Source organism: Erythrolamprus reginae, chromosome 1 (genome assembly GCF_031021105.1).
Source record: "Erythrolamprus reginae isolate rEryReg1 chromosome 1, rEryReg1.hap1, whole genome shotgun sequence".
Classification (NCBI taxonomy): Eukaryota; Metazoa; Chordata; class Lepidosauria; order Squamata; family Dipsadidae; genus Erythrolamprus; species Erythrolamprus reginae.
The window spans coordinates 243,622,920-243,692,481 of record NC_091950.1 but is presented as its reverse complement, the minus strand read 5'-3'; the positions used below and the strand labels follow the sequence as shown (position 1 = coordinate 243,692,481).

The following is a 69,562-nucleotide window of genomic DNA, read 5'->3' as shown; positions in this document are numbered from 1 at the left end:
TACTTTATTTTTGGCAGTTGTGTTTATGGATGGCTGCCTTGTGGACAGTGACAGGTTGTTCCACAAGGTTGTTCCCTGATAATTTACAAACATTAAAAAGTTATTTTAATGTAAGATGTGGACTTCTTTGGTGATGTTTTTATTATCCCCAAGAATTTCAATTTTAATAATATTGATTGTTTCTTCATTGCTTATTTGACCCCTATGATAATCATTAAGTGTTCTACGTCATGATTCTTGACAAATGTATCTTTTTCTTTTCTGTACGTTGAGAGCATGTGCACCAAGACAAATTCCTTGTGTGTCCAATCACACTTGGCCAATAAAATTCTATTCTATTCTATTCTATTCTGTTCTATTCTATTCTATTCTATTTCAATTTATTTCGTGGTAGATCAATATAGGCAAAATGCTCTGTGAATATAACAATTTATTTATTCATTGATTGATTGATTGATTGATTGATTCATTCATTCATTCATTCAATTTTATGCCGCCCTTCTCCTTAGACTCAGGGTGGCTTACAACATGTTAGCAATAGCACTTTTTAACAGAGCCAGCATATTGCCCCCACAATCCGGGTCCTCATTTTACCGACCTCCGAAGGATGGAAGGCTGAGTCAACCTTGAGCCGGTGATGAGATTTTAACTGCTGACCTACAGATCCACAGTCAGCTTCAGTGGCCTGCAGTACAGCACTCCACCTGCTGCACCACCCCGGCTCTATTATCCACATTAACTACATTTATATTCATATTTTAATAGATAATGAACAAAATGAAGTTTAAGACAAAGTTGAAATACATTTTTAAAACAATCTAACATTTATGAGTCAGGCCCAGGATGCAGTCTATATTAAATTATAATGTAGGCATTAAAGTTATATTAAGTGTAATAACTTTTAAAGTTACAAAAAAGTGATAATATCTAGATTGTAAATGAATTATAGGTACCTAGAATGTATTTGGCTAGAGGAAAATTGGCCCATATTACACTGGCACTTATAATTTGCATTATAGCATATTTCAATACCATAAAATTGTATTGTGGAAGAGATAAGAAAACGGCACAGCATTTGCTCTGAATCTAGGAAGGACTTATCTGGAAATCATGAGGAACAGAAATTACTTTTTAAATTCAAAAGCTGTAATCTTGGCGTACACATTAAAGAGGTGTTTGCCAAGATTACAGCTTATTAAAGCTCCTTTAATTATCCTTGTACTTACCGCTGATATACACTTGCCAATGACAGATATGGGTCAGCAAAGCAAAAGAATGGACAACATTCTTGTAGAATACTGATTGGCAGTTTCCAGAGCCAAACCTAGGCACAACTGTAGGCTAGGTAAGGAATTATTCTGGGCCAGTTTGTTCTTAAACAAATAGTGGGAAAATGTACAGAGAAGAAAAAAGATGAATTGGCTCAATGGAATACTCTTACAAGGCCTCCTTATTTGATACACACGTGTCACCTTCATGTGCTTAGCAAACACTACTTTTATTCAGGTTGTTGATGCTATCAGATTTCAAAATCATGAACTGATTTCCAAGCCTTGTGGATATAATGAGCTTTAATTGGTCTGGTTTCCATTTAACGGAATAACAGAGTCAGAAGGGGCCTTTGAGATAATCTAGTCCAACCCCTTGCCCCCAACCCTAACCCCCTATACAATTTCAGACAAATAGCCAACCAGTATGTTCTTAAAACCTCCAGTGATGAATCACCCACAATCTCTGGGGAAAAGCTGTTCAATGAAGGTTTTTGAAGGCATTCTGCTGCTTTGTTACTTTTCTTTTCAACACAGTTTTTCGAAAGATGAAAGAGATGGCTGGAAAACATTGGGCTCCAATGGAATTAAGGCATTCCAAAAGTCTTCTGAAAGTCTGTGACATTTTGCTTGGAAACTTTGTTCATGATTTTCAATGACAGTATTTCTTTTGACAAGATTTATTTGTAGATATATAAATAGATTTGATTGCATTTCTTTATATATTTAATCAAGTGCAATTTTCTATGAATTGGGCAGAATGGTTAGATAAATGTAAGGATAGATTGCAAGTTTCTAAGAACATTGTTTATTTATTTTTTAAAAAAAACCATTTTTATTAAATTGCATAGACAGACATGACATACATAACATGCAACACTTAGTGGAGCTACAGTCGCTCCACTCAGAGTAGAAGTCATCTTTATATTTAAAAGAAAAAAAAGTGAAAAGAAAAGATCTTATCGTTGTTTAACACCATCTATAAAATACTTAAAAATATCAATTATAAGGTAATAGATAGAAACACATCTAAAGTATTTAAGAACATATATAATTTTTTAAAAAAATTATAGCTTAAATTGAACTAAAATTTAAAAAAAAGAAAGAAAAAAAAGTAGAAGAAGAAAAAAGGAGTTTACATTTATATTGTGAATAATCATCATCTAATACAGTGATTTTCAACCTTTTTTGAGCCGCGGCACATTTTTTACATTTACAAAATTCTGGGGCACACCACCAACCAAAATGACACAAATTAAATAAATAAATAAATAAATACATACATACATACATACATACATACATAACCCCCTCGTATATACAATCCCATGTAACATCCCCTTATAAATACAGTCAATCATCAATCATCCCTACTCAAATTTATATCTCATTTCTGGGTACTTCTCCTGTCTTTCCCCCTTTTCTCTCTCATGTTTGTCATTTCTCTCTCTTCCTCCCTTTTTCCCTCATTCCTTTTCCCTCTCACTTCTCCTCTTTTTCCATCCCTGTCTCTCTCCCCCCCTTATGTGTGTGTGTGTATACACACTGGAACTATTTCCAAAACCAGTTGAGGGCTGGGGTTTTTTCTCTTTTATTCTTTTCAAAAAGAGGTGTGGGCTGGGGGGCATTTCTTATTATTTGGGTGCTTTTTACCATATGCTTCAAGAATCACCCCTCTCTCTCTCTCTTTTGTTTCTCTCTCCTCTCATTCTCTGCCTCAATCATTTCTCCTTTTTTCTCCCCTTTTTGTTCTCATTTCTCTCTCCTTTCCTCTCCCTATCTGTCTCTCTTGCTTTCTCTCTCTCTTGCTATCTCTTTCTCTTATTTTCTCTCTCTCTCTCTCTTGTTCTCTCTTATTTTCTTTCTCTCTCTCTTGTTCTTTCTCTCTCTCTCTTTCTCTCTCCCTTCCTCTTTCTCTCTTTTTCTCACTTTCTCTCTTGTTTTCTCTCTCTTGCTTTCTCTCTCTCTCTTGTTTTCTTTCTCACACTCTTTCTCTCTCTTGTTCTCTCTCTTGCTATCTCTTTCTCTCCCCCCTTTCTCTCTCTCTCTTTCTCACTTTCTCTCTATCTTGCTGTCTGTTGCTGTCACTCACTCTCGTTCTCTCTCCGTTCTTCTCAGCGGAGGCTGGCAAAGGTGATATTCAATGTCGGGAGCGCACGGGCGGTTGCGCGTGCTCCCTACCCCCCTGCTAGCCGCTCGGAATATTCAAAATAAGAAAAGCCTTCACCGGCGAAGGTTTTTCTTATTTTGAATATTCCGAGCGGCTAGCAGGGGGGTAGGGAGTGCGCGCAACCGCCCGTGCGCTCCCGACATTGAATATTACCTTCGCTGGCCTCCGCTGAGAACGGAGAGAGAACGAGAGTGAGTGACAGTGCCGAAAGGCCGAGGGGGCTGGAGGCACCGTGGGGAGGCAGGGGCGGCCGCGGCTCCCTTCCCTTCTGCTGCCGGCGCCTCCCCGCCCCCCCCCGTGGGCTGGCAGGGAGATGAGGAGCGCGCTTTCGGGGAAGCGACGGTGCTTTGGGGAAGCGACGAGAAGCCATGGGCGCGAGGGGGCCGACTTTCAAAGCAATCTTTGCCGGCCTCCCGTGGGAGGGTGCCAATAGCGGCGGCGGCGGCGGCGGCGGGGCAATAGCGGGGGGGGGGGCGAACCGCCTTGCGGCACATCTGACCATGTCTCGCGGCACACTAGTGTGCCGCGGCACACCGGTTGAAAATCACTGATCTAATACAATATAACTACTAGGTACAGTATATTTAAAATAGTACAGTACATAACAATAAAGTTATTTCTTTTTCTTTGTATCCCATCAGATATATACCTTTTGCCAAACATCATAAAATTCTGATTCTTCTTGGTTGTTTAACCTTGTCATCAAGCTCAGCACATTCTAAAACTTTCTTAAATATGTCTGTTTCTTTTGGGGTCTCAGTTTCTTCCCATTTCTGAGCAAAAGCTATCCTAGCTGCTACTAAAATATGGATTATTAAATAATATATATCTTTTTTATATTTCTTATTTGAAATACCTAATAAAAAGAATTCTGGTGTTTTCTTGATTTCTTGCTGTGTTATTTCTTTTAACCATTTTTCTATTAGGTTCCAATATACTTTTGCTTTTGGGCATGTCCACCAAGTATGATAATAAGTACCTATTTCTACTTTACATTTCCAACAGTTGGGTGACTTAGTTTGAAACATTTTTGAAATTCTATTTGGCTGCAGATGCCATCTATAAAACATTTTAATTTGATTTTCTTTAAAGGAAGTTGACTTTGTTATTTTCCAATTATATGTCCATACCTTTTCCCAAGTATTTAAGTCTATCTCTTTGTTTAGGCTAAGAACATTGTTTAATGGGATAAAAAGCCAGTACAGGTAGTTCTCGACTTACGATCACAATTGAGCCCAAAATTTCTGTGGTTAAGTGAGACATTTTTAAAGTGAATTTTGCCCCGTTTTATGAACTTTCTTGCCTCAGGTAAGTGAATCACTGTAGTCGATAAGTTAGCAATGTGGTTGTTAATGTGAATCTGGCTTTTTCCATCGTTCTTGTCAGAAGGTCACAAAAAGTGATCACATAACCTGAGACAGTGCAACCACATGAGTCTGTTGTCAATCATTTGAATTTTGATCACATGATCATGAGGGTGCCGCAAAGGTCATAAGGGAAAAAATGGTCACAAGCTGTTGTGACTTTGAATGGTCATTAAATGAAATGTTGTAAATGAGGACAACCCATAATAGAAAACCCAGCAGGAGCTGCTTCCCCAATAAAACTTTCAAGTGGGGAGAATGGTTTCCTCTTTCTGTATGGCTAGGACTAAATTATAAGTGTTTGAAACTTGGCTCAGCACTATGGACAAGAGCCTGCGAATATCTTCCCCAAACAACAAGTCTCAGCAAAGTAAATTTTCCCTTCCTGAATCAGGTTGATTGGGTCTAGGGGTCTGCAGGCAAGAAGGAGAGGAGATCAAAGCTAGTATTTAAAAAGCAGCTGTTTGGAAATCCCTGAACAGCAACAAAAATATGTACCAGTATATGGAAAGAGAAGAGTTGGCTATTTCTATATGCATGTGGCTGCATAGCTACCTCTTGTGTTCCAGGAACATAATTTCTCAGAGCAATCTCTCCATGTATCAGGTAGAATAGTTCTATAGCTACCCCTTGTGTTTCAGGATCATAACTGTTCTGTGTTAAGTTGTATGTTCCTTTTCTTAACTTTGCAGGAAGATTTCTAACACCTTCCTTTCTATTTTCCTAGAGCTGGGATGAAGGAAGAAATTGAGGGTGGAATTCCTCACTTAGGTGGACAATTTGGTTTCAAGCAGTGCAGCCTGACTGATGTCTGTGGAGATACTCAATCACTCCCAGGTCATGGTTGTCCCAAAGGTACTTTTCAAAAGGCAACTGGATCTCCTTCATTTTTTCCTTGAAGACATTTTGCTATTCATCCAAGAAGCTTCTTCATTTCTAATGTAGAGCTCAATTCAGCTAGAACTGAAGAAGCTTCTTGGATGAGAAGCAAAATGTCTTCAAGGAAAAAATAAGGGAAGTCTAGTAACTAGACGTGACTAACCAAGCTAGACTCTAGTTCAGGGAATCTGAAACTAGAACCTGCGGGACTCATCCGGCCGGCCCACACACTCTATCCAGCCCTCCCAGGGGTGGGATTAAGCTCTGCTCCTCACCCCCCAGCAGTGTTCCCTCTAATTTTTTGGGGGGTGGGTGGGCGGAAAAGTATAGTGTCTGAGCGGCAGTCCCTTTGGGACTGGGCGGCACAGAAATAATAAATAAATAAATGAATGAATGAATGAATGAATAAATAAACAAACAAACAAAAAACCCACCCTGTTTTGCCTCAGAATTTCAAAATAAAATACTGTACTGTGTGTCTATAACAGTGAGCTCATAATAGGGCAACTCTATCAATATCAAAATGCCACTTAAATAGTTGAGCTAGTTTCAAACTAGATTTTGATTTTCTTTCTCTCTTCCTTACTCCCATTCTTTTTCTTTCTCTTTTCCTTCCTCTCTTTTTTCTATCTGTTTCTCTCTCTTCCTCTGTCTCTCCTTCTCTCTCACTCTTTCCCTTTCGGCTTTTGGGCAGGTTTGGAAAACTCTGAGTTGATGATGATTTTTAAGTGAGCGATTGCTCACTGCTCAGCTTAGAGGGAACTATGCCCCCCAGCCACTCTGTGCAAGGTTGGTTTTTCCCACTGCCCTCATTGCCCCTCCTCTAGCTTATAAGACCTTGTAGATTGCAGCCGCACTTCTGTGAACTTCAGCTCCTTGCTGCCCACACATTTATGCTGACCAAATCTTGCAAAGGTAAAGCTAAAGGGCGTGAGCTGGGTGGGCGGGGATGAGTTGGTGGAACGGTCTCAAAATGGGTGAACAGTGCAGTCAGGCGGTAGGGAAAGCAAGTAGAATGCTTGGCTGCATAGCTAGAGGTATAACAAGCAGGAAGAGGGAGATTGTGATCCCGCTGTATAGAGCGTTGGTGAGACCACATTTGGAATACTGTGTTCAGTTCTGGAGACCTCACCTACAAAAAGATATTGACAAAATTGAATCGGTCCAAAGACGGGCTACAAGAATGGTGGAAGGTCTTAAGCATAAAACGTATCAGGAAAGACTTAATGAACTCAATCCGTATAGTCTGGAGGACAGAAAGGAAAGGGGGGACATGATCGAAACATTTAAATATGTTAAAGGGTTAAATAAGGTTCAGGAGGGAAGTGTTTTTAATAGGAAAGTGAACACAAGAACAAGGAGGCACAATCTGAGGTTAGTTGGGGGAAAGATCAGAAGCAAAATATTATTTTACTGAAAGAGTAGATGCTTGGAACAAACCTCCAGCAGACGTGGTTGGTAAATTCACAGTAACTGAATTTAAACATGCCTGGGATAAACATATATCCATTTTAACATATAATACAGTAAATAGTATAAGGGCAGACTAGATGGACCATGAGGTCTTCTTCTGCCGTCAATCTTCTATGTTTCTATGTTTTTAGGTTATACTGGCGGATGAAATGATGGTGGTCCAGAAGATGGTGGGAGGGAGGAAACTGTGTGAGAGCGCACTTTCTCCCTGGGCTTTGCAGTAGCTGCCTCAGTCCTAGGTGAGAGGGAGGAGACTCTGTGTGACCTGTTTTAAGGAGCCTGAAGCAGCTGCTGTAATGAAGTTAGGCAAGGGGCAAGGAAGTTTGCACTTTTTTCTCTTGGGGGGATGGTTCTTATTAAGTAAATAAATTCCTTGGGTTGAGCAAATATGAGGACCCAGATTGTGGGGGCAATATGCTGGCTCTGTTAAAAAGTGCGATTGCTAACATGTCGTAAGTCTCCCTGAGTCTAAGGAGAAGGGCGACAAAACCAACCAACCAACCAACCAACCAACCAACCAACCAACCAACCAACCAACCAACCAACCAACCAACCAACCAACAAACAAACAAACAAACAAACAAACACAAAGGCAAAATGTACTGCTAAATTGGCCACACCCGCCCAATCACATGAACACCTAACCACGCCCATCCAGCCACATGACCATCCAGCCACGCCTGCCCAAACGGTCCGGCTCCCCAACAATCTGAGGGACCGTGAATTGGCCCCTCTATTTAAAAGGTTTGAGGACCCCTGTAGTAGATGGATCTGATTGAGAAACAGAAGGGAAGGGACCTGCTTTCACCAGTGTGAAACGCCAAGCAGATATCTCTCTCATCACACCCTCTTGCTAGTTCACCTGTATAGCTAACAGATTTTACCCATCTTGAGGCTGTTTTTGGATAATATTATAGCAAGCAGGAAAAATAATATTTTATTTTATTATTATTACAGCTAATGATAACCTAGGGCAATATGAGTCATGTCCTGGGGACAGGATGAAGGCAGTGTTGTTGGGGAAAATCCGTGCTGCCTGCATATGATTATGCTAAAGCTAGGTACAAGTAGGGACAAGTCTTTGTCTACAAGCTATCTACCCTGTTGTATATGACTAATGAAGGCAACTGGAAAAAAGAATGGTTCTGCAAGAAAACTGGTCGTAATTTACTAGGATATGAATTTTCAGCTGTATACAGTTCTATCCGGATCATTAATACCTCTAACCCTGGTACCTTTTAAAATCAAACTACTCTCGTTAAAGCCAAATGATGGACTATGATAAAAACGTCTAGGCTTTTCTTACAGTATATTTTCCTAATCTGATGTCCTCCTGTTACCTTAATCTCCAGTCAGCCCAATTGGGGATTATGGGGATTGGTCTACCTGATCTGGGGGAATAGGAAAAAGCTACCTTGCAGGACCTTCCATAAAATTTCTAAAGGTTTCTGACCTCTTAGCAGCATTTATTTATTTGTTTATTTATTGGATTTGTATGCCGCCCCTCTCCGCAGACTCGGGGCGGCTAACAACAGTAACAAAACAGTATAATCCAATACTAAAAACAGTTAAAACCCATTATATAAAAGCCAATCATACATATAGACATATCATGTATAAAATTGTAAAGGCCTAGGGGGAAAGTGTATCTCAATTCTCCCATGCCTGGCGGCAGAGGTGGGTTTTAAGCAGCTTACGAAAGGCAAGGAAGGTGGGGGCAATTCTAATCTCTGGGGGGAGTTGGTTCCAGAGGGCCGGGGCCGCCACAGAGAAGGCTCTTCCCCTGGGTCCTGCATGCCTTCTCTCTTACATGTCTATGGAGATTCCTAGTCATCCAGGTCATGTTTGTCCGAAAGGTGGTTTTTTTCCCCCAGGAGACAACTGGACTTTCTGATTTTTAAGAGATTAACAGCATTGGAAGGGACCTTGTAGGTCCATCTAGTCCAACCCCACCCACCCCTGCTCAAGCAGAAGACCCTACACTATTTCTGACAAAGGACAGTTCAGTCTCTTTGTGAAAGCTTCCAGTGATGAAGCCCCCACAACTAATGAAGGCAACCTCTGTTCCATTGGTTGATTGTTCAGAGCTGAAGAAGCTTCTTGAATAAGAAGCAAAACATCTTCAAAAAAAGTTCCAGAAAGTCTCTTGGGGGAAAAAGAAGCACTTTTGGCATTCTTCTCTATCAGCTCTGCACAGAATTCATGCCTTGGATGATAAAAGTAAACTGTTGAGACAATAGTACAGTTAGTCCTCGGTTTACAGTAGTTCTTTTATTGATTGTTCCAAGTTACAACAACACTGAAAAAAGTGACTTACGATTGTTTTTCACATGACTGTTGCAACATCCCCATGGTCACCTGATCAAAATCTAGACGTTTGGCAAGTGGTTCATATTTATGACGGCTGGAGTATCCTGGAGGGGTCATGTGACCAGCTTTTGAGACCTTCTGACAAGCAAAGTTAGGATTCACTTAACTGTGGGACTAACTTAACCCAAATGCAATAATTCATTTAATGGTAGAGAGAAAAGTCATAAAATGAGGCAAACTCACTTAACAAATGTTTCACTTAGCAACATAAATTTTGGCTTTGATTGTGGTCGTGACCAGGCGGGGGGTTGCCGCTTCTGCCACTCCTGGTGCTCTGTGCACGCAGCTTTATGTCTCCGAAGTGTGTGTGCATCCAAGTGAGATTTTGTTTCTGCGCACACGCAGGAAGAAAAATCTTGTGAGGGGACGTACGTGTGAGAGATTATGGAGATTTATTTTGCTTCTGGGCATGCGCAGAAGCAAAATCTCACTCGGACACGTGAGTGTGCCCGTTGGAGACACGAACCTGTGTGTGCAGCTCAATTTTCGCTACCAGTGCGGCATCCTTATCCCAACCGGTAGCAACCCAATACTGGTCGTGACTCGAGGACTACCTGTATCTCTTTCTAAAAACTAACTGATTTCCACTGGAAGTAAAGATGAGGTAAAGATTTGGACACTATTCATTTCCAGCTACTAGCAGTCTGCTTTCCAAAAACGGAATCTCAAGAAGGCTTCTTGTTTTCTATTCCTCCCTATCACTAACTTTAAACTGAGTAAAGGACTTCCCTTTCTGTCCTTCCCTCCTCTGTCCTGCCTGGAAAAGAACCTGGGTGTTAAGTGTTGGGACTGTATTGTTGACTCCAAGGTCCGCTGTTCAAGCAGGAAAATAGAACTTGCTGATTGGTCGAGCCATCTGACAGCCCTCTATAAAAGGGAGAGCTGTCAGCCTGGCTCTTTGTTGGATCTTACTTGTTGCTAAAATACAGAGATTTATTTATTTATTTTATTTTATTTATTTATTTTGTCCAATACACAATGAGGGTTTTAGTGGGTATATATCTATATACACATAGTAAAATACATGATGAAGGTTATAGAGGAGATACTTATAGTAAAATATATCTAAGAAATAATAGAAAAGAAGATATAGTAATAGAACATATCAATGAAAGAATAGAAGTAGAGATATAGGAATAGAAGAAAGGTATAGGAGATATAGGAGAGCAATAGGACAGGGGACAGAAGGCACTCTAGTGCACTTGTACTCACCCCTTACTGACCTCTTAGGAATCTTAGATGTGTTACCCAAGCCTGTCTCAAGCCTATTCAGTCCCAGAACTCAACATTGGGCACTTCTACTTCCAACTGGCTTCCATTTCTGCCAATGCAATTGCTCAATAGAGAGAAATATATTCCAGTCCTGAGGCAATTGTTCGGTGATTTGTTTCTGAAAGTGTTCCCTGGCACCAGAACAGCAGCTGTATAATCATGCTCATGTTACACTGATCCAGAAGCATTTATTCAGACTTTTAAGGCTCCAAAACTTGCTAAAAAGTAAAGTCCACTGAACAATGTGGGACCAATGTCTCAGGGGGGTTAAGATTAAGCATCAGGCTGAAGCCATTTTATTTGGGATCTTTGGCCTGCTGTTCAACTATGCATTTTCTACTGTGGTAAAATGGAAGGGGGGTTGTATGAGGATGTTAGTGTGTAGCCATAACAAATTCTTTCTAGAAAGCCAAGGTTATTCTTTGTCTCTGCACCTCTGCACCTCTGCACCTGGACGGAAAGAGAAAGGTAGATTCTGCCAGCAAGGTAATTGGAGATTGGACAATGTGATGGATTTGTGGGTGTGGGTGAACTTGAACTTTCAACTGTGTGGTGAAACCAGGACTTCAGATTTGGGGTTCACCCAGATGTACCAACATGGCTCTAATAATAAATCAGGACTTTGACGAATATTTTGACTTGGACTCTGATTTGATTTTGGGTGCTATTTGGAACCTAAGACTATCCTCCGTACCGCCTGCTACCGCACGAATCCCAGCGACCGGTTAGGTCCCACAGAGTTGGCCTTCTCCAGGTCCCGTCAACTAAACAATGTCGTCTGGCGGGCCCCAGGGGAAGAGCCTTCTCTGTGGTGGCCCTGGCCCTCTGGAATCAACTCCCCCCGGAGGTTAGAACTGCTTCCACCCTCCTTGTCTTCTGTAAACTACTCAAGACCCACCTATACCGCCAGGCATGGGGGATTTGAGACGTCTTTCCCCCAGGCTCCTTATAATTTATGTTTGGTATGTATGTGTTGTCTGGTTTTAATATGATAGGGTTTTAATTATTTCTTTTAATATTAGATTTGTGCCACTATAATATTGTTTTTATTATTGTTGTGAGCCACCCCAAGTCTTCGGAGTAGGGCGGCATACAAATCTAATAAATTATATTATTATTATTATTATTATTATTATTATTATTATTATTATTATCCTGGAAAACTAGCAGAGCCGTCCCTGGCTTGGAATCTTCCAAATAGATCAACCAAACCCAAAATTGTCAGGAATGACTATTGTTGGCCAAGTAATTTGGGCAGTTGAATTCCACACATCTGGAGGATACCTAAATTGGGGAGAGCTGTCCCAAAAATTGTAATTTAAAGGCATTGTTCAGTTTGTCCATGGTGGGTCAGTAGAAGAGAAGGAGAGAGAGAAATCAGAGCAAATACAACTTTGGGATTTTGTAGTGGTCTCCCATCGCAACCCTCTTCAGTCCTGACTACTTAACTTTGAGCCCAGACAAGGTTGGCTTGGTGCTGCTACCTATAGAGAAATCATAATGAGCATTTGGAGAGGGGCGGCATACAAATCTAATTAAATAAAAATAATAAATAAATTATACTCTTCAGAGAAATCAGGATTGCACATTTCATCAAGATAAATACAGTACATTTTATTTATTATAGGATTTCTTCCCTACTTTTATGATTAGACTCAAATTAAATCAGGATGCAATTTATTAAAAATAGGAAGTTCCACAGGAATTACACAGTTTAAGGGTTTAGTAAAGTTCTAATTAAGCATGTTGAAAACTTTAACTAAACTTTCCAAAGGGAGTCAGTAGTGTCAGGCCAGGAAAATACAGCACAAATGACTGAAACCTGAGTGAACATAGATATAGTATATTTTCACACTGCTTCTGAACGTGTGCTCTCTCTCTCTCTCTCTCACACACACACACACACAAAACCTATTCATTCCCCTCTTGTTTATTTACACCCAGTTGGATGAGTCCCAGATTGTGCCTTGTTTCTTGGTGACAACTTCAGGGAGACGTGCCTGCTAGCAAGCAAGAGGCATGGTTCCAAAGTCTTCCCTGAGAAACTACAAGCAGCAGCTTGCCGAGCCTGAAGTTAGAAGGCTAGTCTGCAAAGGATCAAAACGAAGGAGCCACGGTGGCTAGGCTGTGCAAGAAAAAGGCAGACGAGAAGTGGTGAGAAGCAGTCAGAAGCTGCCACCGTGTTAATTTTCTGCCCAAGGTTTGCAGGGCTGCCAGACTCTCTGGCTGCTTGCTTTGCTCAAGCAAGGAACTTTGCTTTATCTGTCTAAAGGTCTTTTCTCATGATTTTGCTTCCCTGGGAGTGGCAGCGGGGCCCTGCCTTTTTACTGGCAGGCTTCTTTTCAGATCTCATAGCATAAAGCCGAGGAAACCAGGTGGACCTTTTTGTGTGGCTGAATTACAGTCTCAGCCACGGTATCCAGCCTGGACAGTGGTGAGGGATGCTGGGAGTTGTAGTTCAGTCACACAGTGTCTTTTGGCAGAGAGTGTAGAAGCAAGGAGTAACTGCCTAAATTTAGAGAACATGCTTAGATCAAAACAAAGTGATGCTTCCATGTACTTTTGAGAATTCAAAGGCTAATTGCTGGTTATTTTTTTCAGTGGGAAAAAAAAAGTGAAGGAAAAGTGAGTGAGGTGGAGCAGCTGTTGAAAGCCCAGGTAGGAGAACAGTTACATTATCCCAAACAGGTAAAACCGTTAATTTTTGTTCCTGCAGTGTCCTTGGTTTGCTTCTTCTCTGTAGAGAAAAGAATGAAAAAACAACAGAGGAACCACTTAAAAAAGCTAAATAGAATAATATTATTGGTTTTATACGGGCCAGCTAAAATTGAGGAAAAAGGTCTGGGAAAGGAAGAGTCAGATTGCTAGTTTAAGGGCCATACGCTAAATTTGCCTTTGGCAATGTTGTCTGAAACTATGGGGAGTTGAAGTTTGGGAAGGTTGACATAGAATATATGGAAACAACAACAACTACTGAGGTTTATTCCTGTGATTCATAGGCTTCTTTCCAGATAATCAGCCAATTCAGCATCAATAACCTTGAATAAAAAGTCAATTCTTTAGTCATCTTACCAAAGACTTGAGAATAATATTAATACTACTCATGAGGAAATTATTAATTACAGATGCAAATCCTTTGTGAAATTCCTTTGATGAATTTAGGAAAGTACCATCCATAACATTTATCCTCCATGGGAAGGATTTCAAACCCTGGAGGAGGTTGTAGGGAAATGGCACAGTGAAAAAAGAAACAATGAACCAAAGAGCCCTTCCCAGATAGACTACCTGAAAAATTTGGATTTCGATTTCCATAATCCCCAGTCTAGAGATTAGAGAAATTAGTCCAGTATTTCTACTGGATGCTAATGTTGGGACCAGCTGGAAAAAGAGAAGTGTATGGCTTATTATGATCAGTAGATGTCACTCTATCTACACCAACAGTCAAGATTGTCTGAGTGGCCAGTACCTTAAGGCAAATGGACAAGATTTGGGGGAAATGGAAGATTCACTCATGTACTTCCTACAAATTCATGACTCAGTGTTCACTCACAGCTGAACATACGCAAGCACTACCTGATTCTGTGGTTTCTACTCCTAACCCCCAAACCTTTAACCTTCAACTATCTACAATCAACCTCTCCCCCTTTCTAAGAGGTCTGTAAGGGGCGTGCATAAGCGCACCATTGTGCCTACCGTCCCTGTCCTATTGTCTTCTTTTGTTACTTTTTATCATTACTTATCTAATGTTTAATATGTACAAATTATCACCTTATAATTGTTTGACAAAAAAATAAATAAAAATAAAATAAAGATTCCACTTAATTTTGGGTAAATAAATTCATTCTAAAGGCACATTGCATATGCACTGTACCTTGCTGTTGAGTGGATAAGGGATGAATCAAATAAGAAAGCAGTAGTATTTCTAGCCTGCAGAGTCTAGTCTCACATCCTCACCACATCACTTCCTTAATTTAGCTTGTATAAATGAGATAAGATATGTAAACATTTACAGCATATTGATTCATTCAATTTACTCAGAACTGCAGATAGTTACAATATGGTTTATTGATCTCGTTCAAGAGCTGATGCCAAAGATTTACAATTCAGAGAACCACAAAATGTTTTCCACTTTATTCTTCAACCTGAAGAAAGTTTGCTACGGAAATGTTACACATGTTTATACAGTATAACATTTCCGTAGCAAACTTTCTTCAGAAGTACTTAGCAGCAGACATTCATTGGATCAAATTGGTTTGATATGGGCGACACATGGCTTTAGAATAAATTTTGCAGTAAATATGTTTTGTCATTCATTTATTTCTTATCAGTCCTTTTAATGTTAAGACACTTGCTGACTATTGCAAAATATGAAGTGATATATTGTTTAAAATGTGAATATTGATTACATGCCATTAGTCAGGGTTGGATCCCAGCGATGAGATAGATTTTCTCTATGGTGATTGTTGTTATGGGAAAAATAGAAGAACAGAGGAGTTTATTATACATGATGTATGTATGTATGTATGTATGTATGTATGCATGCATGCATGCATGCATACATACATACATACATACATACATACATATATATATATATATGTATATATTTGTTTTCGTAGATTTTCATGGGTATATGTATGTAGATTGTTCTGAGTTCGGGTTTTGCCCCGAGGAATCTATGAAATCCCTTGCAAAACATGTGCAGCCACATACATTGGACAAACCAATCAAAGAATGAGCGCACACATTGCAGAACATAAGAATGCAGTTAAAAAAGAAGAAAAGACTTCCTCCCTTGTCCAGCACATTAAAAAAACAGGGCACGAAATTGACTTTGAAAAAACTAAATTACTTTCCAAAACAGAAAATTTATATAGAAGAATTACTTTGGAAGCTATAGAGATTGAGAAACACCCCCTCTCCATGAACAAAAGGGATGATACGTCCCGCCTACCAGAGATTGGAAACCAGCCTTAAACAAAAAAACATTTCATAATAATCACCATGTCAATCCTTCAAGTAATTATGATTCCACCAACCAATCAAATCACTAAAACATAGTCACCCAATCTATTTGCTACATTCAAACCAAATCTCCACCCCTAACACTATATATAAGGAAGAAATGGCAGTTGCAAACATTCCATATTTACTACCCCCTGTCAAGGCGCTAAACAGCTTGCAGGTTGTTTTCATTGCTACTGTCTAAAGTGGGAAAATTTAAGACAGGTTATTTTGCCCTGAGGGAGAATTCTGGATTGATTGCTTTGATGATTCTTTTGATTTCTTGATTGTGCATGATAACTCAATATTTTTCCCCCACACCAAATTTCAAATAGATCAATATTCTTTTCATTTTACCCATGTCAGAAGGATGGAAGGCTGAGTCAACCATGACCTGGTCAAGATCAAACTTCTGGCGGTGAGCAGAGTTTGCCTGCAATACTGCATTCTAACTACTACACCACCACCGCTCCTGGTGGCTCAGGATATGGTGGGAAATATGTGCCAAACCATTACAGGGGAAGGGATCAGTACAGGAAATGGCATTAAATCTATGTAAAACTACCAGCAATGATTGAATGCTCCACTATTAAAATAGCAGCCCTCCTGCAAGAGGAGCTGTGTAAGAACATTAGTCAGGTGAACACAAATACAATGCAGTAACCCAAGACACCAAAAAAAAAGAAAAAAAAAAAGGACATAGACCACCTATTCCCCAGCATCTTCCAGTAAAATGGATACCCATGCAACTTTATTAAAAAAAACCCACTTAACCTTCTCTAGGCAGAAATGACTTTCATATATGCTTATCCTGAATGGGAATATGGGTTTCTACTCTGAATGAGCTAAGATTAATGGGGGTCTGTTGAAGGTGATGGCCACCATTCTATGGAATAGTGTGCTGGTCAAATCAGCAATCATTGTGGCTTTACTTTGGAAGGTGACCAAAATGGAGTTATTATTAAGAAGGACTTTGAAGCCCTTTGAGGTTGCTTGATTAAGTTAGTTGGCACTAATTGATATTAAAGAATGACCTAGTCTTATTTTTTTTACAGCACTTGTGATTTGTTTCATCTCATCCGTAGTGTACTTTGCTTTGACTTTTCTGAACAGTCAAGAGATCTTGAGATTGTGTTGGGCATAGAAACATGAAGAAATAAGCGTGTTCTTGGAAACCTGGAAAAGCAGCAGAGAGGAGAGTGTTGCCTGCCCACCAGCTTTTTGCTCATTGCTTTTGTCAGTTGTAGAAGAAAAGCAATTACTGAGACGTTCAATGCCATTTCTTTCCGATCGTTGCCAGTTATACAACAGGTGGTCTAAAGGGAAGAATAACCTCTCATTCGATGAAGCATTTGCGTTCTCTGGGAAAAGGAAAGTATTTGGCATGTCTTCTATTAGTCTGCTGAAGAGAAGGATAACTTTAATCCCTCCCAATATTTCTTATTGAATGAGGAAGAAGATAGGCAGTTGTGTCTTATTCCTAACTTGTCATCAGATAAAATGACTTCTCTGGCTAATCTTATTTTACAGAGGTTGAGATCAGCAGTGAAATCTACTTACCTTTCCTGCTGGTTCAGAAGCGCAAGCAAGCACCACTGTCACATGTGCTTTTTCACCTTCTGCGCATATGCAGAAGACTTTGGGCATACATGGAGCATTTACAAAAAGAAAATGGCGACATCTTGTTGAGTGGGCGGAGCCTCACACTGCCGCTGCTACTGGTTCTCCGAACCATTAGTGGCTGGTGCTACCAGTATGCCCAATCTAGGCCAAGCCAGTAGCATATCACCCCAGTTGAAATGGATCTTGAGAATCTTTAATTTTTGTAGATTGTCATTTTTGTTTGTAATAGTACATTATTTTATTACCTCTTTCTTTTATTACCTCTTGAGTGTTGTTTTCATTCATTGACCTTCTCAGAGGGTTTTTTTGAGTTACGCAGGTTATAAAATGATAAAATAACCAACGAATAAATAGATCACCGAAATAAACATAATAAGCCTGCATTTCCTTTACCATTTGTAAACGTAAGGTTTCTCTCCATTAGGCTTCAATTGGAAGCAATCAGCATAAAGTTAAATCTGGTTTAAAATTAGGCTCTCCGAAAAGCTGTGTGTGTTTCTAAAGTGAACTTTCAGTTTGCGAACTAGACTAGATATATTTAAAGTTCCAGCTGGTATATTTTAATCTGAGTATCTTTGTCTTTGACCACAATCATAGGCTGGAGGGGAAGAGGAGGCCAGGACCAACTGCACAGCTCTGCACATCTAGGCCCTCAGCAGTCGGGTTTCAGGCCCGGCTACAGCACGGAAATTGCTTTGGTTGCGTTGATGGATGATCTCTGGCGGGCCCGGGACAGGGGTTTATCCTCTGTCCTGGTGCTTCTTGACCTCTCAGCGGCTTTCGATACCATCAACCATGGTATCCTTCTGCACCGGCTGGAGGGGTTGGGGGTTGGAGGCACTGACTTGCAGTGGTTCTCCTCCTACCTCTCCGGTCGGTCGCAGTCGGTGTTAGTGGGGGATCAGAGGTCGACCTCTAGGTCTCTCCCTTGTGGGGTGCCTCAGGGGTCGGTCCTCTCCCCCCTACTATTTAATATCTACATGAAACCGCTGGGTGAGATCATCCAAAGGCATGGGGTGAGGTATCATCAGTACGCTGATGATACCCAGTTGTACATCTCCACCCCATGTCCAGTCAACAAAGCAGTGGAAGTGATGTGCCGGTGCCTGGAGGCTGTTAGGGTCTGGATGGGTGTCAACAGACTCAAACTCAACCCTGATAAGACGGAGTGGCTGTGGGTTTTGCCCCCCAAGGACAATCTCACCTGTCTGTCCATTACCCTGGGGGGGGGGGAATTACTGACCCCCTCAGAGAGGGTCCGCAACTTGGGCGTACTCCTCGATCCACAGCTTACACTAGAGAAACATCTTTCAGCTGTGGCGAGGGGGGTGTTTGCCCAGGTTCACCTGGTGCACCAGTTGCGGCCCTATCTGGACCAGGAGTCACTGCTCACAGTCACTCATGCCCTCATCACCTCGAGGTTTGACTACTGTAATGCACTCTACATGGGCTACCTTTGAAAAGTGTTCGGAAACTTCGGATTGTGCAGAATGCAGCTGCGAGAGCAATCATGGGCTTCCCTAGGTATGCCCATGTTACATCAACACTCCGCAGTCTGCATTGGTTGCCGATCAGTTTCCGGTCACAATTCAAAGTGTTGGTTATGACCTATAAAGCCCTTCATGGCATCGGACCAGAATATCTCTGGGACCGCCTTCTGCCGCACGAATCCCAGCGACCAGTTAGGTCCCACAGAGTTGGCCTTCTCCGGGTCCCATCAACTAAACAATGTCACTTGGCGGGACCCAGGGGAAGAGCCTTCTCTGTGGCGGCCCCGACCCGCTGGAACCAGCTCCCCCCCGAGATTAGGATTGCTCCCACCCTCCTTGCCTTTTGTAAACTTCTTAAAACCCACCTTTGCCATCAGGCATGGGGGAACTGAGACATCTCCCTCTGGCCTATATAATTTATGCATGGTATGTTTGTGTGTATGTTTTTAAATAAGGGGTTTTTAGAGACTTTTTAATATTAGATTTGTGATATATTGTTTGTATTATTGTTGTGAGCCGCCCCGAGTCTGCAGAGAGGGACGGCATACAAATCTAATAAATAATAATAATAATAATAATTAGCAAGGAGAACATGGAGGAGGACTACTTGGCAGGGGTCTTGTCCTAGGACACAGAACTGAACAATTTGTGTGTATTATTATTATTATTATTATTATTATTATTATTATTATTATTATTTATCAGATTTGTATGCCACCCCTCTCCGTGTATGGGTATGTGCACCAGAGTTTGTAAAAGCGCAAGCATCTGCAGGGGGGCAAGCAGAGGCAGTTGACAAAATGTGTATCATCAATGCATGATTCAAATCCTGTGACTTATATACTGGCATCCAGCATCAGGGCACAGATAGAGAAGACCAGTATACATGATAACATGATCCCTCAAGGCACATTTTGCAGTAGCCAGGCTTTTTGGTTAATTACCACGACAAACTGACATCCCTAGAAAGACACATTGGATCCCAAAACAGCCCAAATCTCTCCACAGTAAGGGGAAATCATAAGATTACCCATATATACTCTAGACAGCTATTATTATTTTTTGTGAGCACACAGCAGGAATTGAGTTTCTGTGGTTGGCATGTAATAAACTGGGAAGCACGGGATACCATCCTGCTTATAGCTGTTAAACTCTTAATCACTTTGGATTTATTTGTTTTAAAAAAAAATTAAGAACCTTTAGATCAGCAAGTGTTATTGAAATCACCTGATGAATTTTTCCCCAACTTTACAAGTTTAAAGAATTGTAACAATTTTTAATGTGCAACAAAAGGATGATTAATATTTGGCTTTAGAAAATTTTAAACTGATTAAGGCTCAGATGGAACTTGATTTAAAACTGCAGTTAATTGAAAGAATCCTTTCCTGTGAAGAATTAGGTAAATCTGTCAAATGTAGCTGATAAGATGATTTTGAAAATTGGATATTAGAAGGCACTAGATGGATATTTTTTTAAAAAAGATTTTTCGTAAGTGGGTGCAGGAAGTTTAAAAGCCATCCATCCATCCATCCATCCATCCATCCATCCATCCATCCATCCATCCATTTCTATAGCTGCCCATCTCAATCAATGACTTTGGGTACCTTATGATTTAAAAAATATATTACAATTTAAAACAAAAAAACCCCAAGGAAAACATCCAAAATAAATATACACAGCAGCCAAGATACTTGGCCAGTTAGCAATAAAACCCAAAAACAGCCCCCTTCACACATTCAGCACTCCAGGCTCAGAAAAATTGCCAGGTTTTGAGAACCTTTTAAAAGGCTAACAAAGTTACATTTCTGTGTGGGTACATTTTTCTTTAGCAACCTTATGGAAATAATTTAGCATAACTCATTTTTTTTTGGGGGGGGGGTGTATTATTTTGAGCTTTCCCATCTGATCCACAGCCCTAAGATTTGCTAGTGGATTTCCATCCAAGCATCAGGCCTGTTTAGCTTTTCAGATATCCATCAGATTTGGAGAAGTGATGCCACCTTCTGTGGTTGCCTGGGGCAACAGGATACTCATAACTGCATATGCTGACATACTTATCTGGTGGGGAGAGATGGATGCATAACACCATTCTGTCCAGCAACAAATGTATCTATCTATCAGTAGGACCCAAAACTGTCTTGACAGCTATAGTTGATTAGAGACCGAAAAAAGAAAAAAGCCACCAATCCCAACCCCCACCAGAGAGAGAGTGCTTTGGGTTTATTAAAATTCCAGATGATATACAAATAAACTGGCAATCAAATGCTGTACTAGTAAATGGCTTCTGAAAAGTTGTCAATTCCTGCATTACAACATATATACAGTCCCCTCATTGTATTCTTTTATGCACGAAGGTGATCTGTACACAGAAATCTGCTTCTGTATGTACTGGATAAAAAGATTATGCACACAGTGTAATTTCAATTTTTAAGGCTAATTGCAGTTTAATTTTAAAGAGAAAACTCTGCCTTTAAGTACATAAGAGCAAGCCAATGGATTTTATCAATGAGAAATGTAAAGGATTTGGAGTCCGGATGCCCTACGTTTGCTATGATATTCAGTACAAACATTTCCAGACATTGCTTCCTAGTTTGGCACTCCCTTTCCACTTGAAAGTAACCAAAGGATGAATGTTTTCCTGGATTAAAAACAGCTCTCATTATTTAAGATGGCAGTTAGTGGCTAGGGACAGGGCAAAATCTTATTTTAGCAACGTAAATCTCACCATGCAAAAGTCTCGCCTCTCTTCTCCTCTGTCTTCCTCCCTCCCCTCTCCCTTCTGTCATCATGTCCATCTCTGTTATTAGAAGAAAATCAGACTTTCCATCTGATCAGGCTGCCTTGCTAATGTTTAGTAATAAGGGACTGAAGACTTGACAATCATTTCCTTAGTTTTAAAAGACCTGAGTGCAAATGCATTTATGCATGTGTGCACAGATACCACACATGTATTGGGCTTCAGATAAATATTCTAAGCAGAAAGTCAAACCCACCATGGACAACTATATTTACATTATTGTGAACACACAGACTTTCTTTCAAAGGCCAAATTTTCCACCTATTCTCCAAAGTGTGTTATTAATTTTCATGGCATGTATCATAGCAGAATGATTGCATTTCTGAGCTGGGTTTCTTTCAACATGATCTAGTCTCTGCTTTCGAAACCACTTGTTTTTATATCTATTACATATAGGAAGCACTGAAGTCAACAAAAGAGGAACTCGGATAGACGGCTCGTGTCAAAGAAAGATTGCCAACTGCAAAATATGGATATAATTTTATAACATTATTTTATAATTAAAGTAATAAGTGGGGTTTCCTGCTATTGTTTAAAGATGTGTCGTGATACATTTAAATCATTGATAAAAATATAAGAAAATGCTACTAAGTATGATGTTGGCAGCAAAGCTGGTACCGAGAGGAAAGAGCAGGCGAAGGACATGTGCAAACAATTTCGTGGGAATAGTTCTGTTTATGGCATGTAGATTCTGTTTTAGGAACTCTAACCACTTAGAAAGTATTTTCATTCATGCCAGAATGAGGTTTTGCTTGTTTGTTATTGAACATCTTATGTGGAGAGAATTTTTTTTTTTAAAAAGAACTGGCAAAGAAATGTAGTATGTTGGTTTGGTGTGTGAAATAAATATTTTAACTGAATTTTGAAGAATTCTTTAAAAACATGTAGAAATGAATGCAGTTTGTGTGCATGTGTACATGTAGACAAAATAGGTATACAGTATTATATATATGCATATATTTTTATCTGTGATGTATAAATATATATCCTTATATACTATGCAACTGAAGATAATGGCCAATATTCAAGGAGTCAATGAATTCCATGGTATTATTCCTTGTTAAATGCAGTCCCACACTTTATTTTGGACATTAATACATCACAGAGGGTCCAGAGGTATTTTACAAGAAGAGTACTCAACTCCTCTGCTCGCAATAAAATTCCTTATTCTAGTAGATTTGAAATTTTAGGCCTGGATAACCTTGAACTGCTCCGTCTATATTCCGACCTAAGCTTAGTACACAAGATCATCTATCATGTAGAACTTTGTTTTATGAAGTGGGTGATATATTATGAATAGTTTATTTTACTAAAGATATATATATATATATATATATATATATATATATATATATATATATATATATATATGTAGATTGTTCTGAGTTCGGGTTTTGCCCTGTGTAATGTTTTGCATGTCTATGCGACGTTTCGGCGAAATCACATTCACCATCATCAGGCTGGAGTTCCAATCTTTGTGTTTTTGCAAATGAATATTAGCAACTGACATTTCTTCTTAGCATGTAGTGTGGGGGTGGAGATTTGCTTTGAATGTAGCAAATAGATTGGGTGACTATGCTTCAGTGATCTGATTGGTTGGTGTAATCATGGTTATTAGAAGGAATGGCATGAAGATTATGAAGTGTTTTCTTTAAGGCTGATTTCCAAATATAAAATTCTAAAATCATAATAATTAAAGGATTGACATATTGATTATAATGAAGTGTTTATTTTGTTTAAGGCTGGTTTCCAAATCTCTGGCAGGCGCGAGGTATCATCCCTTTTATTTAAACAAAAGGATCTCTTTTCAATTTCGATAGCTTCTAGAGAGATTCTTCTATATAAATTCTCTGTTTTGTGGAGTAATTTAGTTTTTTCAAAGTCAATTTCGTGCCCTGTTCTTTTAATGTGCTGGACAAGGGAGGAGGTCTTCTCCTGTTTCTTGACTGCATTCATATGTTCTGCCATGCGCTGGCTCACTCTTCGGTTAGTTTGTCCAATGTATGTGGCTGCACATGTTTTGCAAGGGATTTCATAGATTCCTTGGTATTCTAATTGGATTTTATCTTTGGGGCTCCTTAGGATATTAGATATTTTTTGGTTAGTGCAAAATGAGGTTTTGATGTTATGTTTTTGTAGAATTTTACTAATTTTATCCGTGGTGCCTTTGATGTAAGGAAGGATGGTGGTGCCATTGTCCTGTTCTTGATCTTGTTTTTTGGGGGGTGTCTCTTTATTGATTAGGTTTGTTATTGTTTTCTCTTTGAATCCATTAGAAATTAGTACATCTTTGAGTTTGTTCAATTCAGTTTTTAAGTGCTCATGGTCAGCTAAGCGTTTGGTTCTGGTGATGAGAGTTTTGGCCACTGAGGTGATTTGTGCGGGGTGGTGGTGTGAGTGTGCATTTAGATAACGGTTGGTATGGGTTTTCTTTTGGTAGATAGTATGTCCTAGGCTGCCATTGGGTTTTTTATAGACCAGTACATCTAGAAAGGGAAGTTGATCATTGATTTCTGTTTCCATAGTAAACTGTATTTTGGGGTGTAGGCTGTTGAGATGAGTGAGGAAATTGTTTAGTTTTTCTTTACCATGTGGCCAAATTACAAAGGTATCATCAACATATCTCAGCCAAAGTTTGGGTTTGTATTTGGCTTGCTCTAAAGCATTATTTTCGAAATATTCCATATAGAGGTTGGCTATGACAGGTGATAGAGGTGATCCCATGGGGGCTCCCTCTATTTGTTTATATCTTTGTTCATTATAGATGAAGTATGTATTGGTCAGGCAGTGGTTGGTAAGGTCTAGGATATATTTGGGGGGTTTGTGTTTGTCTTGGATAGCTGTCAAGGCTTCTGTAATAGGTATTTGTGTGAACAGGGACACGACATCGAAACTTACAAGTAGGTCATCGGGTTGTAGGTTTTGTTTTTTAATTATTTGTATAAAGTGGGATGAATTTTGAACATATGAGGTAATAGTTTCTGTAAATGGTTGAAGGTATTTGGCTAAAAATTTGGCAAGGTTTTGTAGAGGGGAGCCTATAGAACTGACTATTGGCCTGAGAGGTATTCCTTCTTTGTGTATTTGGGTTGATTTTATGTAAAGTTGTTTCAATTCCACATATGATATTTTCAGTTGGTATTCGTCTTGGAGTTATTGCAAAATTAAATCCTTTTGAAAGAATATTGGTTTCTGTAGTGGTGGTGAATTTTTAGCCAAATACCTTCAACCATTTACAGAAACTATTACCTCATATGTTCAAAATTCATCCCACTTTATACAAATAATTAAAAAACAAAACCTACAACCCGATGACCTACTTGTAAGTTTCGATGTCGTGTCCCTGTTCACACAAATACCTATTACAGAAGCCTTGACAGCTATCCAAGACAAACACAAACCCCCCAAATATATCCTAGACCTTACCAACCACTGCCTGACCAATACATACTTCATCTATAATGAACAAAGATATAAACAAATAGAGGGAGCCCCCATGGGATCACCTCTATCACCTGTCATAGCCAACCTCTATATGGAATATTTCGAAAATAATGCTTTAGAGCAAGCCAAATACAAACCCAAACTTTGGCTGAGATATGTTGATGATACCTTTGTAATTTGGCCACATGGTAAAGAAAAACTAAACAATTTCCTCACTCATCTCAACAGCCTACACCCCAAAATACAGTTTACTATGGAAACAGAAATCAATGATCAACTTCCCTTTCTAGATGTACTGGTCTATAAAAAACCCAATGGCAGCCTAGGACATACTATCTACCAAAAGAAAACCCATACCAACCGTTATCTAAATGCACACTCACACCACCACCCCGCACAAATCACCTCAGTGGCCAAAACTCTCATCACCAGAACCAAACGCTTAGCTGACCATGAGCACTTAAAAACTGAATTGAACAAACTCAAAGATGTACTAATTTCTAATGGATTCAAAGAGAAAACAATAACAAACCTAATCAATAAAGAGACACCCCCCAAAAAACAAGATCAAGAACAGGACAATGGCACCACCATCCTTCCTTACATCAAAGGCACCACGGATAAAATTAGTAAAATTCTACAAAAACATAACATCAAAACCTCATTTTGCACTAACCAAAAAATATCTAATATCCTAAGGAGCCCCAAAGATAAAATCCAATTAGAATACCAAGGAATCTATGAAATCCCTTGCAAAACATGTGCAGCCACATACATTGGACAAACTAACCGAAGAGTGAGCCAGCGCATGGCAGAACATATGAATGCAGTCAAGAAACAGGAGAAGACCTCCTCCCTTGTCCAGCACATTAAAAGAACAGGGCACGAAATTGACTTTGAAAAAACTAAATTACTCCACAAAACAGAGAATTTATATAGAAGAATCTCTCTAGAAGCTATCGAAATTGAAAAGAGATCCTTTTGTTTAAATAAAAGGGATGATACCTCGCGCCTGCCAGAGATTTGGAAACCAGCCTTAAACAAAATAAACACTTCATTATAATCAATATGTCAATCCTTTAATTATTATGATTTTAGAATTTTATATTTGGAAATCAGCCTTAAAGAAAACACTTCATAATCTTCATGCCATTCCTTCTAATAACCATGATTACACCAACCAATCAGATCACTGAAGCATAGTCACCCAATCTATTTGCTACATTCAAAGCAAATCTCCACCCCCACACTACATGCTAAGAAGAAATGTCAGTTGCTAATATTCATTTGCAAAAACACAAAGATTGGAACTCCAGCCTGATGATGGTGAATGTGATTTCGCCGAAACGTCGCATAGACATGCAAAACATTACACAGGGCAAAACCCGAACTCAGAACAATCTACATACATATACCCGTGAAAATTTACGAAAACAAATATATATATATATATATATATATATATATATATTTAATTAGCTATATGACACAATATTAAAATTTAGATAAAAAGAAATTTTATTATTCTTTGCATTGATGTAATGTAACTTTTTATCGTAGGTTGGAGAGGAAATTTTTTTTAGATTTTTAAGAATTGATTATGTATAATATTAATAGAAAATTTTAGATGAGGAACGATAAGAGCCTCCATTGAGGGAGTAATAAGAAAAGAAAAGTTTATATATGATTGATATTAAGCATTCTTGTTGTGTTTACAACTATATATTGTTTCACTTTATGGTGGAGAAAAATAAAAATCTTCTACCGACAAAAAAAAATATTCATCTACCGTAACATTCTACCTGTTAATAACCACTTTAATTTCAATTGCAATAACACTAGGACTATCAATAGATACAAACTAAATGTAATCCGCTCTAATCTTGATTGCAGAAAATACAACTTCTGCAATAGAGTAGTAAATGTCTCGACCACTTTACCTGATCCTGTTGTTAGTTTCTCTAACCCCCATACCTTTTACCTTAAACTGTCTAGCATGGACCTTACATGTTTCTTAAGAGGTCTCTAAGGGAGCGTGCATAAACGCATCAGCGTGCTTACCATCCCTGTCCTATTGTACCCATTGCTATGTACTAATTTTATGTGTTTATTGCTATGTTTTGCTTTTTTATATCCATTTATTTGTTCTATTTTTTCATGTGTCCTGTTTCCTTGCACTTGTTGCAAATAAGTAAGTAAGTAAATAAATGTTCCATGCACTATTTCTGATTCCCAGTTGGCTCCCTTCATGTTATCCAGTGAATCATTACTTTTGAATCCGAAGGATTTTCAAAAATGTCTTGTAGAATGATACAGTGGAATCCGCATCCTTTAAAAATGGAGAAAGGAGCACAAGAACCTCACTTGGATGTACCCAATCTATTGGATGCATCATAAATTATGGACAAGAGTTCCTAGCTTTATCTAAAACAATGCACTCTTTTTTTTAATGAATTCATAACACAAGAAGTTCTTAAATTGGTAGGCTGTCCTATGACATTTATATTCAGGGCAGTGAATCATCCACATAACCACTACTAAATCCATAAGAAAACAACACAAGATGGTTTAAGTTAAGGTCAACTAATATTTCTAAAAATCCTGGGGGGGGGGGGAATACTAAAACCCTCAAATATGTTATTACTTAAATCTTTTGGCTAGGGAAGGAATTTCATCACCCAAGTTTCATATCACCCTGCTCTTTAATTTCCATTCACTTCACTGGATGGGGATTGGCATATAAATGGGTGGATCAGATACGGAAGGAAGCATTTCTTTTTTTCTTTTTTAGTATGCTTCATATAAGAAAACATAGATTGGTGTCACATACGTAACGTTTTTAATGCAGGGAGTAAATACAAGGGTTACCCAGAAAGCAATGCACCACATTTTTTTCTCTCAGCCTACAGTAATGGTACGAATGCGAAACTTTAGATATACATTATTTGAATTGTCAGGAGTGCGTATGTAAATTTTGTGTTTCTTCAGACAGCATAGCTGCAGCAGTGTTTTGAAATGGCGTCTGTAAGTGATGTATGTTACAAGCAGTGTGTCCTCATTGAATTTCTCACTGCGGAGAAACTGTTGGGAATATTCACAAACGTTTGTGTATAGTTTATGGAGAATCTGCAGTTGACAGAAGTACGGTTCGTTGTGGAAGACATTTTGAGGATGACCAAGAGATGATTCCCACAGAGCAGAAATGGCTTCATGACCAGAACAAGGAGTGGTACCGGCAGGGCATAGACGCCCTTGTGTCTTGCTGGAGGAAGGGCATAGAATGTGATGGAAATTACATGGAAAAATAGGGAATGTAGAAGAAACGTCATTCTTTCTTGCATATAAGTTTCATTGTGTTCAATAAATAATTGTTGAAGAAAAAAAATGTGGTGCATTACTTTCTGGACGACCCTCGTATGTAGGAGTGCAGTGGAGGTTTTGCCTTTGCCTGCGATAGCCTAGCTTAGCCTCAGAGTCATCTTTGTCAGATGTGAGATCCAGTTGAATCACAGAGTTGGCCTTCAGAAAGGACTTTTAATATGCAACTCAGCTTTCTTTTTCATTGAATAAGAGCTTGAGAGTCTAATTAAGTTTGATTGTAGCGATGCTATTTGTTAATATTTCCATCCCAGCTGTGTTTTCGTTTTTGGGGTTTTTGTTTTGTTGCAGAAGGGACATAGGAAGAAGGGACATTTTCTTCTGTCCGCTAGTCTGTGACCTATTGTCCTGACCCCTTTTTGCTTTGCCAGCTTGATTCTGGTATCTGACCAAATTGGAGAAAGCTGGGGTGGCTGACTGTGAGGAAATAAAGATTGCAAAGAGTTCAGATAATTTCTATTTTAAACATAAAAATTAAATGAAGGCAACGTACCGTTTTATGTAGGGGTAGGGTATGATGAATTCTGTGTCGATCAAAGAAACCACAGGATAACATAACTATATCTTGAATACCTGCCTTTTCCTCAATGTTTCTTAGTGAAGCCTCTTTTGACTGGAGCAGCAAACTGTCCATATTTCACTACCAACACTGAACTCATTGACCTCTTGCCCATTTTTTGGGTGTGTGTGTGTGTATCAAATACAGAGGGAATATCTGAGCATTTGCATCATTCAGTTTCCTGATTGCAGATGAATGGAAAGGCAGACTCGTTGCTTCTTTCAAACTGGGAATTCAACTCTTATTTCAAAGGTTTCGGATCTGGTTGGGTAATGTGATCGTCTTGCTGGGAAAATTAAAGGAAACATGAACATGAATTAAGCATGTGGGGATAGGATATGGCTTTTATTTTATTAACTCGGCAAATTTCTTGCTCTTATTCCCTTGTAGTTTACATAACATCGCTGGAATTTCTTCACTGTTGTTTTTCTTTCTTCGAAGAATGAGCACACAGTGCTCTTTGCTTACTCAATACCTGGTCTTTTTCCAGCAAAAGAAAATATGAGTTGATCTAGTTCATTTCCAGTATTTGTTGTTCCAACTTGCTAGTCTAGTTTGCTTCCACTAATTACTGTTCTATCTACTATAGGAAGTAAATGGATGCTTTGATTATGTGATAAAACCCTAAGCTCAGGGTTTTAATAAGCCTCTCATAATGTCTACAAAACTGACCTTATATTTGTTGGCAATGTAGTGATTTAAACTAGTCAAGCCTTTTCTTTCCCAGCCTGGTGCCTTCCAGATGTGCTGGGAATACCGCTCCAAAATATTTGATACATTTTAAATATTTATATTCTGTCTTTAAAACAAATGTTTTCCCAGGGTGATTTCCAATAATTTAAAATCATGATTTCAAATTTAAATTAAAGCAGTAGATAAAACGTAGAAACGATATTAATGATATGTAATATTTATATTATTATTATTATTAATAGGACAAGCATTAAAATAGCAGCAAGAAATGGGTTAGAAGCTGTATGCAATATAAATAGGAATATGTGAATATACGGTACATTTGTAGCTGGAAAAAACAGCAAAAGTTTTCCCCTGGTGCTACAGAAAGAATAAAGGCAGATCTTAATGAAAGGCATTCCAGAGGAAGTGGGTCACCACTGAAAAAGCCATTATGGGACTATCAACTACCATAGCTAAGCATGGCGAGCCCCCCAAACAGATCTTCAGTGTATCATTTAAAGCTGTGATGGCAATCCTATGGCGTGCGTGCACAAAGTGGCATGCAAAGCCTAGCCTGTTTGTCTTCCGGGTCTCCGGTGCATATGCGTGTGCAACCATCAGCTGTCTTTCACACATGCGGCAGTGCTGAAAACCAGTGTGCATGTGCGCCATTCAGCTGATTGTCTGGCGAGCATGCACGCCAGAATCCAGAAATGTGGCTTTTCCGGAGAGCAATCCCTTCATGTGTGTGGCAGTGATGAAACCGTCCTGCGCATGCTCGCCAGCCAGCTGATTGTTGGTGCTAGAACCCAGAAGTTCAGCTTTTCCAAAGCGTGGCCCAATGAGTGTGCGCACGCATGACATTTTCGTGTGACCTTTTCAGCACTTGGTGCCAAAAAGGGTTGCCATCGCTGATTTAAAGCAATATTTCTCAACCTTAGCAATTTTAAAGACATGTGGACTTCAGTTCTCAGCATTGAAGCACTCCTCTGATGCAGCCCCATGCTGGATGAGGAATTATGAGACTTGAGGTTTCACACATCTTAAAACTTTCCAAGTTTGAGAAACATACTGTAGATTGAAAGGTTCATTTAGGATCTTTTCACAAAAGGTTTCTTCAAGTACTGTACTTCCAAGCTGCGAAGGACTTTGTAGATAGAAATCAGCGCATTTAGTTGGGACCAGAAATCAACCTGGAATGCTGGAGATGCAATATCATGACATAATATTGTGATGCTATTTAAAAGTTATCTGTAAAACAGAGTTTGAGGGGACTCAGAATAGCATTATTTAGAAATGAGAGAGGCAGCCCCACATCTAGGACTAGGGAAGTACTAATACCATTCTATAAAGCCTTAGTTAGACCACACCTGAAGCACTGTATCTATTTTTGGTCACCACTCTATAAAAAGGACATTGAAACTCTGGAGAAAGTGCAGAGGAGAGCAACCAGGATGATTAGGGGACTGGAAACTTTAACATACGAAAAGCGGTTGTAGGAACTGGGCATGGCCAGTTTGGTGACGAGAAGGACCTGGAAAGCATGTTAGCAGTGTTCTGATACTTGAGGGACTGCCACAATGGAGAGGGGATCAGGCTGTTCTCTATGGTACCAGAAAACCAAACAAGGAATAATGGATGGAAGCTGACCAAAGAGAGACTCAACCTGGAAAAAGGGGCATAAGTGCACCAGTGTGCCTTCGGTCCCCTGTCCAATTGTCTCTCCTTATCTCATTTATCTTTTCTTCCTTTCATATATGATCTCCTATATTTTTATATCTTTTCTTCTTTCCTTTTCTTCATTTATATTACTACATATCTATTCTCTTTAATGTGTATTATGTATTGGACAAAATAAATAAATAAATAAAAATAAAGAGAAACTTTTTGACAGTGCGAGCGATCAACCAGTGGAACAGCTTGCCTGCGGAGGTTGTGAAAGCTCCAACACTTGAGACTTTCAAGAGCATATTGGACTGCCATTTTTCTAAAATGGTGTAAGGACTCCTGCTTGAGTGGAGGTTGGACTAGATGACCTACAAGGTTCCTTCCAACTCTAGTAATCTAATCTAATCTAATCTAATCTAATCTAATCTTTGGCATACCAAATTCCCCAGAGCAGATAAATAAACTTCTGGAGATTACAAAACAAACAAACAAACAAATAAAAAGAAAAACAGATCCTGGGAGAACAAGGATGCCAGCTGGAAAGAGAATCATTTAAAAGTGACAGCATGTAAATTAGTACAGCAGAGTTTAGGCCACTACCCGGCATGATTATCAAAGCCCTGAAACATAGGTTTCAATGGAACTCTTTATAAAGGACTCCCATCCTCTTGAAGTAGATACTTGGTCAGCTCTAGCTGAAGAACGGCTGCAGGATTGAGAATGGAAGTGAGGGCAACAATCATTCTTCAGTACGTCAGTAAAGTGCCCAAAGAATTCTAGTTGCTTTTCTAACCAGTTTCCTAGGAGAAAAGAGGGGAAGGAGAAGGGTTACAAAAGCTATTCAAATATAGCACCTTTAAACTGCACAGTCACAATAACATGGGAACGGGATCATGAGAGGAGTTTCAGCAGATGCTAAAAGAAGAGGAAGAGAGAAGGATTCTCACATGCGGGACTCAAAACCACAAGTTTAGTCAGAATTTTAAAGGAAAAGTAGACACACATGCCCCTTTGGGCCATCGTTTCAGAGTTATTTCCTTACCCAAACAGAGAAAGAGAATGATCATGGGCAATCAATCAATCAATCAATCAATCAATCAATCAATCAATCAATCAATCAATCAATCAATCAATCAGTGGGAACAGGGGGACTTCTGACTGATTCTTGGCTTCTTCATTGAATTTCTTCATGGGAAATTGTAGACATGCATTAAATCCACCACTGGGCTCTCCATGATAGTGAACACATTTCTCCTGGTATCCAACCTCCCCTTTGGGAGGAAGGCAATTGAGAAGGTAGTTGTGCAAGAGCTTCAAAAGACCCTGGAGGAAGCAGAATATTTGAATCCCTTTCACTTAGATTTGAGGATATGAAACAAAAATGGCATTGATTGATCATTGGTCTCTGATGCAGGCAGGGTGGTGGCAGTTTGTCCATCCTTGCCTTCCTTGATCTCTTGGTAGCTTGTTATATAATCGACCATGGTATCTTTCCTGACTGACACACACAATTGGAGTTGATTGCAACAGTATTTTGTTGGTTCACTTCCTTTCCCTGAGGTTAATTCCAGTTTGTGATGATAGGGGAGATGCCACCCTAGGTTCCTGCTATGTGGGGTGCTCCAAGAGTCATTGCATTCCTCTTTCCTATTCACAGCAACTACATGAGACTGTTGGATAAGCTCTTTCATTGCCATAGGGTGAGGGATCATCAGTATGCTTCTGGTGAATTTAGCAATGCTCGGATGTCCAATCCCAGTATCTACAGGCTATGAGGGCCTGGATGGGGAACAGCTGGCTTCAAAGACTGATTGAATTTGAGTTGCGAGCCCACATGATTCTGTGACTTCACCATATTTGGTACTGGATGGGGTCGCGATGCCCCAAATGGTCCCTATACACAATCTTGGGGTCCTCCTGGACTCGTGGCTCTTGCTTGAGGAGATTGGTCATGGTTAGGAGCAGGGGCATGTCCCAACTTACCTCACTGCTGGTTTGCTTCCTCCCACACATGCGCATGCATAGCGCAACCCCCTCAAAATTACCCCCCCCCAAAAGTGCTGAAAACAAAATGGCAACGCACACGCAACTCATCTTCTGTACATGCACAGAAAAAAAATTGAAAAAAAAAGATGGTAGTGCCCACAGACTGACACACACTGATCCGATTCAGTAATATTATTGTGACATCACCACTGGCTCACTACCGGTTCAAATGAACTTATTTGAACCAGGACTCCGTATTTGCAATCACTTATGCCCAGGTCACTTCCCAGTTGGACTATTGTGATGTGGTCACATGGGGCTTCCCTGAAGAGTATTCTGAAAGTTGGTGTGAAATGCAGCAATATGAACAGTTATGTGTGTCTCTGGTAGAGAAAATTACTACTTGGCATGACAATTGGTTATTTAACTGTTTATTGGTTAATTTAATTGGATTAATTTACTGTTTTTCATATGTTGGGGCTTTTTTTATGCTGTGTCCCCTACACTATGGAATCTTCTCTCCATGAGGAGAGGCTTCAGAAGGTCTCTTAAGATCTGTTTATGCCAATGGCCTGGGGAACCCAGGCGATGGGTGAAGTGGTTTCATTACTATTAACATCGCTTCACATATTAATTTAGAAAAAAAATTCTATAGTTCAAAAATCTGCAATTTTTGTTATTGGTAAGGATTCTGCTTTAGTATTGTATGTCACCTAGAGTCACTTGTTTATAAGATGGGAGGTTATATTAATTAGAGCTGGGGATTTCTGGGAGTTGAAGTCCAAACATCTTCAAGTTGCCAAGGTTGGGAAACACTAAATTAGAGAACCAACAAACCAACGAAAGTGGAAAGAACTCATTCAGCAGTTTTCATTTAGATACTGAGCACCATCAAAAGACATAAATATCCCACAGAAATCCACAGCATAAACAGGATGGAGTTTAGCAAAGATCATATAGGATTTCCAGAGTTTGTCAACCAAATGTATAAAAACATCTAATTTTGTAGAAGGATATTACGTCTGATGGCATTGTGTTTTGTACTGAGATAAATTTAGTTATCCATATACTAATTTTTATCTTTCCTTGCATTTAATTAGTATTTTTATCCCTATTATAGTTGATTTTTAGATTTTTTTTGGGGGGGAAGGGAATTTGTATATATGTGTGTATGTGTGTATGTGTGAGTGTGTATGCTTTAAAAATGTTTTTAAACTGTACATTTTATATATTTCAGCTTTTAAACTTGCTAATTGTTTGTAGTCCACCGTTCTTATGCTGGTCTATATTTGTAATAAAGATTTGATTGACATGTTCCAATCATCTCCCAGATATTTTCCTTGCTCTCACTTGGATGTATTCCAAATGGCTAAAGGGACTTTGTAAAGTGAGAGAGGCACCATAGGAAAAGTCATTCTCACTTCCTTAGTCATCTGTGTAATCTATTCCTTTAAGGTAATTGTTACATTCCAACCATGAGTCTAATCCACCAAATCTCAGCAATATCCAGGTTGTACATGTCATCTAACACTGAGATTTCAGGTTTGTCCTGTTTCTTTCCCAATATAATGCCATTAATATACTGTACAGATACTGTAGATTGTATTATATCTTTCTAGTCTTCTTGTTGGGTCTAGCTGCACATTGCTAAGCTTTACCTTTTTCTATATTGCTTCCTCATTTTTATTTATCATGTGTTTCAGCAAATGATTTGCTCTCATGCAAATCAATGCTGTCCAATCAATGCAGTCCAAAATTCAAAATAATGTTGGTCAGTTTTGCAATGCAATGCAACCTGTGACCACACATACTGGTATTAAATCTCACGTTCTAGTCTTATCTTCAAAAGGTCCTGGCATTATAGATCCTAATCTGCAGACACCATTGAAATATCTAATTGTTCCTCCTCAATGATCTTTTTGTTATAACTTGGACTTTTAACAAGGAGAGATGAAAACAGAACCTGTATTCCAAAATCTACCGCTTATAATCCTTCGAACAATATTAACATTTCTATTGATTAAGATAAAGAGCAGATGCTTAGTTAATCTGATGAATTTCAGAAGCCACATTTAAAAATAGTCTGAAAAATGGCAGTTCTAGAGAGGATATATCCAGCCTGCACATGCTTACTATATTCCTAGCAATAGGAGTGTCCAATTGCATCAGAAATTTGTGCTACTTCAGATTGGTGCTTAAATTTCTTCCAGGTGTACAGGCTTATACAATGAATCTTTTTTTTGCATGGGCTGGAATAATCTCATCTGCAGGTGATCCAAACTGTGAAAACAGCTTGGCACTGGTATCAAGTATTGTAGAGTAGGTTTGCTTGATCTAAGTGTTATGTTCACCTACTCTATTGTCTCTTGCTCTTGCCTTTTCCCCTTGGTAGCTTCCCCATTCTCTTTCAAAAGGTTTTACTGTTCTTCTTCTTCCTTTTTAAAAATGCCTTACTCATGAGGCTGGAATGACAGCAATATGTTTGGAACCCATAAATAATAAATAAATTTTACAATCTTGACCGTAAAAATTGGCTTGTTCTGTGATGTCTGAAGTTCTGGAGAACATAAATCACAGTAAAACAGGACCCAGAGGCAGTATTCAGAGACAGCAATTGCCAGGAGAAACAAGGGGAGACAAATGGAAGTGAAGCTATAGAAGCAAATTAATTCAAGTGCTGCTGATTAGCTAGGGCAGATGTCCTCTGGTGAAAGGATTAACCGGAAACAGGACCTTGGATAGCTCCCATTGAGTTTTGCAGGCTCTTTCTCCCCACACCCCCAACTAAGAAAATAGTTGGCTTGTTACCTTACTGTAACACTGAAGTCTCATACAAATAGCTAGGTCCCATTCTTTTTGAAGCAGGAGTTTGATATTTAAAGAACCATTGGTTGATTTTGTAGTGTCTGATTTGGGATGGGTAGGTAAAGGTCTGGTTGGGGTTCAGATTCTGAATCCAAGGAGGAATCCAAGATGATGGTTGGAAAAGGAACTATTTGATTGTCTCCCGAGAATTCTGCATACTGTGAAGTTCAAGGGTAAAAGTAAAGACTAAAGGCAACATACTTGAGATAAAAAATGGAGCAGCTCCACACAGGCGATCCAAATACTCATGACTGGTTTTCTGAGAGTTGAGTATGAATCTGTTCCTCCCCATTCAGACTTGCATATTTTTCAGGTCACTGTGCCAACACCTTGATGGTACTATGTAGTGAATTCAGAATCAAGATGTACAACTGAGTTTCATCAACATAATAATGAAATTAGATCTCAAGCTGACAGATGACCTCACCCAGTACCTTTATGTAGATGTTAAACAGGAGAGGTGATAGCATTAAGTCCTGAGACACTCTACATGTTAAGGGTTTTGTTATTTGATCTTTCCTCTTTTCCCCATATTAGTTGGACCCAACTCTAGAGAAAAGAGAGAACTACTGCAATGCCATGTTGCACCCCTAATCTCTATAGACCCATGATGGTGAACCTATGGCACATGTGTCCAAAGTGGCATGTGAAGTCATGTTGCCTGACACAAGTGGCCATGCCTGTTGACACACATGAGTGTGCGCCAATCAGCTGATCTTTGCGTGCGCAGCAGTGCCAAAACCTGGTTGTGCATGCATGCTGGCCAGCTGATTGTCAGGTTCACAAGCATGCCAGAACCCAGAAGTTCGGCTTTTCTGGAGTGCGATTCCTTTGTGTGCATGGCAGTACTGAAAAATGGCTCGTGCATGTGCCCCGGACAACTGTTTGTCAGGCGCACATGCATGCTAGAACCCAGATATTTGGCTTTTCTGGAGTGCAGCCCCAATGAGCACACATGTGTGCGATGTTTCAATGTGAAGGTTCACCATCACTGCTATAGACAATCCAGAAGGATAACATGATGGATAGTATTGAAAGCTGCAGACAAATAAAGGAGAACCAGGACAGTGGTATTACCTCTATCCTGGCTGTGCCAGAAGTCATCAACAACCACAATCAATGCCCTCTTAGTTCTGTGTCCTGATTTATAACCCTATTGAAAAGGGCCCTTTGAATCTGGATGAAAATTGTCTAGGACAAGTACAATTTGGTATTAGTCCACCCCAGATAAACCACCATAACAGCAACATGTTAAAAAAGAATGAATAGTAGAAAAATCCAATGGGACAAATGCAATAGCAGCAACCTCACTCAGAGACAAAAATGACCATGGAACAGGGTCTGTTAGCAACTATTCCCTTGTTCTGCTCAAACACCTGTCACTTCAGCTCCTCACAAATGTACCTGTCCTACTTGCCAGATGAAAGGAAGAAACAGAAAACTCTGGCCACCTCTCTTTCATTGCATGTGTGTCACTATATATGCAAAGATGAGACTCTTGCTCTATCATTGGACAATCCAGGTAGGCAAAAATTGTAAACAAATTTGCCAGATTGACTGTCAGCAGTCTAGTACTGCGAGCTTTCAACTCTGCCAGCCTCCATCTTCACTCTTGGTCACCACACATCTCCATCCACCACTCTACTGGAAGCAGCAGCACTCCCAAATAGAAGGCTGTTTCCACGGGCTTTTTTTGGTGTTGGCATATGTTCTTCTATTATATGCCAGAGTCTTTTAAATGACTTGGACATTATATACCCTATATTTCAGACTATAGACACACTGGAGTATAATATATACCTTAGTTTTTCAGGAGGAAAATAAGAAAAAAAAATCTGCCTACCAACATCCATCTGGCTAACGTCCTCAGCAAACAGTTTGGAATAGGTATATTAAGCTTGCAAAGCTCCATTTGAAAGGCTTTTTTTCCAGCCTTGCAAAGCTCTGTTTCAGAGGCTGTTTTCAGCCTTGTAAAGCTCCATTTGAAAGGCTGTTTCAGCCTCCAAAAGCTCAGTTTGAGAGGCTGGGTGGGGTTACATTTGGTGTATAAGACGCACCCAGATTTTCACCCTCTTTTAGGAGGGAAAAAGGTGTGTCTTATACTCTGAAAAATACGGTAAATGTGCTGAATGAATGAATAAATGAATGAATGAATGAATGAGACATCTTCAAATTCATTCAACATTCAGTCAATTTTTATTCATAATACAACTCAGTTCTAGGCCCACCTAAATCTAAACTGCCTGGTTATCATCCTGTTTTTCTTCTCCTCTGGCCCAGCCACAAGAAGGAATATTCTTGCTTTTGGTTTTAATTAGCCAGGCTACAGCTTGTTGTCCATAGCTCCACAACCTCCATATAAAGTGTGGCTGAACATGATAACAGTTGCTATTGGTTCTTATTGAAATGAAATATAATTTGGTGCTTTCTTATAAAATCAAGATTGAGAATGTTTTTTTTTAAAAGATCTATGAACTATGCTAAAGCTGGATCTAATTTCAACTCATCCAGTGGTCCCTATTTAATTATTCCTTTGTGCAACAGATGCTGGATCTGAGGACATTTCTAATCCAAATAGCACATCTTAATCCGAAAAAAATATGCTTCTAGCAAACCAAGGATAACTGGTGGGCTTTTCAGATGATTGGTAGACTTGATGGATGATGGCTTCTATTAGAGCCTCCAGTGAGATGCCGGATGCCAATAATAGCTCCCAGATCTGACAGAAGGTTGAGAAAATAATTAAAAATCACTGCTCTATACTGAGTAGTAGCTGCAGGTCCACTAGCCGACAAAAAAAATGCCATCACACATCCTCCACATAAATATTTTTCTTAAAAGTGGAGGGAAGGAGGAAAATAAATAAACAACAGCCCATGTTGAAGAGAGAATGAGAATAAGAAAATGATGAAATGTGGGAATTTTGTCCCTTCTCCTTCTGTCTGGATGACTGACGGAAATGCTTGTCTGTTGCAAGTCTGGAGCATTTTTAAGGGTCACTGGATTCTTGTATGGCAGAACTGTTAAGATTAGCACTATTAGCACACAGTCATATGAGGTGATAATCCCAACTCAAACAATAGGTGGCATTGCATGCTCACATTTGGCCAGCTGTTCTAGTCTGTAACCACACACATTGCCAACTAAAGACATCCATTTTTGAGATCTACTTGTTTCCTACAAATATAAGAAATCTGACAGTCGTTTTGGTTATACATAACCTCACCCCGAAGTTCTTTTATGGAAGAAAGCTCCTTCAGACAGTTGCCAACTGATGATAATAAGAAGGCAGTTCAAAAATTAAGGTGTAATAAAGACTTGCCCACCCTCAGTCAGAGCATAGAACAACTCAAAGAAGGAGTGCAAGTTTGGAAGATATGGAGAGACCTGGCTCATAGAATTGCCAAGAGTCGGACATGACTGAATGCATAACATCACCAGTCCAGAACTTGCCATTTGGTTCTCAATTGCGTAAATTGGTTCTCTTAAAATCAATGTTGGGATAAGTGCAGTTTTATACTCTTGTAAACAACTCCAAACAATAGAAAAATATATACAAAATATTACATTTGAATGATAAAAATTAAAAACAACGTAAAAATGAAAAACATTAAGTTTTATTATATTACTCATATCTGAAAAAGTCTTTGTAATAAACCTTATAAACAGCTATTCAAAACTCTCTTTCAGATGGCAAATGGTTCCAAAGAATGAGTGTTTCCTAATCAGATTACCATATTGTTCGGAGTATAAAACACATCTTTTTCATCAATGTAGCTTTTTTGAAGCTTCCCCCCCCCAGCCCTAACTAGGTGCTAACATCTTCCTGGCTTCCTACTCCCTCTGAAGAAGATTTTTTTCCTGCCCTAAGTCTTTGCAGGCTTGTTTTTCTTCCAACTTCCTCTGAAAAAGGCTTTTTCGGCCCTAACGTGCTGCTAACAATCTTCCTGGTTTGCTGTGTTTATTTTTATTCCTATTCCTTCCGAAGCAGTTTTTCTTGCCCTAAGTCTTTGCAGGTTTCGTTCATATTCCTCCTGAAAGAGGCTTTTTCAGTCCTAACTAGGGGATAAAATAATGTGCTGAAGCTGATCAGACTAAGGAGGCTAGCCAGATAAATACCTGGTAGGTAGATTTCCCCCCTTCTATTTTTATCCCCCAAACTAAGGTGCATCTTATACTCCGGTAAGTCTTATACTCCCAAAATATGGCAGTCTTTACTTGGGATTTTCAAAAGGGTTTCCTCTGTTACATATTTTGAAGGAGAAATGCAGGAAGATGTAATAGTTTAGGGTTGGAAGGAAATTTGAAAGCAAGTTGTTGCCCATTTTATAAAAGGGTTAACAGGCATGGCCATTCAGAAAATATTTATTTACAGGAAGAAAGCAGTGTGGAGACATTATCTGTTATTGATTCTAAGCCATATTCCCAGGTGATGCTTATTATTTGGGAGGATATCATTTTGGGGGGAGGGTGCTGAGCTGAAGCCACATGCCATATTATCTTCTAAGAATGCCCGTGGGACTTACATAGGTCCCATTTAGTCTTACAAAGAAAGCTAACATTTAGAGGCCAATATTTTGAAGCATGCCAACTTCCATTCATTTTTAAAAATGAAAATAAGGTAAAAAGCTGTCTCAATCAGGTAAAGAGTGAACTTGGTAGATGAAAAGGAAACTTAAATAACATTCAGTTGTCAATGTTTGAAGTAGAGAACTGCAGGAATAGAATTATTGAATTATTATATGGAACTTAGCTTATACCCTGATGTAGGAGATCACCAGGTTAAGCCTGAAGGAGGGGTCAAGTACGTCATCAGTCTTCAGTCCCTTTGCACCCATAAGAGAACTAAGTCCAGTCCATCTTTAATTCCATTGATTGTTATCTACCACCAATTTTCTTTTAGTCGTTCAGGGTTTTGTATAGAACAACATTAGCATGTAACAACACTGTAATCATTCATACTGCCTTCTTTCCTTATTACCTATGTCTGACATTTAAATATGTATATGACCCACACTTCTGAGTTGAGGATGATGGGAGTTGCAACCCAACAGTTTGAAAAGTCATCACAAAAAATGACACATGCCCATATACTGTAACATCATCTTACACTGGGCAATAACTCCATTTGGCTCACATATAATTATGCGTTCGACATAAACTGAACTACTGTTGCCTGTTTTATGTTCATATATTGGATCTGCTTTATGTCTTTTACTGTTGATCAAATGTACAAAGTTGACATGTAGCTCCCCCTTCCCTTGTTTGAGGAGAGAGTATAATAGTTTGTAGAGAGATCTTCTCACAGTAGGTATCACCTTCCTGAATCTAGAATCCTATGATACAAGAGAGCTTCTCAATGTGTACAATTCTTTGATCTCTGCCTTTAGGCAAATATACAAGAGGAGAACCAGGGTGTGTGTTGTCAACTAGTATATTTGTCTAAAATACTGGTGTATAAGACTTGTGCTTCCAAGCCTTTTAAGGTACAATTGCTGTAATCATTGCTATTGAATTATTATGTAGCTTGAGTTGATGGGATCTGGTCCAAAATACCTAGAGGACAACAGTAAATAGTGTAGTAATGTATAATTCCTAATGAATGATATATTCTCTTTCCAGCTAACTGATTTGTATGTTGCAGTGGAATAGGAATAGTTAATGCAATGTAAACAAATTATGTTGGTTATAACTCACAGAATCTTTTATTCATAATCTTTTCTTTTGTCCCATGTGTGTATATGTGCGTGTAAGTGTAGGTATATGTATATGTAAAATATATGTAAAGTCTGAATTGCATTTGGTGTGTTGAAGTAACAGAATTTGGGTTCCCAGGCCTTTTTAATTATTGAATACCCTGCTTTCAACAGCACAGTTCACTGAGTCAATTCCAAAAAGAGGCTAATTGATCCAGTCAGTTAACAACAGAGGATTAAGTTTAGCCTTAAACAAATCCAATTGTGCACAGTGTTAACCAATTCTACGCAATCAGTCACAATATGAGAGGTTTTAGAACCATTTAGTTGATTCATTTTTGCTTACCCTGTCCTCTAGGAAAAAAAAGGTTGAGGGAAAGAATGGGTGGGAAATGGAGCTTTTCCATTACAGGTCTGGCAGCAGTAGATAATACAACCCAAATAGCAGATAGCTTGTCAGGCCAAAGCCATCATTTGGAGCTAGAGACTTTGGCCTGCCACCATAGAATAGTATCATGATAACTGGGAGGGGTAGTTGCGTGAGAGGGAAAGTTACTAGCCACAACAAATTCCTTTCTTAGAGTCCAAGGTCACCCTTTGTTCTGCACCAGCGGAACACCACCACTCAGACTGGTCTTCGTGATGAACTTGTGGGTGTGGGGATGGGGAATGAACCTTAACCTGGGTGGGGTACTGGAAGGAAGTTATTATCGGGATGGCAACAGTGTGACAAACATGGTTCTGTTAATAAATCGAACCTCGGATGAGAGATTTGGACTGGAATCTGATTTATTTCTCAGATGCTATTTGGGGCGCTGACATAGCTGCTGTGCCCAAGCCATGCCTGCTTTTTCCTGCCTGTCCAATGAGGAAGGGGCTAGTGACATCATAAAGCTGTGAGAAGAATCCTGCAAATAAAAAGTAGGTGGAGATTCTGAATGTAAAAAACGGGACATTTAGTCTAGTCCAGGGATACGCAAAGTTGGCTCTTCTATGACTTGTGGACTTCAACTCCCAGATTTCCTGAGCCAATCATGCTAGCTCAGGAATTCTGGGAGTTGAAGTCCACATGTCATTGAAGAGCCAACTTTGCCTGTCCCTGGTCTAGTCAATGAGGCTGTATACTTGCCAGAACCTCAGGTAGAAAATTTGACTGGTTTAGTCATGGTGTCAAGGGAATAGGCCTTGGTATGAGTCAAAACAATATGACAACACCTGAACGGTGATATGTAACTGATGTGTTCAGGCCTTCTACTTTAGCAATATGGGACCCACAGCTCATCATCACCGTTTTTTAAAACTATGAGAGAACTCAGATTCTATCTATCTATCTATCTATCTATCTATCTATCTATCTATCTATCTATCTATCTATCTATCCATCCATCCACAGAACTCTGGGCAGTGAAGAAAAACAAAGCATTCCCTCCCTCCAACCAACCGACCAACCGACCAACCGACCAACCGACCAACCGACCAACCGACCAACCGACCAACCGACCAACCGACCAACCGACCAACCGACCAACCGACCAACCGACCAACCGACCAACCGACCAACCGACCAACCGACCAACCGACCAACCGACCAACCGACCAACCAACCAACCAACCAACCAACCAACCAACCAACCAAGTTTAAAACCACTAATCATATCTACCCAGACCAAAGCCCTCATGCTAACTTTCTGAATTTCTGGTTTGAAGAACAGTTTTTTTTTCATGAGGCCTTGTCTTTCTCTCTGAAAGCACTTTGCTCTTTCTAATGTATGTCCTATAATGCAACCCCACATTTAAAATGCAGTATACATCCAGGAATCGTTGAAGACTGAAATCTGCCTGTCAAACCATTCTGATGGTGCAATTAGACTTCAACAAACAACGACATTGTGGTATCTGAATGTGGGTGGTCTTAATCTGGTAGCTGTGGAGTTCAAAGGTTTTGAGTCAAGAGAGCTTGCTGCCCATACTAGTTTCATTTGTGTACATCTATATCGTCACAAAATACTTTTCATTCTCCAGATTTTACAGGAGGTGCCTAGATTCAAGAGAATTTTCTGCTTCTGGATATTGGCATTTGAAATTTGCCATAGTAGGGAGAAAATGCAGAAATTGACAAATATGCCTTTTCTTCCATTTAACATTTAGCTTCCATTTAAACAGTGCATTTTACTGGCAGATATTATTTGGGAATGGATAAGGACAGGGACAAGAGTTGGAAAATGGCTAAGAGGGATGATATTTACACCCCCCCTGCAATTATCCATCTACAATTATATCTGTAGAACCTGCTAATATCTACAAGAAGTTTGGAGTTCCCATGCAATTTTAATATTAATATCAAATCATACTGATTAGGATATTGGAAGAACTGAAGTTCAAGATATTTGGAGGATGCATGTTGGAAAAGACTAATAGCGGTTCATGAAGATCTAATACATAGGCTCCAGGTTTAAGACTGTAGACATTGGCAATCAGATGAAAACAATATCTTTATATTATCTTCCTATGGGATGATATATATCATGCTTATGCATGAAAGCCACAGAAATGAATGCAACATTGACATTTCCCATTTTTTAATCAAGAAAATAAACAGCAATATAATCTTAGCAGTGATTGGTTTCTGTATGTATGAAGCATCATAGAGAAAAATAGGTGAATAGAGACAATTTATTTACTCATACTTATTTCATTTGTTTGATTTATATCTCTCCTTTATTATTATTACATATAACTCAAGACAGCAAACACAACCAACACACATTCCTCCTCCTATTAACCCCACAACAACAACCTGTGAGGTGTGTTGGGCTGAGAGAGAATGACTGGCCCAAAGTCACCCAGCTGGCGTTCACAGCTAAAATGGGACTAGAACTCATGATCTCCTGCTTTCTAACCTGGTGCCTTAACCACTAGACCAAATATGCTCTCTGGCTCTCTCATGCAGTGGTGACAAGGAGAGTTGGTTGATATAGTTGATACCAGAAACTATGATAGTAACACTTTCCATTTTTTCTAGTAGTGAAATAGATACTTCAGATACCACAAGAAACTAAGTAACATGAAGTCATGGATTTCTCATATACGAATGTGTGGTAACATCAGTTTCCCAGGCTGAAGGAAATCAACAACTGGCAGATAACCTGAATGTGTTTTACTGCAGGTTTGAAAGGAAATTACAGCCACCTATCTCCACAACCCCCATCTCAGACACACCAACAACAACCAAGCCTCCTGCAACTGACCCCATACCATTGGGTTCACAGCCCCTAGTGATCACAGAAAAGGAAGTGCAGAGGCTATCTCACAGACAAAAGCCAGGAAAAGTTCCAGGCCCAGACAAGGTAACTCCTACTTGCTTAAAAGTCTGTGCTGACCAATTGTTAACCTAATTTTGTGAAACTTCTTCTCTGGTAACACTGTACTGCAAACTAGAATGTACAAAAACTTTGCCAGACCAATCTTCAAATATAGCTCATCTACCTAGATTCCGCAGTGTATATTGGACATTAATACAATTGAGCGAGTCCAGAGCTATTTCACAAGATTACTCCACTCTTTGCTCACAATAGAACACCTTATGCCACCATGCTTGAAATTTTGGGCTTGGACAACCCTAACCCTACGCCACCTAAGCATAGTACACAAAATTGTCTGCAACAATGTCCTACCTGTCAACGACTACTTCAGCTTCAACTGCAATGATATAAAGGCAAACAATAGATACAAACTCAAGGTAAACCGCTCCAATTGTAGAAAATACGACATCAGCAATAGAGTGATCAATGCTTGGAATGCTCTACTTGACTCCATTGTTACATTCTCAACAAAACAAAACAAAACAAAACAAAACAATAATATTTATTGTATCTGGAATATAGGAAAGAAACTCATTCAAAATGTAAATTGTCAATGAGAAAATTCTGAGATGCCCAATAATTATAGATATAATTTACAGAAGTTAGGCAGTTATAATGGAGAAATGCAGTTTGGGGAATGAAATACCTGCAAGAAAAACAACCCAGCTCAGAGAGCAGCAAGGACCCCTCAAATGTGATTAGAAGAAGATGAATGAAGAAAAATAATGTGAATCTGAGGGACACTGTGATGTCTTCTCATCCAGGAAAAATAGAGTTGCCCCTCACATCAAAAAACAAACAGACAACCCCCCCCAAAGTCCCATTCAAGAATAGTAAGGCAGACCTTAACTGATTCTAGATAAGGATGCTTAACTTAAGTTTCAGAGAAAAACCCTGGAATTCCACTATCTGGAATTTGTTTACCATCATCCATTGACTTATATCCTTCAATATGTGGAGATAGGGAAAAGCTCATCATGGGCTTCAGCTGAAAGAACATGAACTGAATTGGACCTGAAAGCCTTCAAAATGAACATAGTAGCTTGTATTGCACACAGAAGTTGTAAATAACAGTTTACTTTCCACAGAATGAAATTCCTTCATGTTGACAGAAAGAGCAAAAGATGCTACCCTTTTTTACGGACTGATCTGATAAGTATTGCACTGTTTATTGAGCTGCAAAACAAACTGAGCTGGAATCACAACTCACTTATTTTATGCGCGATAATGAAGCAGATTGTAAAGAAAAGACGACTTGACTATACCTACTTGGTAACCCCTTAGAACAGGAGTGTCAAACTCCATTTCATTGAGGGCTGCATCAGAGTTGTGTTTGACCTCTGGGGAGGTGGTGGTGGAGTGGGTGTGTTCAGGATGGGCGTGGCCAGCTCAATGTCACTTGTGTTGAGGGCGCCTGTGATGGCCTGAGCACTCTGCCAGCAAAAACAGGCTCCTCAGTTCCATTTTCAGCTGCAATAGCCTCCTGCAACCCTCTGCCAGCAAAAATGGAGCTTGGGAGAGCCACATGCAATCCACGTGAGCTCTGTTTTTGGCTGTGACACCCTCCTGCAAAAGGAGCTCCCTTTTCTTTGGCAGAAGCATTGCAGGCCACTCTTTTGCTCTTTTCAGGGTGTCCCCATGAACCAGATCTAAGTACCCACAGACCGGATCTAGCCCCCGGGCTTTGAGTTTGACGCCCCTGCTTTAGAAATTACTCTGCATGGCTCATGTCCAGAATTATCAACTCTTGAGGCATCCGTGTATGAATATACACGTGTGGTTCTCTCATTGCATCCTGAAGGGCAACATTTTGTAGCTCTTAGTCAAAAAATCCCAAGTCCTAAAGCTCGAAAAAAAATGGGAAAAAAAGGACCCCCCCCCAAACTGAGGAACTGTATTTAATTTTTTAGATAATACGCCAGTGCAGCTGTGGCTTGTAAGACAATAGAACCATTTCACACTCAATTAAAAAAACCTCAAAGCACAAATGTAAGTGAAACATCTGGTATTCCACCGTCTTCTGCATGAGCTGGTTAAGCAGTTCCAAATTCTCTTGCTGCAATCTAAATATATGTGCTCACTTCCTTCTCTGAGAGTGCATTTCACAATTGGGAGACATCATGTCCATGCTACTCTATTCATACAATCAGTTCAGTTCAGCTCAGTTCAAGTATCTTCTCCTTCCAGAAAGTTAATGACTAACTATGGCTTGTCACTGTGTTGTTTTGACTCATGTTATCTGCAAAATGAAAAGTTGCGGAGATCCCCTGATCTGTACCACATTTTATTCTACTGATTAGATGAGGTTGATTGAACCATTTTTAGGGCTATTTTCTCACCTAAAGGGCAAGAAAGCATCCTAGAGACTTATCTGCACAAGCTGCCATTGAATTTTTTTGGAGCTTCTTTTGTCCAAATTGTTGATTAATTTCACAGAGGTCCTTTAGCAATCCTAGTAGCAGGTCCCAAAGAGTATGGAGGGGATATGGACTTTCTTTGCCCCTCTTTTTATCTTTTTATTTATTATTATTTATTTATTCTTTGTCCAATATACAATACATATGGAAGAGAATAGACATTAAGTAATATATATAAAGATAGAAAGTAAAAAAGAAGAGAAGTAGATGGGAGGGAGAGAATATATATGATATAAGAGATAAGGAGAGAATATATATATTTTATATATATATATATATATATATATATATATATATATATATATATATATATATATATATATATATATATATGTAGATTGTTCTGGGTTCGGGTTTTGCCCTGTGTAATATTTTGCATGTCTATGCGACGTTTCGGTGAAATCACATTCACCATCATCAGGCTGAAGTTCCAAGCTTCGTGCTGTTGTAAAATGGAATGTTTGCAACTGTCATTTCTTCCTAGTATATAGTGTGGGGGTGGAGATTTGGTTTGAATGTGGCAAATAGATTGGGTGATTATGTTTTAGTGATCTGATTGGTTGGTGTAAACCAAATCTCCACCCCCACACTATATACTAGGAAGAAATGACAGTTGCAAACATTCCATTTTACAACAGCACGAAGCTTGGAACTTCAGCCTGATGATGGTGAATGTGATTTCACCGAAACGTCGCATAGACATGCAAAATATTACACAGGGCAAAACCCGAACTCAGAACAATCTACATACATATACCCGTGAAAATTTACGAAAACAAATATCTATTTTTATATATATATATATATAGCCCCTTACTGGCCTCTTAAGGAACCTGGAGAGGTCAATCGTGGAGAGTCTAAGGGAGAAGTGTTGGGGGTTGGGAGTTGACACTATTGAGTCTGGTAATGAGTTCCACGCTTCGACAACTCGATTGTTAAAGTCATATTTTTTACAGTCAAGTTTGGAGCGGTTAATATTAAGTTTGAATCTGTTGTGTGCTCTTGTGTTGTTGCGGTTGAAGCTGAAGTAGTCATTGACCGGAAGGACGTTGCAGCATATGATCTTGTGGGCAATACTTAAATCATGTTTTAGGCGCCGCAGTTCTAAGCTTACTTCCCATAGCCCATGTCTTTTCAACAAAAGAAAGCACATCCCTTCTGTTTCTAGAGAATCAGAACACTTCAAAGAGAAATTTCAGTAGCTTTTAAAAGTTGTCAGTCAACCCTTTCCCCTTGGATTTAGCATGTGTGCAGGTGGGTGATCATCTGCCAAACCCAGGCTCAGCCTTTCTCTCACCAGCAATAATGCAATTTCCCCTACATCATTCATTCAGAGGACTGGGTTTGTGTGTGTATGTGTGTTTGTTTTTTCTCTCTACTTACAACTTGGACCAGCATCTCCAAAAATCACATAACCTCCCCCCCCCCCCGAATTTGCAGTACAGTATTTATTTCAACAGTTCTTTGGAAAAAAATATTGGATGCCTGGGATATGGGGTACATCCTGTAGACCCATTAGATATGATCACCTGGCAAGAAAAAAAAGTATTTTTTTACTGAAAGAAAAATGAGCAAATTCAGGAAGCCTTTTGTTCTCCCTTGTAAGAGGAAGCTTACTATAATTCCCACATGATGCCTCCCTGGATACTTGGCTTATAACAGCCTTTCTCAGGCAGGTGCCTGCTCTCTGTGCTGGATTACATCTTCCATAATCTCCAGGAAGAGAAGGAGAAGAGCCTGGCCAATCCTGAAAGCACTCAGTTAGGAAAAGTTATTTGAATGAGCCTTCCTCATTCAGTTGGGTTTCTCCCATTTACACCGGTTCTATAGAACTGGTAATAAACTGGTGGTGACATCACAAAGCCGGTACTGTCAGTGCCAGTCTGTGGATGCCGCCAATCCTGAAAGCACTCAGTTAGGAAAAGTTATTTGAATGAGCCTTCCTCCCATTCTATTGTGGAAATTCATAGGAAGTTGGTGGTAGCAAAAGCCATATTTTTAAAAAATGTGTCCTTTTTAAGATTCAGTTTCCCAGTGTAAGCTAGCCTGGCTTGAGGAAAGAATGGTAGGTGATAAGATTTAGTTATGAATGCTAGTTTATGTTTTTTTTACTCCTATATATAGAATAATTCATCCTATTCTGGGTCTGGGACAGAGGTGGGTTCCTCCTATTTGCACCGGTTCTATAGAACTGGTAGTAAACTGGTGGTGACATCACAAAGCCGGTACTGTCAGTGCCAGTCTGTGGATGCCGCCATCTTTTTTTGGGGAGGAAAAAAATGTTGGGGAATTTTTTTTAATGTGTTGCTAGTTTTTGCTTCTGTGCATGTGCAGAAGCTGAGATTTCTGCATGCACTGCCATTTTGTTTCCACTTTTTTTTTTGCTATTTTGTACTTGTTTTCTAGCACTGCATATGTACACACGTGCATGGCCACATGGCCATAATACACGCGTAGAAGGAAGCAAACCTGCGGCAAGGTAAGTTAGAATGTGCCCTTGGTCTGTAGTCTATTGACTGTGGGAAAGAGAAGAGCATTTAGAAGTTTAGTTTAGAAGATGTAGATGATTTAGATTTAATTTCTCTGCCATACATAGGAGCCGGGGTGGCGCAGCAGGTAGAGTGCTGTACTGCAGGCCACTGAAGCTGACTGTAGATCTGAAGGTCAGCGGTTTAAATCTCATCACCGGCTCAAGGTTGACTCAGCCTTCCATCCTTCCAAGGTGGGTAAAATGAGGACCCGGATTGTGGGGGCAATATACTGGCTCTGTTAAAAAGTGCTATTGCTAACATGTTGTAAGCTGCCCTGAGTCTATGGAGAAGGGCGGCATAAAAATTGAATAAATAAGTAAGTAAGTAAGTAAGTAAGTAAGTAAGTAAGTAAGTAAGTAAGTAAGTAAGTAAGTAAGTAAGTAAGTAAATAAATAAATAAATAAATATTAGCTTTCTGTGTACAGGAGTTTTTGTTTTTAAAATATGGAGTGAAAACCACAAGCAAGCTTTATTTAAAATTTAAATAGTGCAGTTCTGACTATCCCAATGAAGGAAACAGGACAGATTTCTACTCTTTGACATGATGTTTTACATAGGACTGCAAAGCTCCAAGTGACTATGGAATGGCAGGAGAGAGATACAGATACTCTCCTGTATTGCTGCTATATAGTGGTTGTCTGGATTTTAGAAGTCTCTATACCAGAGCCAGATTAAGGTTAACTGAGACTTAAGCACAGCCTAACAATGGTGCCCTTTTGATGGAACGGAAACTCTCATTGCCATTAGTGGGAAACAAATAACATCTCCAACCATTTAAAAAAAAAATAGTCAAAGAAAGAAACCAAAGGAAACCTTTTTGTACATTAAAGTTGAACACTGCAGGTAAGGACAGTTACAAAAAATTGAAGTTGAACATAGCAGTGAAAAAGTTAAGGACATAATTACTTGGGAGGTGGGGGGAAACTCTGTGGTACCCTAAGTAGTTTCCTAGAATATCTCCGGGACCACCTCCTGCCGCACGAATCCCAGCGACCAGTTAGGTCCCACAGAGTTGGCCTTCTCCGGGTCCCGTTGACTAAACAATGTCATTTGGCGGGACCCAGGGGAAGAGCCTTCTCTGTGGCGGCCCCAACCCTCTGGAACCAGCTCCCCCCCGTATATTAGAATTGCCCCCACCCTCCTTGCCTTTTGTAAGCTCCTTAAAACCCACCTCTGCCATCAGGCATGGGGGAATTGAGACATCTCCCCCAGGCCTATACAGTTTATGCATGGTATGTTTGTGTGTATGTCTTGTTTTTAATAAGGGGTTTTAGTTACTTTTAAATATTAGATTTGTTGTATATTGTTTCATTATTGTTGTGAGCCACCCCGAGTCTACGGAGAGGGGCGGCATACAAATCTAATAAATAATAATAATAAATAATTTTGTTCAGTTGTTAATCCAGCGCGACTCTATGTGGTACCCTTAATAGTGGCAGGTTCACTTTTTGGGGCATATAATTTAGGCACTCGAAACAGAATACCCTACGAAAGCAGACTATCAATCCTAGGTCTAGAAAGCTTAGAACTACGTCGCCTAAAACACGATCCAAGTATTGCCCACAAGATCATATGCTGCAACGTTCTACCTGTCAATGACTACTTCAGCTTCACTTACAACAACACAAGAGCACGCAACAGATTCAAACTTAATATTAACTGCTCCAAACTTGACTGTAAAAAATATGACTTCAGCAACCGAGTTGTCGAAGCGTGGAACTCATTACCTGACTCAGTAGTGTCAACCCCCAACCCCCAACATTTTTCCCTTAGACTATCCACGATTGACCTCTCCAGGTTCCTTAGAGGTCAGTAAGGGGCGTGCATAAGTGCACCAGTGTGCCTTCCGTCCCCTGTCCAATTGTCTCTCCTTATCTCATTTATCTTTTCTTCCTTTCAAATATGTTCACCTATACTTTTATATCTTTTCTTCTATTCTTTTCTTTATTTATATTATTACGTATCTATTTTCTTCAATGTATATTATGTATTGGACAAAATAAAAAAATAAAAAAATAAAATCAAATCACACCACTTCTCTAAATCATTGTTTCCTATGATATATGCCTAAGTCTAAATACAATGAAGTCAGAAGATGAAGGAAGATATGCCAAAGTGTAATTTTCATTTATGGCAAGACAGCTCTAGTTCTTCAACCAGCAACGAAATCTACTTACCTTCCATACCAGTTTGGAAGTGTGGACACCATTGTTGCACATGCTTTTTCACCCTCTGCACATGCACAGCAGGCTTTGCACAGAGGGTTAAAAACAAGAAAATGTCGACGTCCAGGTAGATGGGCGGAGCCTTGCACTGGCGCCACCACTGGTTTTCCAAACCACCAGCGGCCGCCACTACTGGTACACACGAACCAGAGCGTACTGGTAGGATTTCACCCCTGTCTTCAACCCGCCATTCAAGGAGAGCAAGGGGAACATTGCATTGCCTAAAGCAATGTTTCATTCCACAGAGGTGGTTTCAGAGGTTCTGTTTTGTGTAAAAGCGCATGTGTAGTAGGGACCATAGAATACTGTGGAAAGATACTGTTACTGACAATTAACTCACATCTCGAGCTCTGCGAGTGGATTCTGGAGATGCCTGCGTGAAGTCTGAGGGAGGTTGTGGGAAAGCAGCCTCTTGTAATTACATTTGATAATTAAAGCCAATTCAATCTTTCTATCATGCATTAAGGCTGTTGGTTGCCAGCTCTGCTTTGATTCCTAAGTACGGTCATTCCCGCCCTCCCAGCCCTCCACCCCCAACTCTAAAGGCAGCACAATAAGGGAAATGGACCATTTGGATCAGTCTAAATGCAATTTGTTCAGTTCTTTTCAAGCATATAATCCTGGTACAAAGAAAGGATTTGGGGGGCATTTTCAGCTCTGCAGGAACAAAGGCCCAGGCCAGTCAGAAGGCAGAATTGTCACTTGCAGCTGCTCTGATAAATAAAAGAGCAGCCAGTAAATGCCTCCACAGTTTTGGATGCTTCTTAGGGGAACTGAATTTTCTCTACAGCAGGTGCTTTGGCTGCATCTCTCCAACTTCCCTTTGGGTCTGGTCATCTCTCTTTCTAGGGCAGCATGAACAAGGGCTACTGTGCAAGCGTGGGAGGAGCACAGGGTTCTGCCTCATCTGAAGCCAAATCATTCATTCCTTGAGCCTAGCACAATCCCCGATTCTGCAGAATGGTGTGTAAAAATGAGTCCAGCCAACACCAATTTATCTATACTATAAACTCCATTGCCAATCACAACAAACTTAGATGCAGACTGGGTCTATCTCTATTACAACTTATCTGTTCCCGTGAACACTGCAGGGAACTCAAAAGATGACTGGATCATAGATTACCGTGCTGAATGCATCAAAAACAAGACCTGCAATCCATCCCACATCATCCAACCTACCATCCCCCAACACAAGTGCACATCCCCCACACCACCAACCAAGACCAGGAGAGCATGCCCCTTACTTCCTCAATCCAATCCAGTACTAAACTCAGATGCAAACTAATCAATGCAAGAAGCATAATTCACAAGATGTCCAAATTCCTCCTATTAAACACTGATACCTTTAATATTATAATAATATTATAACAGCTCACATTAGAGAAATATCTTTCAGCTGTGGCGAGGGGGGCGTTTGCCCAGGTTCACCTGGTGCACCAGTTGTGGCCCTATTTGGACTGGGAGTCACTGCTCACAGTCACTCATGCCCTCATCACCTTGAGGCTCGACTACTGTAATGCTCCCTACGTGGGGCTACCTCTGAAAAGTGTTCGGAAACTTCAGATCGTGCAGAATGCAACTGCGAAAGCAATCATGGGCTTTCCCAGAAATGCCCATGTAACACCAACACTCCGCAGTCTGCATTGGTTGCCGATCAATTTCCGGTCACAATTCAAAGTGTTGGTCATCACCTATAAAGCCCTTCATGGCACCGGACCAGGGTATCTACGAGACCGCCTTCTGCCGCACGAATCCCAGCGACCGGTTAGGTCCCACAGAGTGGGCCTTCTCCGGGTCCCGTCAACAAAACAATGTCGTTTGGTGGGGCCCAGGGGAAGAGCCTTCTCTGTGGCGGCCCCGGCCCTTTGGAACCAACTCTTCCCAGAGATTAGATTGCCCCCACCCTCCTCGCCTTTCACAAGCTCCTAAAAACCCACCTCTGCCATCAGGCATGGGGGAATTGAGATATTCTTTCCCCCTAAGCATTTACAATTTATGCATGGTATGATTGTTTGTTTGTATGTATGTTTGGTTTTAGAATTAAGGTTTTTTTAGCTGTTTTGTATTGGATTTACATGCTGTTTTTATTCTGTTGTTAGCCGCCCCGAGTCTGCGGAGGGGGGCGGCATACAAATCCAATAAATAATAATAATAATAATAATTTTTGTCTGCAAAACATGGCTAAATGCATCCCTCCCTAATTCCATCATCACAGCAAGAAACTACTTTGTCTTCTGGTCTGACTGTGAAATCCACAGAGGAGGCAGAGTAGCTATATTCTACAAAAAGACACTAAACCTAAAAAATATCCAAGTTACACATGGTCTCACCCTTCCCGAAACCATTGTCTGGGATCTATTCCTAAATGCCACACTTTGCTTTATACTTTGTTACAGAGCCCCAGACTACGACATCACCCATGCAAACAAATTAACCTCGCTGCTAATGTGGACAGCCTCCTGCCCATACACCCTTATTTTTCTTTGAGACCTCAATCTACCTCACATTAACTGGACCCTATATGAATGCCCTACTCTTCTCATGCATATAACCCTATATAATGCTGTTAGCAATCTGGGACTTGACCAATTAGTAATGAATAATACTAGACTTAGCAACTGCTTTGACCTCATATTCTGCAACAGCAAAAACGCAATGTATGGACTACAAATAAAAGAACCCTTTTCCAACAGTGACCATAGCATGATAGACTTCAACCTCAATCTACAAATTGCAAGAATCACCTTTACAAATGGGACACCCAAGTACAACTTTAAAAAAGAGGTCAGCGTCTATGAGTTCATAGACTCATAGATGCCGACCTCTTAACTCTTGACTGGCAACTCTATTCTCTGGCTTTAACACTGCCTATGACCTCTATAACATCTTCTTGCTCAAAGTCAACAGAACTATCAGATTACATATATCACTAATAACCACCATAACCAAACTACCCATAACAATAAGAAGCTACAATCCTCCCCCAAAATAATCCCTTTGGTGAAAAAACAAAAAAGGCTATGTAGCCAACTTCAAAAACTACTACAAAAATATATGCCATCAAATAAAGATGGAATTCTCCAACTATCACAGTAAACAAGAGGAAAACCTACTGCGCACCAAATCCACCGCGCCTTCTACAACTTTGTAAATAACAAACTCAAGGACTTGAGACCCATCCTACCACTAAAAGGACTGTACGCCAAAGAATGCTATGATGAAACAGTCAAAGATAACCTCTTCAGCATGTTCTTTGGCTCAGTCTTTGTAAACAGCAACGGCCTGCTCTCTAGAAAACAATTTGGTTTCAGAAAAAAAATTAACACTGCTACCCTCCAAAAAGAACTTGACTTTGTGTGAGAATGGTCAAACATCTGGCAACTCCAAATCTCAACCAGCAAATGCTCTGTCCTATACATTGACAAAAAAAATCGGAACACCAAATACAAGCAGATACAAGACTTTGCAGACAACCCTCACTCTGTAAAAGATCTTGGAATACTCATATCAAATGACCTATGTGTGAAAGCCCACTGCAACAACATAGCCAAAAAGGCTTTAAGAGTTGCTAATCTAATCTTACGTAGCTTCTTTTCCAGTAATATCATACTACTAACCAGAGCATACAAAACTTTCACCAGACCAATTCTTGAATACAGCTCAAAGTGTCCAGAGATACTTTATGAGAAGATTCCTCCACTTCTCTACTCGGAACGGAATATCTTACACAACTAGAGTTGAAATCCTAGGCTTAGAAATTAGATCCCTGTCCTAATGTTTCCCTCTTATTAGTATACATCTCATGTATATAAACAAAATTATATCTATGTAAACCAATATGTACTTGACAAATCAATTAATCAATCAATCTCCTTTGACTAACGGGTCATGGAAAGGCCCGATCAAGCTATGCAGCCCTGGGACATCATAGAAACACAGGACATCATGCCCTCATCACCTCGAGACTTGACTACTGTAACATTCTCTACATGGGGTTACGGAAACTTCAGATCGTGCAGAATGCAGCTGTGAGAGCAATCATGGGCTTCCCCAAGTATGCCCTTGTTACACCAACACTCCGCAGTCTGCATTGGTTGCTGATCAGTTTCTGGTCACAATTCAAAGTGTTGGTTATGACCTATAAAGCCCTTCATGGCATCGGACCAGAATATCTCCGGGACCGCCTTCTGACGCATGAATCCCAATGACCAGTTAGGTCCCACAGAGTTGGCCTTCTCCGGGTCCCGTCAACTAAACAATGTTGTTTGGCGGGACCCAGGGGAAGAGCCTTCTCTGTGGCAGCCCCGACCCTCTGGAACCAGCTCGCCCCAGAGATCAGAATTGCCCCCACCCTCCTTGCCTTTCGTAAGCTCCTTAAAACCCACCTCTGTCGACAGGCATGGGGGAATTGAGATTCTTCCCCCCCCAGGCCTATATATGTTATGCATGGTATATTTGTGTGTATGTTTGGTTTTTAATAAGGGGTTCTTAGTTATTTTAATATTAGATTTGTCATATGCTGTTTTATTGTTGTTGTTAGCCGCCCCAAGTCTGCGGAGAGGGGCGGCATACAAATCTAATAAATAATAATAGTAATAGTAATAATAATAGTAGTAGTAATAATAATAATAATAATAATAATAATAATAATAATAATAATAATAACTCCTAGCAAGGACTTTGCAAGGATGAAACCAGTCACTACAAAACACAGAGCTCTCTACCCTGCATGTCCACTGTCACATTAATGTTAGGAGGATGGGGTGCAGAGAAGAGGGGAGGTAGTAATGTTTGACTGCTGTTGCAATGATTTCTTCTTTCATATCAAAATTAATAGGTTTTTAGCTTAACATTTCAATTGTTAGTTGGTATATGCAATAGAACACAGTCCAAAGAAAAAAATTCACATCCCCTTATTGCTACTAGCATATATGAATCAATGGCTTCTAATAGTAGCGACAGTAAAAACTCAGCCTATCGAAGCACACAGTGTTATTCATTCTCCTCATTCCTGCACATTATAGTATTGCACTAAAATCAAGTCATGATTATTGCTTTTATCCATCAAAGAGGAGGTAGTTACTGACCTCTGGTAAATATATGCTCTTCTGCTACCTTAAAAAGAAAGGTACAGTGTTCCCTCAATTTTCGCGGGTTCGAACTTCGCGAAAAGTCTATACCACGGTTTTTCAAAAATATTAATTAAAAAATACTTTGTGGTTTTTTCCCCCTATACCACAGTTTTTCCTGCCCAATGACGTCATATGTAATCGCCAAACTTTTGTCCACCTTTAATAAATATTTTTTTTAATAAACTTTAACAAAGAAACATGGTGAGTAATAATCTAAATGGTTGCTAAGGGAATGGGAAATTGCAATTTAGGGGTTTAAAGTGTTAAGGAAAGGCTTGTGATACTGTTCATAGCCAAAAATGGTGTATTTACTTCCGCATCTGTACTTCGCGGAAATTCAACTTTTGCAGGTGGTCTCAGAACGCATCCCCCGCGAAAATCGAGGGAACACTGTACATCCAAATTCCCAAGTATAGTTGTAACAAGTATAGTTGTAACAATTAGGACTCCAGAAAATTTTGGGCAGAGGACTTTCATGGTGGACTTGCATGATGGAACCAGAAGCTTATTTATATCTTGTTGGCCAACTGTATAAATGGTGTGCATGTATATGATTATGACTGGTTTTTATCACAATTTTTTAATGGGGTTTTAGTTTTAGATAATGCTTTAGTCTCAGATAATGTTTGACTCCTTTTTATTGTTTTGTATTTATTTATATTTGTATTTATACTACTATTGTAAGCTTCCCCTGGTCCTTCGGGATTGGGCAGCATAGAAGTCGAATAAATAAATAAATAAATAAAATAAATAAATTATTATTCTTCCAACTATTCCTAGCCTTTGACCTTATACCTTTCCTTGCCATTTGGACTTCCTGGAAATGCATAGCTTTTTGGAAGTATGAATTTCATCAATAACATCTAGATTTCTCCCCCTGCCTAGACAGTTTTTTTTTCAAATGCCAGGCCATGCAATGTGCAAATGCACAAAAGGTAAATCATTATACCTGGGATGACTTTAATATCATTTTCATCTTACGTTAGTGGAGAGTTGACACCACCTTCCCCAAACCCAAGTCCTGGGGTTGTAAAATTAAATGTGTATGTGGGAAAAACAGGACGATGTCAAGGCTATCTGAAACACTTCCTTTATAGCAGAGAGCACCTCTGTTCCCATTTGAGCTTTTCTCTCTGCTGACAGGCACTATCTGCATCTGGAGGTGAGCAAACACCAGGGCCACTTTGTGTGTCAAGTGCCAGGACAAGGCATGGACTGATACAGCCTCTATCCCTAGTGATAGCAAAGCCAGGTGCTCCTAGAAGCAAAAGTTCAGTTCCTGTTTGCCTCCATTTGGGTCCAGAATCTGGGAAAAAGAGATAGTGGCAAGTGACTTGGCGTTGACAAGTCGGATGATAGAAAGGTCATCTGTCCTTTGGTGAATTCTTCAGCAAGTGGATCAGAAGCAGCTGGTTAAGCAAAGTGAACCTTTAGAAGCAAGGGCGGTTGACTTTTTATCTACAGTTGCAACACTCAAGGACCAGAGCAGTGTTTTTCAAACCTGGGAAGTTTGGATGGACTTCAGCTCCCAGAATCCCCCAAGCCAGCAGGAGGATAAAATGCTCTAGAAGATATTATGATTATGATTATGATTATTATTTAGATTTGTATGCCGCCCCTCTCCGAAGACTCGCACCATGAGATTCTCCATTGATATTCCCTGCACCATGAGATTCTCCATTGTGCCATCATATTCTATGTATTTTATACTACTTACCAGTTACCAACATCATTTACTGATGGGAATCCACTCTGCTGGTGAACTAAATATACTATATACTGAGAATTTTAGGTGCCTTAAAAAATCAGGTTCAGCTTATCCATGGGTGGGTTTATCCATGAGAATATATAATTTTTTTTAAAAGTAGCCATAATTTATTTGTTAATCTGAAAATAATTCAAATTGTTAATCTGAAAATAGAGGAAGTCAGATTTGTTTAATGACCATGTGATTTGTTTAACTATCATGGCAAACAAAGGGTAAATTTGGGTGTAAATCTGGGTGTGGATTATTCACTTAGTGACAGAAGTTCTGTCCCAATTGTAGTAGTAAGTGAAGGACTATCTATATATGTCTATATTATCAGGGGTGATATTAATTTCCAGAGGCTTCCATGTCAGTGATGAAATGATGAAACAGATATATATAGTTATTTAACTGTCTTAGCTGTTAGTTTTAAATTGTTTTAAACTGTTTAATATTACATTTTATTTGGTTGTGAGCTGCCCAGAGTCCTTTAGGGATTGGGCGGCATATAAATCCAAATAATAAATGAGTCAAAAGGAACGGGATGGGAGAATTTAGAGAAATAAAAGAAGCAGTGATAGAAAGCGCTCAAGCGGTAATAGTCCTAGGCTGGAAGGATGCAACAAAATGGACAATACAAAACTGGTACCGGTACATGGTGGATCATATCCAGTTTGAGATTATGGATAAGAGGACAATGAAATGAAAGTAATCTGCGGGAACTGATGGGTCGATGGTACGAGGTAAGAGGTTATGTGGTCAGTAGAATTTCGAGACCAAGGTACAAAGAATAAATTAGAATTACTTTATAATATGTAAATAGATTTATTTATTTATTTATTTATTTATTTATTTACTTTATTACTTACTTACTTACTTACTTACTTACTTACTTACTTACTTACTTACTCTTAAGTTAAAATGGTATAAAGAAAAAATGCTCCCATCTTGCTGGAGTGGTATGAATGTTGTTTGGTGGTGGGCACTTAGAACACTGGGCACACTGTTATGTGTTGTGTGAATGTTTAATTATTATATGTTAATATGAAAATCAATAATTAAAATTAAAATAAATCCAAATAATAAATAAATAAATACCATAATGCCAACTCTTTGTAACTCATTTTGAAGCTAATACTGAGATTCAGTAAAAAATTAGAGACCTGTTATTTCTTAGTCTAACATGAGAAAAAAATATATAAAGAATGTTAACTTTTTTCTTTCAGCAGAATGTTGTGAAACTTGAAAGAGCAAGTTGAATTTCACAGAAATCAGAGCACTTTGAAGTTTGGGGACAACAATGGCATCCCAATAGGACACATTACTTTGCCCTTGTTTCTCTCCTTGCTCCTTCCTACATCAGTTTTATTATCCCAGGGTATCTATGAGGTATTTATGTAGCATGCCAAACCATAAACCATGATCTATAAGCCACAATAGTTTAGTACAACACACAATTGTACAACAGTTAAGTACAACACATATAGCCAGAGCCAAAAGTACCACATTATAGCTTAGGATAGTGATGGCAACCTTTTTTCCCTTAGTTGTCAAAAGTGCATGCGTGCTATCATGGGCATACCCACACCCATAATTCAATGTCACCAAAATGCCCCACCCTCTGTGCATGCATGTGTGACCCATTTGCTACCCTGCTCCCTGTGCATGCACACATGACCCCCCTCCGTACACCCTGACTTCCGTTGGATCCGGTAGGCCTGTTTTTCTTCCTCCACAGGCTCCAGAGGTTTCCCTGGAGCTTGGGGAGAGGAAACATGGTGTCCCCTGCCCCCTGGAGGCTGGAAACGGCCCAATTTCGAACTTCCAATGGGCCTGGTAAGCCTGTTTTCTGCCCTCCCCAGGTGCCAGAGGCTTTCTTGGAGCCCGGGGAGGGCAAAAACGCCTTCACCTGCCATCTGAGGAGGCCCTCAAGGGGCCATAAATGCCCTCCCAGAGTCTCCATGGGAGCCAAAAATCAGCTGGTGCTCAGCTAGGGCAACAGCTCATGTGCCGCCAGATATGGTTCTGTGTGCCCCCTAAGGCATGCGTGTCATAGGTTTGTCATCACGAGCTTAGGACAATTTGTTTCAACTGTATACAGCAAGAATTTAAGTATGGGCAAATCTGTTCCTAAACTAGTTGTTATATACACTTATACTATATTCTTTACCTTCATGCTCACCTGAAACTGGTTAACTGGCATCACTGGGTCTTATTTCCAAACTACTGCCTAGAAATGTATCAGATGGGTCCTTTGATCCTCATCATTGCCATTTTCTTCATCACCTCAACAATCTCAGGTTTTTTGCTTGCTTTGTAGAGCCTGAAGACAGGAAGAAATGCTTTATTTGCCTTTAATCTGTGTGCTTGATACCAGTGGTCTCAATAAAAAGAGAATCAAGGGGATTTTGATTATTTAGAAAAAAAACATTGTTTAAAGCTGGCATGACCTCACCTCTGTGTATTTGGGATAAAGAACCCTCCTTCTCCTCTATGGCTGTCATCTGTGGGAAGTGTTTCCCCTTTTCTAAAGTAGAAAGGCAATGCTTTTGTTGGCTAAAACTTCAGATAGCCTCCTGAATGTGTTAAAAGCGGGGTGAACAAGAGAGGAAGCTTCCTGAATTACAGCATAAATACATATCCATTGCACATAAGAATATTAACTGCGTAAGACTGTTTAAAATAGCACTTAGTTGCCTCTTTCCAGCAGAACCGGGGAGGAAATCCTATAAGGTTTTGTCTGGAATAGCAGAAGGTTGGGTGGCAATCTGTTTGCTTTTATTGAAGTCCTAGAACAGGGGTGTCAAACTCAAAGCCCAGGGGCTGGATCCGGGCCACAGGATGCTTAAATCTGGCCCAAAGGGCTGGCTTGGAAATAGCCTGCGGTGCCTCTGGCAGCCTCTGGTGTGCGGTGTGTGTGTGTGCATGTGCATGCTGCCCCTTGCACCCCATTTTGGCTGGCAAGTGCTATAGGAGGCTGTCCAGGCTGAAACCGGGGCACATTTTGGTCATCAGGGTGCTTCAGGAAGCGTTTCCTGTTCTCCGTCCCCCCAGCCGGTCCGCAGAGGAGAACTGCAATGTTGATCTGGGGACAAATGAGTGGTGATTGGTTGACTGGTTTGGGAGCATGGCCAGCAAGTGGTTTCTATTGGTTTGGTGACCCAGGGAAAATTACCACTACCGGTTTGCCCGAATTGAGATGAACCAGTAGAAATCCTCTTCTGCTTGGTACATAGGACAGATACAGAAATACAGAAGGCTTATATGTAGACAGAAGCACATATATGTTTTCTGAATACATCCATTTTATATGTGTATAGAAAGGTAGCCATCCATCATGAATTGCTGGGCCCATTTTCATTTTTACATTCTGATTCGAGGACCCTGGGCATGTCTTTGCGGACACTTAAAAAGCAAGTATGGTTTGAATTCTATTTTTATTTTTTTGCAAAAAAGTATTTCTCCTAAACTATCCATCTTGAAAAATGCACATATCCACACAAACAGTATATATCCTGCTTATTGTTAGTACTCCCTTAATGTGTAAGGACAGTTTGAAATTAAAACGGTGCTGAAGAAGTAACTGTGCAACTGATCTTCACACTTATGACTGTTGGAACACCCCCATGCTCAAAAATGATCATAATCAGAGTCAACGGAGAACTGCCTAGAATAGCAACTCTGGTAACAGGCAACATCCAAAAGGAAAAGAGGAGGAAACCAATAGAATAGAATAGAATTTTTTATTGGCCAAGTGTGATTGGACACACCAGGAATTTGTCTTGGTGCATATGCTCTCAGCGTGCATAAAATAAAATATACATTTATCAAGAATCATGTGGTATAACACTTAACGATTGTCATAGGGGTCAAATAAGCAATGAAGAAACAATCAATATTAATAAAAATCTTAGGATATAAGCAACAAGTTACAGTCATACAGTCAACTTTGGAGGAAATGGGTGATAGGAATGATGAGAAAAACTAGTAGAATAGAAGTGCAGATTTAGTAGAAAGTCTGACAGTGTTGAGGGAATTATTTGTTTAGTAGAGTGATGGCGTTTGGAAAAAAACTTTTCTTGTGTCGAGTTGTCTTGGTGTGCAGTGCTCTGTAGTGACGATTTGAGGGTAGGAGTTGAAACAGTTTGTCCAGGATGTGAGGGGTCAGTAAATATTTTCTCCGCCCTCTTTTTGACTCATGCAGTATACAGGTCCTCAATGGAAGGCAGGTTGGCAGCAATTGCTTTTTCTGCAGTTCTGATTGTCCTCTGAAGTCTGTGTCGGTCCTGTTGGGTTGCAGCACCAAACCAGACAGTGATAGAGGTGCAGATGACAGACTCAGTGATTCCTCTGTAGAACTGTATCAGCAGCTCCTTGGGCAGTTTGAGCTTCCTGACCTGACGCAGAAAGAACATTCTTTGTTTTGCTTTTTTGATGATGTTTTTGATGTTAGGTGACCATTTTAGGTCTTGAGATATGATAGAACCTAGAAATTTGAAGGTCTCTACTGTTGATATAAAGAAATAAGACCTTTATATGTAAGATCATGGATTTGGGCCAAACAGTGCACTCCTTTCTGCTTGACAGACAGCAAAATAAAGCCCTGGCAAATATTATTGTACAAAATTTAAATGCTCACATTTGGCCAGTCCATTATTATTTAATAGATCTTATCACATTTGAGACAATTCATCTGATCATATTTTTAATCCTGAGCTTTCTTGTCTACTCTCCCAAATTAGATTTTAGAGTGCTATTGAGTCCTTTCATTTCCAGAATGTGAAATTAAGAGCCTCGCTGAATTTAGAAGCTCAGGATCTGGGCAAGGCAAACATTATTTCGCCCTTGCTTTCTAGGTGTGCTTAATAGAGTGATCCAAGTCAAAGGATTCATAAACATATATGGTGATTATGATTACTTGCAGAGCCCTTGCCTGAAAAGACATGATTAATGTAATGCAGTGTTTCCCAACCTTTTTTGAGCCACAGCACATTATTCTGGGGAACACTGAGCGGGGCGGGGGGGGGGGTGCGGGGGGGGCGAGCGGGGGGAGGGGTTAAAAATGTTTGGACAAAAAAACCCCTCTCTTCCTCCCTTTCGCTCTATTTCTCCCCTATCTCTTTCTTTCCCTCTCTCTCCATCCCTCTTTCTTTCTTTCTTTCTTTCTTTCTTTCTTCCTTCCTCTCTTTTTTGCTCTTTCTCTCGCCCTCCTTCCCCCCTTCTTTCTCGCTTTCTCTCTCTTGCATTCTTTCTCTTTCTCTTTCTGTCTCTCTTGCTATCTCTTTTATTCTTTCTTTCTCTCTCTCTTGCTTTCCTTCTCTCTTCCTCTTTCTCTCTTGCTTTCTCTCTAACCCTCCTTTTTCTCTCTCTCTCTTTCTCTCTTGTGCACCATGCCGGCAACATAGAGAGAAAGAGAGAGCAGAGAGAGAGTGGAGGGCGGCTTGCCGGTCCGCCGCCCCCTGGATCAGCGGCCCCGCATGGCCCCAGCGCAAACTCCGCCATTGCCTTCGCCACCGCCTAAGAGGCAGCAGCCACATCCAACCCTTCGCCCTCCCAGGTGTCTATGGCGCTCAGCGCCCGGCCATGCACCGCCTCCACCTCCCGGTACCCCGCCCGACTTCTACCAGCAGGAATGGGTGGTGGGGCGCCACGAAGGGTGGCACTTGGAGGCCACCACGGCACCGTTGTCATCACGGCGCAAAGCCACGCAGTCTCGGATTGCTCGCTTCTCCGGCCAGCAAGCCGGCTGCCTGGGAAAACGGCGCGGTTTTTAAATGCGCACTTTTCAAAGGCGGCGCTTTTCCGGGCAGCCGACTTTGCTGGCCGGAGAAGGGAGCGATTCAGGACTGCGTGGCTTTGCGCCACTTCAAAAATTTCTGCGGGGGGGGGGGGGGCTAATGACTGTGCGGTCGCACGCCCACGCAGCTTAGAAGCAACAGTGGCCGGCGCCCTCCCACCGAGCCCGAAAAGTTCACTTCCCGTCACCCCCAGGGAAGCTCCAGCCAGGCCGGGCTCGCGGCACACCTGACCATGTCCCGCGGCACACTAGCGTGCCGCGGCACACTGGTTGGGAAACACTGATGTAATGCATGTTAAAACGTTAGACTTCACACCCTGGTTTGTTTCTGTAGGCCAGAATAATGGTTATATTTATTTGAGCTTGCAGACCAAAACCATCAAATCCATAAAAACTCACTGAATAATCTTCAGTACGTTTCAGCTTCTTTGTATTAACTAATTCATATAATAGTTAAGAGCATTAATAGACATTAATATTCATAGCTTTACAGAGATTTAAAATATATCCATGGTAGATTTTCTTCTTTATAAATGTTGTAAAGGTGTTAGCAGCAGCTCAGACATTTTACGCTAGTCTGTTTCCGTCAGTGAAGGGCTACCAAAATTTTTACTACCACACTGTTTTACTACCACACTGCTCATGCAGGATGCCCTGCATTTTCTTTCAACATCTTTTAGTGCAAATTGGGTACTTTGGTGTGGAGCCCCATTTTCGCTACCCCACTGTGTCCCCCCCATCTGCACAGTAGCCCACCCCAGATTTCCATCTTCACCTCTATTTATCCCTGATTAAAAATTGTAAACAAACTTGATATAATTGTAAACATGCATCCAAAACATTTCTCAAAGCTACAGGAAAAGTTAAAAAACAGAGTGGAGAATATTACCTGATAAGACTGATAATCACACTGCTTAACATTTTTAAAAAGAGGTTTCTTCCAGAAAATCATATTTACATTTACGTAAATTGAAGGAAGTAATACTGTATACATAAATGTTAGGAGAATTTATGGCTGACCTTTTTTGCTTGATTATAAAAAAACAAAAGAGACCAGTAGAATACTGTCTCAATGCAAACAGAAAAACCTGTCAGAATTTTAATGACCTCTGCATCAGTGAATTACTCTAGAACAGTGCTGGTGAACCTTTTTTGGCTGGTGTGCCAAAAGGGTGTACATGTGCATGCTAGTGTGCTTGCACATACCCACACACCTGCCCTCCATCCACACATGTGCACAACCCTTGCATTGTCCCCACAACACATGCACACCCCCACACCATAGTTCCCTCTAAGCTGAGCAGTGAGCAATCGCTCACTTAAAAATCATCATCAACTCAGAGTTTACCAAACCTGCCCAGAAGCCGAGAGGGAAAGAGTGAGAGGGAAGGAGAGAGAGAGGAAGAGAGGAAGAAAGAGAAACAGATAGAAAAAAGAGAGGAAGGAAAAGAAAAAGAAAAAGAATGGGAGTAAGGAAGAGAGAAAGAAAATCAAAATCTAGTTTGAAAGTAGCTCAACTATTTAAGTGGCATTTTGATATTGATAGAGTTGCCCTATTATGAGCTCACTGTTATAGACACACAGTACAGTATTTTATTTTGAAATTCTCTGAGGCAAAACAGGGTGGGTTTTTTATTTGTTTGTTTGTTTGTCTGTCTGTCTGTCTGTCTGTCTGTCTGTCTGTCTATCTATCTATCTATCTATCTATCTATCTATCTATCTATCTATCTATCTATTTATTTATTATTTCTGTGCCGCCCAGTCCCGAAGGGACTGCCGCTCAGACACTATACTTTTCTGCCCACCCCCCCAAAAATTAGAGGGAACACTGCCCCACACCCCTGCACTACCTCCTGCAAATGCGCATAGACCTCATTAAAGCCTCCAGACTCCTGAAATCTGGGGATGATAAAAAATGGCCAAATGGGCCAATTGAAAGTTTGAAAAAACAGATTTCCAGTTTGCTCATTGGGTTGTTTTTCACACTGAAGCCTTCAGTGGTTGTGTGCCCTGTGATTTGATTTGCATGCCACCTGTGGCCCAAGTGCCATAGGTTTGCCATCACAGCTCTAGAGGTTGCCTCACAATAATTTTTTATGTAGCTGAGGTATTTACATTCCTAAATTTAGAAGTTTTATGAGCCCAATAAACCAGAAGCCTTGCATTTGACGGAAATAAAAGCAGAAAGAAATTAGCCAAGTGCAATGCTTCTCAATCTTTTTTCTCAGCTTTTTTTTAAAAAAGAACTTTAATTATCAACAATTGGCATGTAAGGACTGTACTCTAATAGTCCATCACCCATTACAAACAATGTTGATGGCGCATGATTGATTTCAAAGGTGAGACTCGCTTTGCTACATAGAGTGGTGATTGCAATTATATTGGCCTTTTAATTATAAATTAATGGATGAATTATTTTAATCAGAACTATATGTCTCAACTTCTTAACAGTAGTTTGTACATTTGACACAAAGACAAGAACATCAAACGGATATTAAATACTAGCACAGGAACTTTGCCAGCCGGGCACCAAGGGAAGCTGTTGAACCTAACCTGTTATTTTGGAAGGTCCAAAATCCCAAACACACACTCTGGATTAATGTCCTGACTGTGGTTGATCAAACCAGCTTTCTCCTTCTTAATAATTCTTCTCTATCATTGGTTTAAATGTTGCACGCTACATAGCTCCAGATGGATAATTACACAGCTTCAGGTATTCTCTTCTTCCTGCCTTTGAAATATTTGCTTTGAGGATCTTTTTTTTTTTGAGTGGGGGGGGCAACAGATGATGATGGTGATTAGCTTGCTACTTGATGAGCGGCACATAAAGAGGTAAAGCATAAAGTTCACTATTTTTAAGAACCTTACCAAGAATAGAAACAGAGAATGCTGATTCCGCTCCAACCCATCCGAAATTTCAGTTCTGGAATTAGCACATAGATAATTTTAAGCAAAATCACTTATTTGCAAGGGGCATATTGAATTTAGAGCCTGACATACAAATCCTACTGGATTCTTTGTGTTGCGGAATAATATCACAGCACAAGTGTCTCCTATAAAAGACCATTTTAAACAAATCTGTTAAGTCAGATTTCCTGAGTATAATATCAGCAAGACAAATTGAGGCAGATTTAACCTATGGTGTTTCAAGCAGAAATATGCAAGCACTACAATGGATTGGATGAGGCAGAGCCAACTGAATTTAAATCTAGAAAAGGCAGAAATTCTAAAGAGTCCAACCTGTGTTCTTCCTGATCTTTCTAAATTTGGTGATAATGCTCCAGGCCTTGATTGGATTAGATACAGTATTTATTGTTAAAGTGTTTCTGTTGTGTACATGTTTTAACTGTTTTATAATTTTAGAACTGTAAGCTTCCCAGAGTCACTTGGTTGAGATGGGTAGCTGTAGGAAATGAATGAATCAATGAACTAACCAACCAACCAACCAATGAATAGGGCTGCCCTTGGAAGGAATCTAAAACTTTCAGGTGGAATAAATAGGCTTCTAATCAATGAAATGGACAGTAATTGTATGATACCTTCTGCTGCACGAATCCCAGCGACCAGTTAGGTCCCACAGAGTGGGCCTTCTCCGGGTCCTGTCAACTAAACAATGTCGTTTGGCGGGACCCAGGGGAAGAGCCTCCTCTGTGGCAGCCCCGGCCCTTTGCAACCAACTCCCCCCAGAGATTAGAATTGCCCCCACCCTCCTTGCCTTTCATAAGCTCCTTAAAACCTTCCTATGCCGTCAGGCATGGGGGAACTGAGATATTCTTTCCCCCTAGGCCTTACAATTTATGCATGGTATGTTTGTATGTATGTTTGGTTTTATAATAAGGTTTTTTTTAGTTGTTTAGTATTGGATTGTTACATGCTGTTTTTTGTCACTGTTGTTAGCCGCCCTGAGTCTGCGGAGAGGGGCAGCATACAAATCAATCAATCAATCAATCAATCAATCAATCAATCAATCAATCAATCAAACAAACAAACAAACAAACAAACAAATACCAGCCTTAAAAAAAACTTACCAGTTGCTTACTTGACACGATTTAAATGTATGATATTGTACAGATATTTAAAAGCATAAGTTACATAATGGGAAACTTTTGATAATTAGGCAGGATTGCACCTCCCATTATGATCTTTCTTAATTTTTTAAGATCTTCAGAAGATCTGGTTATGAGGAATCTATTGTTTTGATACCTGGAAAGCAGCCTTTTTGTCTTCATCCCTGGATATGGGAGAAGTTGCATTTGATTCCTATATCTTAGTGTTCAGGTGATTCTTAAAAATATTATATTTTCACCTAGCATTTTAATATTTCATTGTTTAGGATTTTTAATTTTTTAAAAATTGCTCTTCTTTAAGCC

At 39.9% G+C, this 69,562-nt stretch overlaps 1 long non-coding RNA gene across 3 annotated transcripts; it reads left to right on the top strand.

Moving 5' to 3' along the window:
• Positions 1-12,767: 12,767 nt before the first annotated feature.
• On the top strand, positions 12,768-22,579 carry LOC139160406 (uncharacterized). Of its 3 annotated transcripts, XR_011557936.1 has the most exons (4): positions 12,768-12,950; positions 13,398-13,454; positions 16,856-17,175; positions 22,111-22,579. It is a non-coding gene; the product is annotated as an uncharacterized lncRNA (long non-coding RNA). The 3 variants fall into 3 exon arrangements; XR_011557937.1 differs by lacking the exon at positions 16,856-17,175 and having other exon boundaries at positions 22,107-22,579; XR_011557935.1 differs by lacking the exon at positions 22,111-22,579 and having other exon boundaries at positions 16,856-17,599.
• The last annotated feature ends 46,983 nt before the right edge of the window (positions 22,580-69,562 follow it).